The following is a 72,089-nucleotide window of genomic DNA, read 5'->3' as shown; positions in this document are numbered from 1 at the left end:
GGGCAATAAAAATGAAAAAAGCATATACAGAATGGGAGAAATAGAGCTAAGCAACAGTACATGTGAAAAAGACTTAGGTATACTAATAGATCATAGACTGAACATGAGTCAACAGTGTGATGCAGCAGCAAAAAAGGCAAATACAATTCTGGGATGTATTAACAGAAGCATACAGTCTAGATCACGTGAAGTCATTATCGGTCTTTACTCCTCTTTGGTCAGACCTCATCTGGAATACTGTGTACAGTTTTGGGCACCACATTTTAAAAAAGACATAGACAAACTGGAACAAGTTCAGAGAAGAGCGACCAGAATGGTGACTGGTCTGCAAACCATGTCCTATGAGGAACGGTTGCAGGATTTGGGAATGTTTAGCTTGCAAAAAAGAAGACTGAGAGGAGACTTAATAGCTGTCTACAAATATGTCAAGGGCTGTCACATTGTAGAAGGATCATCTTTATTCTCATTTGCACAGGGAAAGACTAGAAGCAACGGGATGAAACTAAATGGGAGGAGACACAGATTAGATATTAGAAAAAACTTTTTGACAGTTAGGGTGATTAATGAGTGGAACAGGCTGCCACGAGAGGTGGTGAGTTCCCCTTCAATGGACGTCTTCAAACAGAGGCTGGACAGACATCTGTCTGAGATGATTTAGTGAATCCTGCTTTGAGCAGGGGGTTGGACCAGATGACCCAGGAGGTCCCTTCCAACTCTACCATTCTATGATTCTATGATTCTATGACCTCCATCAGGTTGCAAACTGAATATATTTTTTTCTGCATCTACCTCTGAAAAAATATTGGGCTTCTAGCTGTGTGTGGGACTTGTTCTATTAATCCATCTATACAGACCTCCATCAGGTTGCAAACTGAATATATTTTTTTCTGCATCTACCTCTGAAAAAATATGTGGCCTTCTAGAAGTGTGTGGGACTTTCTCTATTAGTCCATCTATACTGACCTCCATCAGGTTGCAAACTGAATATAATTTTTTTCTGCATCTAGCTCTGAAAAAATATTGGGCTTCTAGCAGTGTGTGGGACTTTCTCTATTAGTCCATCTATACTGACCTCCATCAGGTTGCAAATTCAAAATAATTTTTTGTCTGCATCTAGCTCTGAAAAAATATTGGGCTTCTAGCTGTGTGTGGGACTTGTTGTATTAGTCCATCTATACTGACCTCCATCAGGTTGCAAATTAAAAATAATTTTTATCTGCATCTACAGTACCTCTGAAAAAATATTTGGGCTTCTAGCTGTGTGTGGGACTTGTTCTATTAGTCCATCTATACTGACCTCCATCAGGTTGCAAATTGAATATAATTTTTACCTGCATCTAGCTCTGAAAAAATATTTGGCCTTCTAGCAGTGTGTGGGACTTTCTCTATTAGTCCATCTATACTGACCTCCATCAGGTTGCAAATTAAAAATAATTTTTATCTGCATCTACCTCTGAAAAAATATTTGGGCTTCTAGCTGTGTGTGGGACTTGTTCTATTAATCCATCTATACAGACCTCCATCAGGTTGCAAACTGAATATATTTTTTTCTGCATCTACCTCTGAAAAAATATTGGGCTTCTAGCTGTGTGTGGGACTTGTTGTATTAGTCCATCTATACTGACCTCCATCAGGTTGCAAACTGAATATATTTTTTTCTGCATCTACCTCTGAAAAAATATTGGGCTTCTAGCTGTGTGTGGGACTTGTTCTATTAATCCATCTATACAGACCTCCATCAGGTTGCAAACTGAATATATTTTTTTCTGCATCTACCTCTGAAAAAATATGTGGCCTTCTAGCAGTGTGTGGGACTTTCTCTATTAGTCCATCTATACTGACCTCCATCAGGTTGCAAATTCAAAATAAATTTTTGTCTGCATCTAGCTCTGAAAAAATATTGGGCTTCTAGCTGTGTGTGGGACTTGTTGTATTAGTCCATCTATACTGGCCTCCATCAGGTTGCAAACTGAATATATTTTTTTCTACATCTACCTCTGAAAAAATATTGGGCTTCTAGCTGTGTGTGGGACTTGTTCTATTAATCCATCTATACAGACCTCCATCAGGTTGCAAACTGAATATATTTTTTTCTGCATCTACCTCTGAAAAAATATTGGGCTTCTAGCTGTGTGTGGGACTTGTTCTATTAATCCATCTATACAGACCTCCATCAGGTTGCAAACTGAATATATTTTTTTCTGCATCTACCTCTGAAAAAATATTGGGCTTCTAGCTGTGTGTGGGACTTGTTCTATTAATCCATCTATACAGACCTCCATCAGGTTGCAAACTGAATATATTTTTTTCTGCATCTACCTCTGAAAAAATATTGGGCTTCTAGCTGTGTGTGGGACTTGTTCTATTAATCCATCTATACAGACCTCCATCAGGTTGCAAACTGAATATATTTTTTTCTGCATCTACCTCTGAAAAAATATTGGGCTTCTAGCTGTGTGTGGGACTTGTTGTATTAGTCCATCTATACTGACCTCCATCAGTTTGCAAACTGAATATATTTTTTTCTGCATCTACCTCTGAAAAAATATTGGGCTTCTAGCTGTGTGTGGGACTTGTTCTATTAATCCATCTATACAGACCTCCATCAGGTTGCAAACTGAATATATTTTTTTCTGCATCTACCTCTGAAAAAATATGTGGCCTTCTAGCAGTGTGTGGGACTTTCTCTATTAGTCCATCTATACTGACCTCCATCAGGTTGCAAATTCAAAATAATTTTTATCTGCATCTACCTCTGAAAAAATATTTGGGCTTCTAGCAGTGTGTGGGACTCATTGTATTAGGCCATCTATACCAAGCTCCACCAGCTTTGAAATTAATAATAATTTTTAGCTGCATCTAGCCCTGAAAATAATTTTTCCCAATAGTGGTAGCAATAGAAATATGGGGCGCGCGCCTGGCTAACAAAAATATACGCTTCATAACACAAAACACCAGCCTAGCGCACTGCATTAATAAGATGGCATCATCGTCTCTCCCAGTGCTAGGCCTACTACGCAGGCTAGTATTCCTGTGCCTAAAACACAATGTATGGGTCCGCGCTAGCCACTATGCTGAGGGGTATAAAGCTGCTGCTAACGCTTTATAACAATTCAATTGGCAGATTTTCACAGAGCTCTTCCACAACGCCCACCCATCGGGCAACAGTTGCCCACCCTCCCTATGGGATCTAGTGGCGAATAGTTGATGCCATTAATCAGAGCGTCAGTTGCCCCGTCAACGTGGCAAGCATACGGTAAGGCATGGGAAGAGTGGACACGACTAGTAGCAGGCAGACGGGTTGACCAATGCGAACAAGCCAGATCACAAGTCACCATAGAATTTCTCCACCAGCTAATGATGAGGGGCATATCAGGGGCGTCAGCGCAGCGGTGTCTGACCAGAGTAGCATTTCACTTCCAACTACTGAATTGGGGAGATGTGACAAAGATTCATCATCAGACAATCCATAAAAGGGTGGAAAAGGGGTCAGCCAAGTCAGGAATGTAGACGTCCCGTCCCGTGTCACTAAAACTGATTTCTCACATCCTATCCCTAACACCATTAACATGACACTCACAATTTGAAGCAACACTAATGTCTACTGCATTTGTGATCGCCTTCTTCGGGGCGCTATGTATAAGCGAATTAGTCCCTCAATCCAAAATTACCACCAGTGGACGCTTATTACACCAGGAAGTAGTCATAGCCAATAATGCAATACGTGTACGCATACACCAATCGAAAACGGTTCCAGCGGGCAGGGGTACTTGGGTACTTCTACAACCCACAAACGGTACACTGAGTCGGGTAACAATAGTAAAAACATATCTAACCATCAGATCACAAAGTAATTTCTTCGTATCACACATTGATGGAACGCCATTATCAAGATACCTGTTCCAAGCTATATTTAATAAATGCATAACATCGGCAGGGAACCACCCCAAAGATTACGGGAAACACTCATTCCGCATAGGTGCGGCCACGGAAGCAGCAAGAGCAGGACTGTCAGAAACGGAAGTTCAGAGGATAGGGAGATGGCGATCCACGTGTTTGGCGAGATACATAAGACCGGACTTGTTATCCTAACGTGGTTTGTTTCTTTTACAGGTGACGCTAAGCCAACAGTGTGAGTGATAGGCCACTCGTATATATATTGGGCACAAAAAAGGGCGAAATTCCGCCCAGGCTGGAGGAAATTAGAGTTTCATAACACATATTTCAACTGGAGAGGTATTAGAGGCCTGCTATGGCCACAGGTACTAATGGAGGTAATCAAGGTAGGGAGAGAGGCAAGAGGTCCGGTCATCTTAGTTATACAGGCCGGGGGAAACAACCTAGGTCATCACAAGAGCGCATAACTAATGGCAATAATGAAACTAGACACTGAGCGCTTCAGAGAATTTTTCACAAAATTAGCTATAGTATGGTCAGAGATTGTGCCGATAGCGGTATGGCAAGGTGCGCGAGACATCACGGCCATCGAATGGACAAGGCGGGTAATAAATATTCGGATGGCAAAATTTAGAAGAGACAGAGGCGGTGTAGTGATACGACACCGACAACTGGAAGGAGATAAAGCAGGCCTCATACGGCCCGACGGTGTTCACTTAATAGATATTGGACTGGACATATTCCTGTCAGGACTCCAGGGCGGAGTGGAACAAGCGTTAAGAGTGATGGGTGGGGGTCAGAGTCCTGCATACGAGTACGCTGGATCCTCCGTGGCCTGGAAATAGAAAGGACATGTTGGAGAGTTACACTTGTTGGCCAACTTGCCGGAGTGGGGACCCAGGGCATGCTGCAACAAGCTAAATTATTTTAGAAATAAAATGCCTTTCTAATGGAATGAGTATAAAGAGTTAATAAAGCTGTGACCGATCCTCACCCATCCAGTTGTAAGAGTTACATTATTGGGTTGTCCATGAAAGGGGGGCTGAGCATCTGGGTTTGGTTGGGGGTCCCCACAGTCTGCCTAGGCTAGATTAATTTAAAAATTCTTATTAGATACACAGGCGGTGCAGCTTGCTTCGCAGCTGGGCTATTACGCCCAAAGTATTGCCTAGGCTAGATGCAGTTAAAAATTCTACGCTGACTAGCAGACACTGAAGATTTGGAGCAGACCTCTGAGTAAACAGCTCTTCAGACTCAACCATCTGTGTTACCCCAAGCCATAGTGTATGTAGTTTCTTACAGTTAAAAGGGGGGGGTGCGACCCAACCCACCTGGAATTGACGATGCCAATGTCACGTAAGACACAGCAAGGGGACTCCCAAAATTGTGGCACAGACACCACTTAACCCTAGAACGCATACCTGTGGCCTTGCAGGCCCGCCCAGATAATTGTTTTCTATTTTCTGCAAGATTGCTTTAGTTAGAATTTTGAAACTCTAGGTATTCTTCATGTATATAGTTGTTTGTCATTTGAGTTTGAGTTATTCCATGTTATTTGCACACGGGCCTAAAGGGCCCCAGGTATGTGAAAGTGTAGATTTTTATGGTCATGCGTTCTAGGGTTAAGTGGCATCAATTGCCCCACTGTTGCTTAAAACGGTTGGTGAGGTGATTTTACCAAATCCCCAAGCTTTTAGTCTCCCAAGGATGACACAGGGGTAGAAATGTCCTTGCGAATCTATGATTTGATCATCTTTATGAACGTGAGTTTGTCTACATTCTCAGTGGACAGCCGCGTGCGCTTATCTGTCAGCACACCACCAGCAGCGCTGAACACACGTTCAGAGAGAACGCTGGCTGCATGGCATGACAAGATCTCCAAGGCGTGAGTGGCGAGCTCCGGCGATTTTTCAAGATTGGAATACCAAAATGAGCAAGGGTCCAGTGACACAGTCATGGCTTCGATGTTCACTTGGAGATTCTCCTGTACCATCCTCTCTAGGCATTGACTATGTGTCAGACTTCTTGTCTCCTGTGGCCTTGCAAAGGATGGTCTAAAAAAGTGGTGAAACGATTCCACAAAATTGCTGTTACCAGCAGATACTGTGTTACTGTTACTGTTTGAGTGATGAAGACTCGACAGTCCCACCGTTGGCAAGTTAGAACTGTGAGATTCACTACGTGCACCACTGGTGTTTTGTGGAAAAGCACATGTAAGATTCTGCAACAGATACTCCTGCATTCGTCAATACCTTTTTATGGCAGGAATTATTTCGGCAAATATACTTTTGTACCGGGGATCTAAGAGTGTGGCAACCCAGTAGTCGGGATTACTTCGAATTCTGACAATCCGGGGGTCATGTTGCAAGTAGTGCAGCAAGAAGGCACTCATGTGTCTTGCGCATCCAGAAGGACCAAGTCCTTGTTGTGTTGGTAGCGAGGTAAGAATCATGCTTCCTTCCTCTGCCCTCTCCCTCCAACCTCGCACAACAGAAATGTGATCAAGGTCTCCCTCATCTGATGAGTCTTCCATGCCCATTGCCAGTTCGTCCTCCACTTCTTCCTCGGCTCCTGCACCTTCCTCAAAAGTTTGGCTGCTACCATGCGCCCTGGTTAATCCCTCTCCCCCACCCTCCCATGCCTGCCGCCTTGGTGCTGCCAACCGTCTGGACCTTGGAGATGTTATCCCTTCCGCATACGACTCCTCCTCTACTTCCTCCACCTCCTCTTGTCCCACCACCTGACTCCGAATTCTGTTTAACATGTGCTCCAGCATGTAAATCACCGTAATAGTCATGCTGATAATGGCATCGTCAGCACTAAACATCTTCGTGGCCAATTCAAGACTGTGCAGAAGGGTGCATAGGTCCCTGATCTGAGACCACTCCTCCAGCGTGATTTGCCCCACCTCTGGATCTCGTTGGCCCAGGCTATACGTCAGAACGTATTGCACCAGGGCTTGTCGGTGCTGCCACAGTCGCTGCAACATGTGCAGAGTTGAATTCCACCGTGTCGGCACATCGCATTTCAGCCGGTGAACTGGCAGGCCCAACGACTTCTGTAGAGATGTAAGTCGTTGAACTGCGGGATGCGAACGGCGGAAGTGAGCACACAGCGACCGTGCACTCTGCAGAAGGCCATCTAGTCCGGGATAGTGGGCTAAAAATTGCTGGACAACCAGGTTCAACACGTGAGCCATACAAGGCACGTGTGTGACATTGCCCCGGCGAAGTGCCGCACCCAGGTTTGCAGCATTGTCGCACATGGCCTTCCCTGGTTGCAGGTCCAGTGGAGACAACCTTTCATGAAACTGGGTCTCCAGAGCTGACCAAAACTCCTCAGCTGTGTGACTCACATTTCCCAGACATTTCAAAGTAAACACTGATGCGTTGAGCCCTGCTGCCAGCATAGTAAGGAGGTGTGCAGGATTCCTTCTGCGCAGTTAGAAAGCAGGTGGCATTACCAGACAGGCTTTGGGTGCAGGTGGAGGACCGAGAGGAGGTTGAGGAGGCAGAAGCAGTGGGGGAAGTTCGAGATAAAGAGGATTAACACACAACTCGTGGGGACGGTAAGACTTGGACAGCAGCCCCTTGTCCTGCTGTCACCATAGTTACCCAGTGCCCAGTCAGCGACATGTAACGCCCCTGTCCATGCCTTCTCGTCCAAGTGTCTGTGGTGAAGTGCACCCTGTCACACACAGAGTTTCTCAAAGAAGCGGTGATGTTGTGTGCGACATGCTAGTGGAGTGCAGGCACACCTTTCTTTGAGAAGTAGTGCCGACTGGGCATCTGGTACTGGGGCACTGTGATGGACATAAGGTCTTGAAAATCCTCTGTGTCCTCCAGGTGGAAAGGCAGCATTTCTGTAGCCAACAGCTTGCAGATGGTGAAATTCAACCTCTTAGCTTTCTCATGGCTAGGAGGAAATGGTCTTTTACTTTTCCACATCTGAGGGACCGAGGGCTGGCTGTTGTGCTTAGACGGTGTTGAGTAGGGTGTCCCTGGCAACTGCCGGTCTGTGAGGAAGATGCAGGCGGACATGTTAGGTTGCCTTGATCCAAAGGTGGTGCTCTCGATGTCGGAGAGCGCTCAACACTAGCAGGTGTTTCCACTTCCCAATGAACTGACGACCTGCCAATCACACTGGCTGTTGCGGGTAAAGAGGTGGCAGGTCTGCGTCCAAAAACATGTGTGACTGCTGTCCCCCCAGTCACAGAGGATGAAGAGGCTGCGGATGCACAAGATGGGGCAGACGGTGGTTGGCCCAGCCGGCTAGGCCGCATTGTAGCACAGTGAGCTTCTCACTGCAACTTATGCTTCATATCCATGTGACGGTACATGCATGAAGTACTCAAACTATGTATTTTTTGGCCTCTACTTAGCTTTTGCTGACAAATATTACAGATAACACGAGTTGGGTCATCCTTATCGATCTGAATAAATGCCCAGGCTATGCAAGGCTTAGAGCCCATGTGACCTGAAGAGCCACTACGACTTGTGGTCAGAGGCAGAGTTGTGGTTGAGGATGCAGTTGTTGACGTGCTTCCAGTACTCCGTCTCTGTTCAGGAAGGCGCAACCTAACCTCATCGTCAATAGCATCTGTGATGCCCCGCTGCGCTTGGTATCACAGATCCTACAAGAGTGCATTGATGGAATCCTCCACAAGAGGCCCCCATAAACATTCACGCATCTCCACCTTCCACCTCAGACCAGCAGAGGGAGCCCGTTAGGGATATAAATAGGGAAGGTGGAGCTAGGCAGTTCAGTTCCTCTGAAGAGTTCCTGCTGTAGAGAAGCCTAAGAGAGGTCAGTCTGCAGTGGAGCTCAGTCTAGTCTAGAGAACGCAGTTAATAGTTCAGCAGTGGAGCACGAGGCTCCTGCTTGCTAGATTCAGGGAGCCCAGATAGAGCTTAAGGTGTGCCGGTGCCGTAAGATCAGTGAAGCGCGGCAAGCTGCCGTTAGTGTGTATAGCCTAGTGAGGGCCCGAGTAGGCCGAAGGCGAGTGGCGAGTTAGTACATAAGGGGCAGAGGAGCTTAACCAGCTCACCCCGAAGCATTTACCGGACACAGGATCCGAGCTTACCGGTATCTCTATGACCCAGTAAGGCATAACCGGAATCCCTGGAGAACTACAAGTCCCAGGATCGCTAAGGTGCTGATATGTAACAGAGCCAGGAGACGCTTAGGCCCCGCATACTGGGAGCGTGAACTCCAAGAGAAGGCCCTACCACAAGGTCAGCCAGCACAGGACAGAGACAAAGTTAGGCCTAGCTCCAGGCAGGTCAGAAACTTACTACGCAGAGGCAAGAAACAGGAGGCCCTACACCCGCTCATTGGGGAGGATCCTGATATGCACCCTTCACCCTACAGTGCTCCGGGATGTGCCTGAATTTCCACCAGTAAAAGGTACTGAAGTGACTACCGTGTCCGTTCCCGTTCTTGCTCTGACCCAGCTGGGTCTCGCCTGTCCTGCATTCCTCCTGCATACGCTGCCCTGAGACCTAGCTCCACCTGTGGGGAGCTATACCATCGAGCTGCCTTATCACCGGCCTCAGTGGACTGCTGCAGCGCTGGTGCTTGTCACCAGATACCACAGGTGGCGTCATGAACTCTTATAAAATTAACAATTATCCACCCTTTTAAAGAGAGACCCCAGGGTACGGGCCAGGGAGCCGACCACCGCGACATCCCCAAGGCCAGGCAAATGCCCGGGTACCGAGTCATCCCCATCCCCAGGGCTAGTCACATCCTCCTCCACCTCCTCTGCTGACCTCATCGACTGTCTGACTGTGGGTTGACAGTAAGTGGGATCTCCAACCTCGTCATCATCACCCTGTGTGTTATCACACCCGTCGCCCTCAGAGCCAACCTCTTCCTGCCCTGACCGAAAAGTCAAGTTGTCGCTCCGATCAGGTATTTGAGTCTCATCATCGTCTTCATCATTGTCTCCACCAACAGGAGTTACAGTTTGGGAACAAGGGTCTACATTATGCTCAGAACCTTCTTCATCTGGTCCTGGATCCAACTTATAAAGATTCTGGGCATCGGATCAGATCATTTCCTCATCTGGATTAACAGAAGCTCTGGAGCAGACCTCCGTTTCCCAGGCTATAGTATGAGTAAACAGCTGGGCAGACTCAGCCATCTGTGTTACCCCATACTCAGACGGGCAGCTGGAGACTTGGGAGCTGTGAGGAAGCAAGTGCGATTGGGGTGACACCTCTGAGGACTGGAGTATTTGTGATGTTGAAATTGAGGTGATGGAGAGCCCACTTGAAGGAGCACTTGATATCCGTTGAAGCACCTGCTGTTTTTGTGCCTCATCTAGAATTTGTAGCGATGGGCGTGTCCGTAAGAATGGGATCGTATCACATTGTCCACGAAAAGAAGTCGACATCTTAGTTTGGCTGGAAGATGGTCTTTCTTCTGCAGATGTTACTCCCCCCCCCACCGTGGGAGGCCTCGACCCACCGGCGGACAGGCACCAGTATTGGGATAGGGGGGCTGGCCGTCAGGGTCCACCGCGGCTCTGGCACAAACCCGGCGACACAGTGGTGGCACAGACAGGAACGGACTGGCCGTGTCGGCTTCTCACTTTTTGGATTTTAGAAGGGCATGACATGTGTTAGTTGTGTCTTCAGAGCAGTTTGTCAGCTTTTGGACACCTTTGAAGGTGTTTTCTATGTGTTTCTATGTGTTTTTGTTTGCCTGCCATTGGTTTTAACGGTGTTCGAAGGTGTTCGACGAACAGTTCGGCGAACACACGGGTGTTCGACGAACCGAACCGAACTCGAACACTACGGGGGTGGCTCAACACTACTCCTCAATTGTTTCATAAGCCTCGCAAAAGAATATGGAATTGTGGAATTGAAGTTTATACAAATAACTCATTATACCAACTTGCTGTTTTCTTATAATTATTATGATGAGTGTGTTAGGAGGGCGGTTGCAGACAACTTTATTATAATGGAACGCAACCGACCCCGGGGTCCGCGATGCAGCCTGGTGGGGTGCTGCCGAACACTTTCTGGGTGAAAAGGAAAGCAACCAACTTAAATGATAAACCCTTCCGTGTTACTGCAAACAGGAACGGGTATAGCGGTTCGCTCTATCTCTGCACGGGAGATGCGCGACCGGGGAAGTAGCTGTAGCCCTGTTAACTAGTGTTGAGCCACCCCCGTAGTGTTCGAGTTCGGTTCGGTTCGTCGAACACCCGTGTGTTCGCCGAACTGTTCGTCGAACTGTTCGTCGAACACCTTCGAACACCGTTAAAACCAATGGCAGGCAAACAAAAACACATAGAAACACATAGAAAACACCTTCAAAGGTGTCCAAAAGCTGACAAACTGCACAGAAGACATAACTAACACATGGAAAAGTGACAAGTACATATAGTCATGCGAAAATAAAAGAGGTGGAGGAGTAAAAGGAGGGGGAGACACAGATATAGGCATGTCATGCCCTTCTAAAATCCAAAAAGTGAGAAGCCGACACAGCCAGTCCGCTCCTGCCCGTGCCACCTCCGTGTCGCCGGGTTTGTGCCAGAGCCGCGGTGAACCCTGATGGCCAGCCCCCCTCTCCCAATACTGGTGCCTGTCCGCTGGTGGGTCGAGCGAGCCCCCCTGTGGTGGAGGCAGCTCTAAGCTTTTTAATTTAAATTGTCTCTCTAATTTGAATGAATACACTTTAAATCCATTTACAAGGATCTATTGGAGGGCAAGTCTCATGCCAGCAGCCGCGTAATTCCAGCTCCAGTAGCGTCCACTAAAGCTGCTGCAGTTAAAAAGCTTTTATAAGGATCGAGCTCGGCTGTCCACCGCAAGGCATCCTACTGCCAGTCCCAGCCCCTATGCCTTGGGGTGCCTCCTGATGCTCTTCACTGAGTATCCCATGGTCCCGAAGCATTTCCTTTGAAAAAATTAAGTGTCTAAACTACAGGTGGTGTAGCTTGCTTAACAGCCGGGATAATCCGCTGACTAGCAGACACTGCTACTAGGCACAAAGTATTTCCTGGGCTAGATGCAGTTAAAAATTTGTAATTAGATACTCTCGTTGGATGCTGAGAAAGCATTCCATAGAGTCTCCTGGCACGCCATATATGATTCTCTTAAAAAGCTTGGGGTAGGGGTCTAGGGGACCCTTTTATAGCCAAAATCACGGCCCTGTATCACAATACGTCACCTAGGCTGAAGATAAATGGAACTGTAGCACCCTGAGGGCTCGGTTGCTACAGAGGTATTGCACCTCACCCAGAGGTGTGATATCTCACTCTCAGGTAAGGATGGAGTGTGGATCAGGACCCGACACCTGCATGCATTACACCACATTGCCGTGGGGCAGGGCGACCAATATGCCTCTGAGATGGGCACGACAGTCCCTGTCCCTGGCTGGAGTGGGGGGAGGGAACACTGAGGAAGGGGAACCCTGTAGTGCAGGAGCAGGGAGGAAGCAGTTCCTGGGTGCATTGAGAAGGGAGTATAAAAGGTGGGCACCATCTTAGTTCAGTGCAGAGAAGTCTGAGCAGAAGTGGCAGGGAGCAGGGGCTCTGCATGAGCTCTGCTCCGGAGGCGGGCCTAGTAACAGAGGCCCAGGCCTGGAAGAGGGAGAAGGAAGGAAGAGGAGCGGAGAAGGCTCCAGGAACGAGGAATGAAGGGATCCCAGGGGTGCGGACGGGCGAGTCGCCACCGCACGCCCGAATCCACCTGCGTGGAGGGGTCAGGCCAAAGGGGGAGACCGGTCCCCGAAACTAGTGGAGGCAGGAAACGACCCTCAGCTAGAAACCGGAGGCTGTGACATTTTATGTGGCGCAGCCCCTCGCTACACCCGCTAGGAAGGCACCACATAGGGTCAGGGAAACTGGCGCCAAGTTTACCAAGAGGAGGCCCGAGGCAGCCGGACAGAAGGGTTGGTAAGAAAGGCCAGACAAAGGACACACAAAGGGGGTCCTGTGAAGCGCTCCAAAGTTATCTGGGAGTTGTCTGAGCCCCTCACCTGGTGAGCACAGTACGACGTGGACAGTCGTTACCTGCAGACGTGGTCTGGATAATAAGAACTGTGAGTAAAGGCCCAGGACTGCATCACTGACTCCGTGTCGTTACTGCTGCTGCCCTGCACCATCACCCCCATCCTCCGCATACACTGCCCTGAGGCTATACTCCTCCCGTGGGGAGTTATGCTACGCTCTGCTGCACCCACAACACCAGCCTCAGCGGTCTGCCCTGTAGCGGCGGTTCACTCTGACCGCAATCCACGGGTGGTGTAGTCGGACATTTAAACATCAAAACCACATAAATAGTTCCGCCACTGGTTTGACCGCCCTGAGCCACGGAACCGGGTCGCCGCCACGAAGACTACAACCACCAGCATCCACCAAAAAGGGTCCGGCTCCGGGTGTCCCAAGGCCCAGGGGGTGCGTCAGAACATTTTCATCACCTTTCACAATCACCAATGGGACAAGGCAGGGATGTCCTCTGTCCCCTCTCTTATACATCCTAGTGACGGAGCACCTGCTCTCATCAATTCGCCATAACCCCAATATTAGGTGGATTGAGGTGGGAGGCACCGAGTACAAGTGCTCTCTATTTGCTGATGATGTCCTAGTATATATCACTCAATCACATATATCCATCCCTGCTGTTATGGCTGAAATAGATCACTTTGTTACATGGTAAAATTTTAAAATCAATGCAGCGAAGTCTGAGGCCCTCGATGTCTCCCTCCCCAAATCCATATAGGATTCCATCCAGTCCAACTTTCCCTTTGCCTGGCCCTCACAGGGTATCAAATACTTAGGAATTCCTATTCATAGAGACCTCTCCCATCTATGTTATCTTAATTTTGGGCCCTTTATTGAACAATTCCATACAGACCACGGTTGGCAAGTTAGAACTGTAAGATTCACTACGTGAACCACTGGTGTTTTGTGGAAAAGCACATGTACACTGCGTTCCAAATTATTATGCAAAAAGTGTTTAGGAGTGATAAGGGAAGAATTTGTTTGTTTGTCAGTTAAACTCATTGATGGTGATGTGTGTCAGGGCTCTTTATATCACTGTAAGCAATTGCAGACACCTGTGCTAATTAGTTTGGCAGGTGTGTCCAATGAAAGGCAAGACTACTTAAGAAGACTCTCTCACATTATTAAGCAGCCTACATTTTCTGCCAAAATGGGAAAGAAAAAGGATGTGTCGGCTGCTGAGAAGCAACAAATTGTGGAGTGTTTAGGTCAAGGCATGACTACAATCAACATTGTGCGATGATCAGGATGAAGTGTCTTGGCAATCAAGAAGTATGTAGCTGATTCACAGTACACACGTGTGCTTGCTGATAAGGGCAAATTGAGGACTCTTTCCTACAGGCAATTACGTCAGGTTGAAAGGGCAGCGGCAAAAAAGCCTTGTCATAGCAGCAGACAAGTTTTTGAAGCTGCTTGTGCCTCCAACGTCCCCCGAACAACAAGATGCAGGGTCCTTCAGAGGTTTGCAGCTGTGCATACGCCATCCTGTCGACCTCCTCTATCCACTTCACACAAGCAGAAACGGCTCCAGTGGGCCAAACATTACATGAAGACTGATTTCAAAACTGTTTTGTTCACGGATGAGTGCCGTGCAGCGCTCGATGGTCCAGATGGATGGAGTGGAGGATGGCTGGTTGATGGACACCCCACGCAAACACGGCTACAGCGCCAACAAGGAGGAGGTGGAGTAATGTTTTGGGCTGGAATCATGGGGAGAGAGATTGTTGGCCCCTTTAGGATCCCTGAAGGCGCTAAAGATGAACTCCATAATGTATGTGGATTTTCTCAAACAGCACTTCCTGCCATGGTTCAAGAAGAAGAACCGTGTATTTCACAGCAATATCATTTTTCTGCATGATAATGCACCATCTCATGCTGCACATAAAACATCTGCATCTCTGGCTGATATGGGCATAAAAGGGGACAAACTTATGGTGTGACCCCCATGCTCCCCTGACCTCTACCCCATTCAGAACCTTTGGAGCATCATTAAAAGGAGTGTCTATGATGGCGGGAGGCAGTTCACATCTAAGCAACAGCTCTGGGAGGGTATTCTGTCCTCATGCAAAACAATTGAAGCAGAAACCATCCAAAACCTGACAAATTCAATGGACGAGAGAGTTCAGAAGCTCCTTTCGAACAAGGGGTCCTATGTGAAAATGTAACATCACCTAGAATAAAGTTTTGAGTTGAAAACTGATTTCAGTTTCTAACAACCTGCTAATGCTTATAATTTCAAAAATGACCATTTTTTTGGTCTTTATTAAAATGAAAAGGTTGATCGAAAAGTTTGGGGGATCTAAGAGTGTGGCAACCCAGTAGTCATGATTACTTCGAATTCTGACAATATGAGGGTCATGCTGCAGGTAGTGCAGCAAGAAGGCACTTATGTGTCTTGCGCATCTCGGAGCCCCAAAATTATTTTCCGGGCTAGATGCAGCTAAAAATTATTTTTAATTTTAAATCTGGTGGAGCTTATTATAGATGGCCTAATAGGATCAGTGCTGCACACTGCTACAAAGCCCAAATTATTTTCCAGTCAAGATACAGATAAACATGATTAGTAATTTGAAAGCTTAAAACGGTTGGTAGGGTGATTTTAACCAATCATCAAGCTTTTACTCTCCCCAGGATGACACAGGGGTAGAAAAGTCGTTTCGGATCCATGATTTGTTCATCTTTATGAACGTGAGTCTGTCTACATTATCAGTGGAGAGCCGCGTGCGCTTATCTGTCAGCACACCACCAGCAGCGCTGAACACACGTTCAGACAGAACGCTGGCTGCGGGGCATGACAAGATCTCCAAGGCGTAAGTGGCTAGCTCCGGCCATTTATCCAGATTGGAAGCCCAAAAAGAGCAAGGGTCCAGTGACACAGTCGTGGCTTCAATGTTTACTTGGAGATACTCCTGTACCATCGTCTCTAGGCGTTGACTATGTGTCAGACTTCTTGTCTCCTGTGGCCTTGCAAAGGATGGGCTAAAAAAGTGGTGAAATGATTCCGAAAAATTGATGTTACCAGCAGATACTGTGGTTCTGTTACGGTTTGAGTGCTGAACACTTGATGGTCCCACGGTTGGCAAGTTGGAACTGTGAGATTCACTACGTGCACCACTGGTGTTTTGTGGAAAAGCACATGTAAGATTCTGCAACAGTCTCTGCTGATACTCCTGCATGCGTGCATCCCTTTCTATGGGAGGAATAATTTCGGCAAATTTACTTTTGTACCGGGGATCTAACAGTGTGGCAACCCAGTAGTCAGGATTATTTCTAATTCTCACAATTCGAGGGTCATGTTGCAGGTAGTGCAGCAAGAAGGCACTCATGTGTGTTGCGCATCCAGGAGCACCAAGTCCCTGTTGTGTTGGTGGCGAGGTAACAATCATGCTTCCTTCCTCTGTCCTCTCCCCCCAACCTCGCACAACAGAAATGTGATCAAGGTCTCCCTCATCTGATGAGTCTTCCATCAGTTCGTCCTCCACTTCTTCCTGGGCTCCTGCACCTTCCTCACTAGTTTGGCTGCTACCATGCGCCCTGGTAAAACCATCTCCCCCACCCTCACATGCCTGCCGCCTTGGTGCTGCCGACCGTCTGGACCTTGCAGATGTTAGCCCTTCCGCATACAACTCCTCCTCCTCTACTTCCTCCACCTCCTCTTGTGCCACCACCTGACTCCGAATTCTGTTTAACATGTGCTCCAGTATGTAAATCACCGGAATAGTCATGCTGATAATGGCATCATCAGCACTAAACATCTTCGTCGCCATTTCAAAACTGTGCAGAAGGGTGCATAGGTCCCTGATCTGAGACCACTCCTCCAGCGTGATTTGCCCCACCTCTGGATCTCGTTGGCCCAGGCTATACGTCAGAACGTATTGCACCAGGGCTTGTCGGTGCTGCCACAGTCGCTGCAACATGTGCAGAGTTGAATTCCACCGGGTAGGCACATCGCATTTTAGCCGGTGAAGTGGCAGGCCCAACGACTTCTGTAGAGATGTAAGTCGCTGAGCTGCGGGATGCGAACGGAGGAAGTGAGCACACAGCGACCGTGCCCTCTGCAGAAGGCCATCTAGTCTGGGATAGTGGGCTAAAAATTGCTGGACAACCAGGTTCAACACGTGAGCCATACAAGGCACGTGTGTGACATTGCCCAGGCGAAGGGCCGCACCCAGGTTTGCAGCATTGTCGCACACGGCCTTCCCTGGTTTCAGGTCCAGTGGAGACAGCCATTCATGAAATTGGTTCTCCAGAGCTGACCACAACTCCTCAGCTGTGTGACTCACATTTCCCAGACATTTCAAAGTAAAAACCGCCTGATGACGTTGAGCCCTACTGCCAGCATAGTAAGGAGGTGTGCAGGATCCCTTCTGCGCAGTTAGAAAGCTTGTGGCATGACCAGACAGGCTTTGGGTGCAGGTGGAAGACCGAGAGGAGGTTGAGGAGGCAGAAGCAGTGGAGGAACTTTGACATAAAGAGGATTGACGCACAACTCGTGGGGACGGCAAGACTTGGACAGCAGCCCCTTGTCCTGCTGTCACCATAGTTACCCAGTGCCCAGTCAGCGACATGTAACGCCCCTGTCCATGCCTACTCGTCCAAGTGTCTGTGGTGAAATGCACCCTGTCACACACAGAGTTTCTCAAAGAAGCGGTGATGTTGTGTGCGACATGCTGGTGGAGCGCAGGCACACCTTTCTTTGAGAAGTAGTGCCGACTGGGCATCTGGTACTGGGGCACTGCGACGGACATAAGGTCTCGAAAATCCTCTGTGTCCACCAGGCGGAAAGGCAGCATTTCTGTAGCCAAGAGCTTGCAGATGGTGAAATTCAACCTCTTAGCTTTCTCATGGCTAGGAGGAAATGGTCTTTTACTTGTCCACATCTGAGGGACCGAGGGCTGGCTATTGTGCTTAGACGGGGTTGATAAGGGTGTCCCCGGCAAACTGCCGGTCTGTGAGGAAGATGCAGGCGGACATGTTAGGTTGCCTTGATCCAAAGGTGGTGCTATCGATGTCGGACAGCGCTCAACACCAGCTGGTGTTACCACCTCCAAAGAAAAAGATGACCTGCCAATCACGCTGGCTGTTGCGGGTAAAGAGGTGGCAGGTCTGCGCCCCAAAACAGGTGTGACTGCTGTCCCCCCAGTCACAGAGGATGAAGAGGCCGCGGATGCACAAGATATGGCAGACGGTGGTTGGCCCGGCCGGCTAGGCCGCATTGTAGCACACTGAGCTTCCCACTGCAACTTATGCTTCATGTCCATGTGCCGGTTCATGCATGAAGTACTCAAACTATGTATTTTTTGGCCTCTACTTAGCTTTTGCTGACAAATGTTACAGATAACACGAGTTGGGTCATCTTTATCGATCTGAAAAAATGCCCAGGCTATGCAAGGCTTAGCACCCATGCGACCTGAAGAGCCACCACGACTTGTGGTGAGAGGCAGAGTTGTGTTTGAGGATGCAGTTGTTGACGTGCTTCCAGTACTACGTCTCTGTCCAGGAAGGCGCAACCTGACCTCGTCGTCACTAGCATCTTCCTCCACCTCCTCTGCTGACCTCATCTCTTGGCTGACTGTGGGTTGACAGTAAGTGGGATCTCCAACCTCATCATCATCACCCTGTGTGTTATCACACCCGTCGTCCTCAGAGCCAACCTGTTCCTGCCCTGACAAAAAACTAAAGTTGTCGCTCCAATCAGGTATTTGAGTCTTATCATCGTCTTCCTCATTGTCTCCACCAACAGGAGTTACAGTTTGGGAATGAGGGTCTACATTATGGTCAGAACCTTCTGCGTCTGGTCCTGGATCCGACTCATAAAGATTCTGGGCATCAGTGCAGATCATTTCCTCGTCTGGATTCACAGAAGCACTGGAGTCGACCTCTGATTCCCAGGCTATAGTATGAGTAAACAGCTCTGCAGACTCAACCATCTGTTCTACCTCATACTCAGACGGGCAGCTGGAGATTTGGGAGCTGTGAGGAAGCAAGTGCGATTGGGGTGACACCTTTGAGGACTGGAGTATTTGTGATGTTGAAGTTGATGTGGAGGAGAGCCCACTTAAAGGAGCACTTGATATCCGTTGAAGCACCTGCTGTTTTTGTGCCTCATCTGGAATTTGTAGCGATTGGCGTGGCCGTAAGAAAGGGATCTTATCACATTGTCCGCTAAAAGAAGTAGACATTTTAGTTTGGCTGGAAGATGGTCTTTCTTCTGCAGATGTTACTGTTGCTTTAACACCTACCCCACGGACACAACCTTTTTTCCCCTTCCCAACACGCCTATTCCCCTTTCCACCAGCAGCAGGCCTTTTTCCACTCATTTTGGTGGTTAACTAATTCACAACTCTGGAGTTGTTTGCACAAAAAAACAATGGATGGTAACCGAGCAGAGCTGAGTGGCCAAACTGTTGTATTAGGCCAAAACTATTGGCTGGGTTAGATGCAGAAAAAAATTATATTCAATTTGCAACCTGATGGAGGTCAGTATAGATGGACTAATACAACAAGTCCCACACACAGCTAGAAGCCCAATATTTTTTCAGAGGTAGATGCAGAAAAAAATATATTCAGTTTGCAACCTGATGGAGGTCAGTATAGATGGACTAATACAACAAGTCCCACACACAGCTAGAAGCCCAATATTTTTTCAGAGGTAGATGCAGAAAAAAATATATTCAGTTTGCAACCTGATGGAGGTCTGTATAGATGGATTAATAGAACAAGTCCCACACACAGCTAGAAGCCCAATATTTTTTCAGAGGTAGATGCAGAAAAAAATATATTCAGTTTGCAACCTGATGGAGGTCAGTATAGATGGACTAATACAACAAGTCCCACACACAGCTAGAAGCCCAAATATTTTTTCAGAGGTACTGTAGATGCAGATAAAAATTATTTTTAATTTGCAACCTGATGGAGGTCAGTATAGATGGACTAATAGAGAAAGTCCGACACACTGCTAGAAGGCCAAATATTTTTTCAGAGCTAGATGCAGAAAAAAATTAGATTCAGTTTGCAACCTGATGGAGGTCAGTATAGATGGACTAACAGAGAAAGTCCCACACACTGCTAGAAGGCCAAATATTTTTTCAGAGCTAGATGCATACAAAAAATTATTTTGAATTTGCAACCTGATGGAGGTCAGTATAGGTGGACTAATAGAACAAGTCCCACACACTGCTAGAAGGCCAAATATTTTTTCAGAGCTAGATGCAGAAAAAAATTATATTCAGTTTGCAACCTGATGGAGGTCTGTATAGATGGATTAATAGAACAAGACCCACACACAGCTAGAAGCCCAATATTTTTTCAGAGGTAGATGCAGAAAAAAATATATTCAGTTTGCAACCTGATGGAGGTCAGTATAGATGGACTAATACAACAAGTCCCACACACAGCTAGAAGCCCAATATTTTTTCAGAGGTAGATGCAGAAAAAAATATATTCAGTTTGCAACCTGATGGAGGTCAGTATAGATGGACTAATACAACAAGTCCCACACACAGCTAGAAGCCCAAATATTTTTTCAGAGGTACTGTAGATGCAGATAAAAATTATTTTTAATTTGCAACCTGATGGAGGTCAGTATAGATGGACTAATAGAGAAAGTCCGACACACTGCTAGAAGCCCAAATATTTTTTCAGAGCTAGATGCAGAAAAAAATTAGATTCAGTTTGCAACCTGATGGAGGTCAGTATAGATGGACTAATAGAATGATGCTATGCCCAAAAAATTTTACTTCACTAGGTGCAGTAAAAAAATTGGTATTCTATACACAGGTGGTATATCTTGCAACACAGATAGGCTACTCCACTGACTAACACACTCTGCAATAGGCCAAAAAGGATTAGCTTTGCTAGATTCAGCCAAATGCTGTGAAAAAAACTTGCACAGCACTGGCACAGACCTGCCTGGCAAAAACTGATAGGAACTGATGTAACCTAGTCCTGAAAAGGACTCCAATTACAATTAGTCTTTACTCCCACAACCTATCTATTTAAGAGCACAGACCTGCCTGATAAAAGTCGTAGGAAATGCTGTAACCTAGTCCTTAAAAGGACTGCAATCACAACTATTCCCTACTCCCAAGCTATCTGTATATTTGTGCGAAAATTGGCTTGAAATTAACAAGGTATAGCGCACACAGCAACAGCGGTGCCGTCTAACACGCAGCTGCAGCAGTGAGAAAATGGTGGCGACGGGGAAAATGGCTTGGTCTTATAGGGCAAGGACATGTGACATACACTGCCAATGACACATGCCCTTGCTTGTGTGAAAAAAAGCACTTCGCTCCGTGTGTGCGCTGCTGATAGGCTGACAGATTGTACCTCCCCACTGTAAATGCGGGAAAGAGAAAAAAAAATGGAGATCTTCATTGTTCCTGCAGAGATCCATCCCCTGCCCCTCCCCCCACCCCGCTGTACACTCAAACTGCGTATTAACATTAATTTTCATCATTACTGAGAAAAAATCCAGTTATGATTTTGGTGCACGAACAGTTATCGAACATAACCTCGAACAGCCGAATTTTTCTCAAATTGTTCGTGTTCGCCGAACGGCTCGAACACCGCCCAAAACAGCTCGGATTTGAGATTGGCGAACAGTTCGAGTAGAACAACGCTCATCTCTACTGTTAACTACACAGGGACTACACTGGCGGCGCTAGGATGCGTGTGTGACTACGCCGACGGGTACACGTGCCTCCAGCCGGAGTGCTACTGGATTGAAGAGTATTACTCCACGTGGCTGACAGGCGATAGCCGTGGACAGGATGTCTGCAGGCTGCTCGGGGTGTTAGGCGACCCCTTTGGCAGAGCCAGACTGCAAGACGGAGCTACCTGCCTATTTCCACTAGCCTGCCTATTTTCACTACACCTGCCTATGGAAACTACGTGGAACATAGTCGTCCACACATCAGCATCACTGCTCAATGATCAGAGCGCGTCGCCATGTTTGTGGGCGGGTCTTTTAAAGACTAAGCCCTGCCCACCTTCGCACTATTGGTGGCGTCACCCGCGACCAATCAGGCGGTGCCAGGTCACCGGATCAGGTGGTTGCTAAACCACCAATCACGGTCCGCCAGGTCACGGACATGCTCAGTGCGGAGAATCCTGGACTTAGGCTCCAACAGCCCTGTCTCCCTCAGCAACCTATGCTTAACATTGCTAGGCACAAATACCCAAGAGACAATCTGTACATCTCGTGGACCAGCTAGGCATTGGGGCTAACGACGATGCTGAGCAGCATCAGCCCCAGCTGGACTGAGATGGGAAACCACAGAAGGTTCTGGACCCATTTTGAATCCAGCAACAGCCCGAAGCCTAACAAGTGTGTATACGTTATATGCAAAACGTGTAGTTTTTTTTATTATTGTTATTGCTGTTTAATAAACGAATTAAAAAAAAAAAAAAGATAAACGACACACAAAAATAATCGTCACATGCACAACAAGAGAGGGGGTACATTCCCTAACTCTGTCGCCCCCTTTCAGTGTAATAGTGACGTAACCAAAGCATATATATGAGATAGGAACAGTTTCACCATTCGTTGGAGTAAGACTTTACTCATAACGGATAGGATCCCCACTCAACTGATATTTCATCCAGGAGAACGCAGTCCACAGAGGAGATAATAACAATGGGGGGGAGGAAAAAACACCCACACAGTACCCACAAAAAATCTCATGTATGATATAAAAGGACCAGGGATCAATTGCACATGTCCCAAGAAGACTCCCATTCCCATTGAGACATGTGCAATAGATCCCCGGTCCTATGTGACGATTATTTTTGTGTCGTTTATCATTTTTCTTCTTTGTTCTCCTGTGGCATCCTTTTTGAGCCTATTTGGTTTGTTTTAAACATATTTATTAAAAGTTATATGTGGTTTACATGGTCCACCATCTCCATCCTGGTATATATGGCCCCCCATCCTGGTACATATGGCCCCCATCACGCTGCACACATAAATGATTCTATTCACCTTCCCTCTGCTCCCTCGCAGCTCGGTGTCTGGTTCTGATGCCAGCAAATGATTTCAGCATGTAAGTAGCGCATGCCATCACTGCCATGCGCCCCCACACACCGAGGTCAGCTGCCGGAATATTCATTGCTCCCACACCTGGGACTATGGGCATGTGGAGCAATGAATACTCATTTTCTTTAATAGTGGACACATTGTTAGCCTCAGCCGCCGGTTTCAGCAGTGACTGGGCGATCAAGTGAGCAAGCTATTAAAGAAAATGAATATTCACCGCTCTCCACTCCCATAGTCCCGCCCAGTTCTTGGCACCGGCTTCAATGCATAGAGGTGGGCGGGACTATGGCCATGGGGAGCAGTGAATATTCATGCTCTTTAATAGTGGGCACACGTGATCGCCCAGCCACTGCCGCGAGCCGGTGGCTATGACTAACAGTGTGCCTGCTATTATAGAAAAATAGTATTGACTGCTAAAAAAAACCATAGTCCCTCCCACCTCTAGGTGTCAGCTTCAGTGCATAGAGGTGGGCGGGACTATAGGGGTGGAGAGCAGCGAATATTCATTTTCTTTAACTGCAGGCACACATGTTAGCTGCAGCAGCCGGCTCCTGCCTCTGTGACCCACTCCTCCGCCGGTGCCACCACCCCCCACCCATCCAGAGCCGGACTATAAGGTACATCCGGACTATAAGACGCACCCCACCACTTTCCTCCAATATTCTGGAGGAAAAAAGTGCATCTTATAGTGCGAAAAATACGTTAGATGTAAATTATCTAGAACGATGAATGGTATTAAACAGATACTACATATACAGTATATATAATTCAGAACTGATTTTTTTTTTGTTTATTATACCTCCCAAAAAGTGTAAGGTAAAAAAAAAAATATAGAAAAGTCATAGAGCGACACAAAAACAAATGATTGTTTTTTTAACAAATGTATTTAATGTATAAAAGTAATAAAATATTAATAAAATATAAAATATTTGGTATTGCCATAATTGTACTGATCCACAGGGTGAAGATAACACTTAATTTGTGGAACATAGTGAATGGTGTCAAATTTAAAATGTAAAAAACTAATGGCAGAATTGATGGATTTTTTTTCTGTTCCTTCCCATAAAGAGTTAATAAAAGTCGGTTACTAATTTATATGTATCCCAAAATGGTGCCATTGATAGATGCAACTCATGCCACAAAAAAACAAGCCCTCATATGGTTACATCAAAGGAAAAATAAAAATGTTATGGCTGTTTCAATGTGATGGTGAAAGGACTAAAGAAAATGCTTTGTTCTGAAGGCCTAAAATGGGTCTCTCCTGAAGCAGTTAAGAGAAGTGCCCCAATACTTTGGCCTCCACAGTATATAACGCATGATTGTTCAATGATAACAGTTTTATTATTGCAATTCCTATTTTTGCTTGCACTCTGCGTTATTCTATATTAAACTTTCTACAGTTATATCTTGTGGTAGTTTCTGTCTCACACACAAGAAACAGGAAGTGATTGCTTTTAAAATAAACTCCATAATTTACATTTTAACTTCAATAACAACTCCTATTGTCAGGTAAACAAGTGATTGTATCGAGCAATTTATCATATTTGCTGAACATTCAGTGTTAAAAAATATGAGATTTAGATAATGAAAGTGATTGAGAGTATTGTACATGTAGTATGATATATTACAAAGAAATTGTAGCAGATCTAGTGAAGAGCGAGCATACTCGGAAGTACTCGATACTCGCCCGAGCATCTCAGTGCGCTGAGTACTTGCGAGATGCTCCGGCGGGAGCTCGGGTCCCCTCTCTGCATGTTTGACGCTCTTTACAGAGCCAATGAACATGCAGGGATTGCCTGCCACTCACTGTAATGCCGCAGCCATGTTGGTTGTGGCATTACAGTGATTGGCTGGCCGCACGGACCTGGCGCCGCCATGCTCGTCACAGTCACTCCGGAATCAGACAGTGTAGGGAGAGCTGCTGCTGAGGACTAATCCATCTGCAGAGATATCAGGCAGGCAGTGTATATAGGCAGGCAGGGTATATAGCAGACTACAGTGCATATAGCACAAGAGGCTCCATTCCAGTTCTGTCTGCTGCTGCTGTTAGATATTTCTAGACATAGGCCCAGGTCTCAGGGGCCAGGAAAAAAATTTTTGGGATCTTAATCCTCATTATTTGTTTAAAAAGCAATCCAGAGAACACCGTTTTTCTGCGCCATTTGCTTGTTGGCAGTGCAGAATACAGCCAGGTCCAGCTATTTAAAACTGTGGTTTCTCCATAACACGGATCACATATACGTTTTCAGAAAATACTGCCATTTCTGGCCTCCATTAAAAATTTGTTTCAGTGTGTCAGTGAAGTTTTTGACACCGGTTTGCTGTTCAAAATAGTTAACTACAGGCCAGGTATTTAAAACTGTGTTTTCTCCATCACATGGATCACATATATGTTTTCAGAAAATACTGCCATTTCTGGCCTCCATTAAAAATTTGTTTCACTGTGTCAGTTAAGTTTTTGACACCAGTTTGCTGTTCAAAATAGTTACCTACATGCCAGGTATTTAAAACTGTGCTTTCTCCGTTACACGGATCACATATACGTTTTCAGGAAATACTGTCATTCATGGCCTCCATTAAAAAATTTTTCAGTGTGTCAGCGAACTTTTTGACACCAGTTTGCTGTTCAAAATAGTTTGCTGTTCAAAATAGTTACCTACAGGCCAGGTATTTAAAACTGTGGTTTCTCCGTCACACGGATCACATATAAGTTCGCTCCAAATTCAGCCATTTGTAGTGAGTGTGGAAGATATTGTCCTCCATTTAAAATGGGCAAGGCACGTGACATGGGACAGAGAACTGGACGTGATGGTGAAGCTGAAATTGTGCCACAACAAACACCCACATGTTCTCACCCAACCTTCCTGTCCCAATTCCTAGGGGACCGCAGCACACCACTATTGAACCCAGAGCAGTGTCAATAGGTTGTTGGTTGGATAGCGGATAATGCTTCTAGTCACTTTGCCACTACCACCACCACCCTGTCTTCAACACGGTCAAGTCTCAGTAGCCGTGAGTCTGGACGGCATATTCCTCACCCTGTTCCTCCTTCCTCCCACCATGCCGAGTGCCCGGAGACAACTGATCCCACACTTGGACACTCTGAAGAGCTGTTCACTTTTCCATTTATAGATTAGGACATCTCGCTTGAAGCGGGGCAAGAGAAGATCGCATGTAGCAATGCCCAAATATCTGAGCAGCCACGGTCGCACGAAGGCGACGGTGGGAAAGTGTCAAAAGAGGTGGACGATGATGCGACACAATTGCCAGAAAGTCAGGAGGAGGACCAGGGTGTGGAAGTGGAAGACGAGGTGGTGGATGATATAGTAACTGACCCAACCTGGCAGGAGGACATGCAGAGCGAGGACAGCAGCACACAGGGGGAGGGAGGCAGAGCACCCCAACAGGCAGGAAGAAGCAGTGTGGTCGCCACAGACAGAAGGCAAGCAACCGTTCCCCGTAACACTAACACAAAGGAAGTTGCCAGTACAACTGTTAGGTCTTCATGAGTCAGGTTGTTTTTTAAAGACTGCCGATAACCCCCAAAAAAACATTTGCACCACATGCCAGGCCAGCATCAGCAGGGGTGGCCAACACTATGGGAGACCCACTTCCTAATAACGGGAACATTTTTTCATGAGGCCCTCAATGTCTCTTCCAAGGAGCGTTGGAGTGCCTCCCAATTTTTGGCAACCCTAGCATTCACTGCATAGGCAAACACAATGGGAGACCCACTTCCTAATAATGGGAACATTATTTTCAGGAGGCCCTCCTCTAAGTCTCTTCAAAGGGGTATTGGGGTGCGTCCAAACTTTCAAAGGGGTATTGGGTTTCGTCCAAATTTTAGCCAGCCCTGCCACCCTTGCATTCACTGCATAGGCAAACACAATGGGAGACCCACTTCCTAATAATGGGAACATTATTTTTCATGAGGCCCTCTACGTCTCTTCCAAGGGGCATGGGAATGCCTCCCAATTTTTGGCAGCCCTTGCATTCACTACATAGGCAAACACAATGGGAGACCCACTTCTTAATAATGGGAACATTGTTTTCAGGAGGCCGTCTGACTTCCACATCTCTTCCAAGGGGCACTGGAGTGCCTCCAAAATTTTGGCAACCTCTGCATTCACTGCATAGGCAAACACAATGGGAGACCCACTTCCTAATAATGGGAACATTGTTTTCAGGAGGCCCTCCTCTAAGTCTCTTCAAAGGGGTATTGGGGTGCGTCCAAACTTTCAAAGGGGTATTGGGTTTCGCCCAAATTTTAGCCAGCCCTGCCACCCTTGCATTCACTGCATAGGCAAACACAATGGGAGACCCACTTCCTAATAATGGGAACATTTTTTTTCATGAGGCCCTCTACGTCTCTTCCAAGGAACATTGGAGTGCCTCCCAATTTTTGGCAACCCTTGCATTCACTGCATAGGCAAACACAATGGGAGACCCATTTTCTAATAATGGGAACATTGTTTTCAGGAGGCCCTCTAACCTCCACATCTCTTCCAAGGGGCATTGGAGTGCCTCCCAATTTTTGCCAGCCCTTGCATTCACTGCATAGGCCAACACTATGGGAGACCCACTTCCTAATAACAGGAACATTTTTTCATGAGGCCCTCAACGTCTCTTCCAAGGAGTATTGGAGTGCCTCCCAATTTTTGGCAACCCTTGCATTCACTGCATAGGCAAACACTATGGGAGACCCACTTCCTAATAATGGGAACATTGTTTTCAGGAGGCCCTCTGACTTCCACGTCTCTTCCAAGGGGCATTGGAGTGCCTCCAATTTTTTGGCAACCCTAGCATTCACTGCATAGGCAAACACAATGGGAGACCCACTTCCTAATATTGGGAACATTGTTTTTAGGAGGCCCTCTGACCTCCACGTCTCTTCCAAGGGACATTGGAGTGCCTCCAGATTTTTGGCAACCCTTGCATTCACTACATAGGCAAACACAATGGGAGACCCACTTCTTAATAATGGGAACATTGTTTTCAGGAGGCCCTCTGACTTCCACATCTCTTCCAAGGGGCATTGGAGTGCCTCCAAAATTTTGGCAACCCTTGCATTCACTGCATAGGCAAACACAATGGGAGACCCACTTCCTAATAATGGGAACATTGTTTTCAGGAGGCCCTCTAACCTCCACGTCTCTTCCAAGGGGCATGGGAATGCCTCCCAATTTATGGCAGCCCTTGTATTCACTGCATAGGCCAACACTATGGGAGACCCACTTCCTAATTTCGGGAACATTTTTTCATGAGGCCCTCAACGTCTCTTCCAAGGAGCATTTGAGTGCCTCCCAATTTTTGGCAACCCTTGCATTCACTGCATAGGCAAACACTATGGGAGACCCACTTCCTAATAATGGGAACATTGTTTTCAGGAGGCCCTCTGACTTCCACGTCTCTTCCAAGGGGTATTGGAGTGCCTCCAAATTTTTGGCAACCCTTGCATTCACTGCATAGGCAAACACAATGGGAGACCCACTTCCTAATAATGGGAACATTGTTTTCAGGAGGCCCTCTGACCTCCACGTCTCTTCCAAGGGACATTGGAGTGCCTCCAGATTTTTGGCAACCCTTGCATTCACTACATAGGCAAACACAATGGGAGACCCACTTCTTAATAATGGGAACATTGTTTTCAGGAGGCCATCTGACTTCCACATCTCTTCCAAGGGGCATTGGAGTGCCTCCAAAATTTTGGCAAACTCTGCATTCACTGCATAGGCAAACACAATGGGAGACCCACTTCCTAATAATGGGAACATTGTTTTCAGGAGGCCCTCCTCTACGTCTCTTCAAAGGGGTATTGGGGTGCGTCCAAACTTTCAAAGGGGTATTGGGTTTCGCCCAAATTTTAGCCAGCCCTGCCACCCTTGCATTCACTGCATAGGCAAACACAATGGGAGACCCACTTCCTAATAATGGGAACATTTTTTTCATGAGGCCCTCTACGTCTCTTCCAAGGAACATTGGAGTGCCTCCCAATTTTTGGCAACCCTTGCATTCACTGCATAGGCAAACACAATGGGAGACCCACTTTCTAATAATGGGAACATTGTTTTCAGGAGGCCCTCTAACCTCCACGTCTCTTCCAAGGGGCATTGGAGTGCCTCCCAATTTTTGCCAGCCCTTGCATTCACTGCATAGGCCAACACTATGGGAGACCCACTTCCTAATAACAGGAACAATTTTCATGAGGCCCTCAACGTCTCTTCCAAGGAGTATTGGAGTGCCTCCCAATTTTTGGCAACCCTTGCATTCACTGCATAGGCAAACACTATGGGAGACCCACTTCCTAATAATGGGAACATTGTTTTCAGGAGGCCCTCTGACTTCCACGTCTCTTCCAAGGGGCATTGGAGTGCCTCCAATTTTTTGGCAACCCTAGCATTCACTGCATAGGCAAACACAATGGGAGACCCACTTCCTAATATTGGGAACATTGTTTTTAGGAGGCCCTCTGACCTCCACGTCTCTTCCAAGGGACATTGGAGTGCCTCCAGATTTTTGGCAACCCTCGCATTCACTACATAGGCAAACACAATGGGAGACCCACTTCTTAATAATGGGAACATTGTTTTCAGGAGGCCCTCTGACTTCCACATCTCTTCCAAGGGGCATTGGAGTGCCTCCAAAATTTTGGCAACCCTTGCATTCACTGCATAGGCAAACACAATGGGAGACCCACTTCCTAATAATGGGAACATTGTTTTCAGGAGGCCCTCTGACCTCCACGTCTCTTCCAAGGGGCATTGGAGTGGCTCACAATTTTTGCCAGCCCTTGCATTCACTGCATAGGCCAACACTATGGGAGACCCACTTCCTAATAACAGGAACATTTTTTCATGAGGCCCTCAACGTCTCTTCCAAGGAGCATTGGAGTGCCTCCCAATTTTTGGCAACCCTTGCATTCACTGCATAGGCAAACACTATGGGAGACCCATTTCCTAATAATGGGAACATTGTTTTCAGGAGGCCCTCTGACCTCCATGTCTCTTCCAAGGGGCATTGGAGTGCCTCCAAATTTTTGGCAACCCTAGCATTCACTGCATAGGCAAACACAATGGGAGACCCACTTCCTAATAATGGGAACATTGTTTTCAGGAGGCCCTCTGACCTCCACGTCTCTTCCAAGGGGCATTGGAGTGCCTCCAAATTTTTGGCAACCCTTGCATTCACTGCATAGGCAAACACAATAGGAGACCCACTTCCTAATAATGGGAACATTGTTTTCAGGAGGCCCTCTGACTTCCACGTATCTTCCAAGGGGCATTGGAGTGCCTCCAAAATTTTGGCAACCCTTGCATTCACTGCATAGGCAAACACAATGGGAGACGCACTTTCTAATAATGGGAACATTTTTTTTCAGGAGGCCCTCCTCTACGTCTCTTCCAAGGGGCATTGGAGTAGGTCCAAATTTTTGGTAGCCCTTGCATTCACTGCATAGGCAAACAGTATGAGAGACCCACTTCCTAATAATGGGAACATTGTTTTCAGGAGGCCCTCCTCTAAGTATTTTCAAAGGGGTATTGGGGTGCGTCCAATCTTTCAAAGGGGTATTGGGTTGCGTCCAAATTTTGGCCAGCCCTGCCACTCACTGCATACGCAATAACAGTATAGGAGACCCACTCTTTAGTAATGGGAACAACAAAGCATAGCCGGTTGTTGGCTCTCTAACAATAGTGAGGGCTGACTGCTGGCCCTTTAAGAATAGTAAAGGCCGCCTGATGGCCTATAAAAATAGGCTTTGTGACTTTCAGAGTCCCTCCTTCATAAATGAAACAGGATGTGTCTGATCATGTCTCACACACCACATGGCCAGATAAGGTTGTAAAATATTAAAATTACATTTCCGGTGAATGCCTTTGTCATGGTTGAAAGCAATGCAAAAACACATCAAAAATGCTACGTGTGAACATAGCCCAAGGTGTGGAGGAGTATTTTTGGTTTTGGTTATTTATTTTGCCTTATATACAAGTCATTACCCTGGAAAGGATGTTCCTTAACATATCTCCCAGGAAAATCCATTTTGGTTTCGTTTTTTTATGTTTTATTGTGAGTCCGTAAAAGTGGCATAATACCTCTGACAGCGTTGCTGACAGCAGTGACCTGGGAGTCAGAAATGCTTCCAAGGGTCTTCCCCATACTGTTCCCATGTCATTTGAGCACTGTTCCCATCGATTTGGGCAATTTTTTGGCCCTCTGCAGACCGCCGGGGGGAGCCGACTGAAAAATGCTCGCGTTTCCCATAGACTTACATTGGGCTCATTGCTCGGGTCGAGCATCCGAGCATTCCAATTTGCTCAACCCGAGCATCGAGCACCCGAGCATTTTAGTGCTCGCCCATCACTAAGCGGATCTATAACCAGATGTTTATATCAGACTTTTGGATCTGATTAGCCTGGTGCACCAACGATAATATTCCATACCATAATATCCTGTATAAACCTTTATGAAAGTTTAAACACAATCTTCAACCCCCTTAACTTGATTGCTAGCTTCTCAGGTTCCCTCCTCCCTGCTACTGCAGAGGCTCTGACCACCTAGCCTGACTGACAGCTTCTCAGTGTCTCTCCTCCCTGTGGCTTCTGAAATTTCACACTGCCCAGAACAAGCTGTCGGCCAGGCTGAGTTTCATATCAGGATTGCAAAGCTATTCTGATATGGAGCTTCAAAATAAATCCACTAGCCTCAATCGGTTATAAAAGTGTGTTTAATAATGTATACATATTTAATTTAGAAAAAATAGATCCACTTTAATTTGTCATTGTTTTGCAAGCTTACCCTGAAGATACCCACATATGATATAGTTTTGTTGGGATTCACCAACAATCTAACATTTATGCGCTATGAAGTAGCTATAGGGGGTGCAGGGCTAACAGTCACACCCTGGCTCTAGTGTTTGAGGGGCACAGATACTTATTAAGAAGACCCTAGTATTATAAATGTCACATGGTAAGTCAGAGCTCCTGGTATGATTTTTCTCAGAAACGTATGTGCTTCATGATATACTTTGTTTCTAGGCAGTTTCTACAGGGTAACATGGATCATGTTACATGTTGTGCCATAATGAATCACAGTAAAATGGCACGAAATTTAAAAAAAAACAATAACAATAATCATTATATAATATTATTTTTTACACAATTGAGTATCTCTCAATTTAAGAATAAAAGTAGGTGTAACAGTAAGGGAGGTCATTTCACAGTATGCTGTCCTAAAGTGATGTAATCACTACTTTCCTGCCAATCTTTACAGACTCATCAGTCATATAAATATCTGGTCATATAACATTCAACGGGGGATGAGCAAACCAAGTTCACATGATACATTATAATGCAGTACTGCTCTCATCTATAATAACTGTAACAACTGTGTCGGTTCCTGTCTGGCCGCTGGGCAGTGATGCACCTTTTTGAAGGCAACATGTGACAGCGACAGTCTTAAATTCCTGGGACTTTTGGTGCTGCTAAATCAGGGAATTATGGGGTTAATTGTTGATTGCTTTTGATTACTTTTTCCATACAGCCCTGAGTGGGCTGTTTGCTATTTAATCCCCTGAACTTGTGACTTACACAGCCATTCAAGAAGTCCAGCTTACCTGGTCTATAGTCCTATTCCTGCTGTGTCATCATTACTCGTCCTTTTTTCTGACCATGGCTTATATTTTAACCACCCACTTGCTCTATGTTTATTAAAAATACAAAAAAGATTGACCGGCACATCCAACAAGTGTGAACAGGTGCTAGCTAGGACAACCAAGTCAATAAAACTAAGAAAAAATAGCTGAACTCTGAAATTCTATAATATGGAAGCACTGAATATAGAAAATTGGAATTGCATTACTGTTATAGAAAATACGTAAAAGTTATATTATACAAACACTAAATATAGAAAAATTGGAAAGGCATTACTGCTATAGAAAATAAAAGTACTTAGCGCATAAATTGGCCAATTCCTGAGAGCCCAATAGCCAACGACAAGGCGTACCTCATTGCTGGGACCCTAACCTCATGATTCCTCTCCTGGAACGAAATCCTACAATTTATAGGGCAGAAGCAAAAAGGGCAGACACAGGGGGCAGCAATATCTATATCAAGTTTGAAGTGGGTGTGCCCAGTGTATCACATGGACTGATCAAGGTTCACCATGATCAGGGGCACCATGCAAGATCTCACCTTGTGGGGTATCCTTGATCATGAGGAAGGTGAGAGATCAGCCTAAAACTACACGGGGGGAACTTGTTAATGACCTCCAGGCAGCAGGGACCACAGTCACCAAGAAAACCATTGGTAACACATTACGCCTTAAATGTTTAAAATCCTGCAGTGCCCCCAAGGTCCCCCTTCTCAAGAAGGCACATGTGCAGGCCCGTCTGAAGTTTTCCAATGAACACCTGGATGATTCTGTGAGTTACTGGGAGAAGGTGCTGTGGTCAGATGAGACAAAAATTTAGCTCTTTGGCATTAACTCAACTCGCCGTGTTTGGAGGAAGAAGAAGTATGAGTACAACCCTAAGAACATTGTCCCAACCGTGAAGCATGGTGGGGGAAACATTATACTTTGGGGGTGCTTTTCTGCAAAGGGGACATAACGACTGCACCATACTGAAGGGAAGATGGATGGGGTCATGTATCGTGAGATTTTGGCCAACAACCTCCTTCCCTCAGTATGAGCATTGAAGATGGGTCATGGCTGGGTCTTCCAGCAAGACAATGACCCAAAACATACAGCCAAGGCAACAAAGGAGGGTCTCAAAAAGAAGCACAGTAAGGTCATGGAGTGGCCTAACCAGTCTCCAGACATTAATCCCATAGAAAACTTATGGAGGGAGTTGAAGCTCCGAGTTGCCAAGCGACAGCCTCAAAATCTTAATGATTTAGAGATGATCTGCAAAGAGAAGTGGACCAAAATTCCTCCTGACATGTGCGCAAACCTCATCAACTACAAAAAATGTCTGACTGCTGTGCTTGCCAACAAGGGTTTTGCCACCAAGTATTAAGTGTTGTTTGCAAGAGGGATCAAATACTTATTTCTCACTGCAAAATGCAAAAAAAATTATCTAATTTATACAATGTGATTTTCTTGATTTTTGTTTGGATATTCTATCTCTCAATGTTAAAATTAACCTACCCTTAAAATTATAGACTGTTCATGTCTTTGCCAGTGGACAAACTTACAAAAACAGCAAGGGATCAAATACTTATTTCCCCCACTGTATGTATATTACATAGTACAAAAGGCCTATGGCAGTCATAGTAGAACAATCAATCACACTGAAAATTGCATCAATGTTTAGTATGTAATGGTAGTATTAGTAATCATTAAATAGATAATTTGTTGCCGTGAAGTGTAAATCATGCAATTCAAATATGGAAATAACATTAATGTACTGACGGTGGTTCATATTTTGATCGCGGTTCTAATGTTGCATTCATGTACTGACGGTGGTTCTGGTGCTGCATTCATGTACCGATGGTGTTTCTGGAGCAGTGTTCATGTACCAACGGTGGTTCTGGTGCTGCATTGATATACTAATGGTTCTGGCGCTGCACTCATGTGCTGATGGTGGTTCTGATCTTGTACACATGTAGCAATCCATAACGTGCTTTATGGCTATGTTAAAACTTAAAAATCCTCAATATTTAGAGACTTGAGGTTACGAGGAGGATTTGGGGAGTTTCTGCTCCAAAATCTCAGTTCAAGTTAGCATGTATCCACACTGAATTTTTTGGAGCAGAAACTAAGCAGAAACTCTCCAAATCCTCCTCAAATACTCAAAACGTGGTTCTGGTGATGTATTAATGTACTGATGGTGGTTCTGGTGATGTATTCATGTAAGTATCCCTTTAAATATTTTTGCGGCCTTTGGGATTAGTTCAGTATGACAATGTGGTACTTGGACCAAAAAATGTTGTGCACCCCTAGTCTAAAATGACCACCACCACTTTACACATTGCCATCAGCCAGAAAAAGCTCAGTTGTCCTCGTGCGTGCCCAAGCGGACTTCACCATAATAAGAAGGATATTATAGTCTATATAAAGTAGAAGAAGGGGATGCAGCAGCCATTTTGCAGTGAATCTGGATAATGAAAGGAAATCAAAGCTTAGTAGTAGAGTTAGAAAGAATAAATATTAAAACATTTAATAAAAATTACAGATAGTTTCTGACAGTACACCAGTGAAGAACAGCTTAGGCTGTGCCTACTATTTGACACATTCCTCCTTGTGAAGCAGTAAGATAGCCTGAAACAAATGATTATTTAAATCAACTGTCCTGTAACTGTAGCCATGGAAATAAGGTATGTGAATGGGCCACAACTGTTTCCCTCTTTTCACATTGTGCCTCATCTCCTGAGTAAAACAATTATGCACTGGTTTTATTAACAATTTACAACACTAATGCAAATTTTCAGAATATCACAACAATTACAACTTAGAGATATTCACTGGGATCCTGGGTTCAAATACCACTGAGAACATCTGCAAGAAGTTGGTATGCTCTTCGTGTGTTTGGGTAGGGTTCCTCCAGGTCATAGTTTCAGAATACATATCCCTTCTATGAAGCTATTTTCAGGTATCTTGAAATTATCCTAGTCTAGTCTCTTTTAAGACTCATTTTAAACATATCAAAATAATCTTAGCCTAAAAATCCAACCCTCGATTCTATATTGAGATTAGGTTCTATATTATCTGTCTCTTCAGTTCTTGCATTACTTTACTAGTTCTGAGTAAAAATCAGAGCATAAATAACTGAAGAAAACACCCGCAATCCCTGACATTCACTATCTCCTGTTCAGCAAATAGTGTCTCAAAATGGATCATAGGAAGAGGTACAGTCTATATCTACCAGTCAGAGAGGTCAATGTTTCTTATATTTTACTATATCTGTAGCAAATAATGTCACCTATCATGTTTGGCCAGGGAAATAAATTAACAAAACACACATTGGGGCAAGAAGAGAGACTGTCTAAGCAACTTTTTCTTGACTGAGGATGCCATACATGGGTCACCATTCAGAAATGCAGAAGTCCTATCATGGCTCAAAAGACAGCTTTAAACATTGACACTTCTCACTATTGAGTCAGGCAATTAGTAACATCCTTATTCTACAACAGCCAATGGCGACCAAGGAATTCCAGCGGGTCAAACCCTGTGCAGCCATTGGGCTGGTCTTTACTCTCAGTATCAAAGAAACAATATCATTGTCTTAATTTCAACTTATCTCAATCGCTCTCAATCACACATATAAACACAATTAAGCAAAAAAAATAGCATTCCATAAAGGTTTTTTCTTAAAAAAAAAAACATACTAACCTCCCAAGACTATCTGGGGAGAGTTTTTCCGGGGAAAGAGAGAGCGTGTAAAACAAATGCTTACTTACCGTGATTTTTTGTTTGAGATTTACCAGCTCCGAAAACATTGCTTCTTCAGGTTTAAGAAATTGTTCTGGAAATCTCAGCAGTGCCTCCAAAATGTAAAAGCTGTTCTAACTCGAACTTAAAAGTTTTTTATATACAGTTTAAGGCTGGTGAGAACAGAAGAAATACACAGGCATGTGATTTCCACACACTCCAAAGAAATCTGAAGAGTTCGTTCAAATTATCGGGCTTCATAAATATAGGCATTCCATGTATAAATTCAGGTGTTTCTAACATTATAGCAAATAGAAAGTAAAGATACTCACTTTATCCACTGGCTTAGTCACATCCCTGAGAATTACCCCACCCCAAGACATTTGGCAGGCCTGAAGGCATTAACCCCCCACATGCTCTATATTGTAATTTCAAAAGATTTGCTTATCTCTAATTTCAGTATTTCATTCCCCTTTTAAGTGGGTTTGTTTTAAAGCAGATATGCCAAACAACAGAGCTTGGAACAAAACAAACAAACAAACATATACAGTGCCTACAAGTAGTATTCAACCCCCTGCAGATTTAGCTGGTTTGATAATATGCAGATAAGTTAGAGCCTTCAAACTGCAAACGAGAGTAGGTTTTATGAACAGAAGCATAAATCTTACAAACCAAAAAGTTATGTTGCTCAGTTGAATTTTATTAAATTTTAAACATAAAAGTGTGGGTCAATTATTATACAACCCCTATGTTTAATATTTTGTGGAATAACCCTTGTTTGCAATTACAACTAATAATCATCTTTTATAAGACCTGATCAGGCCGGCACAGGTCTGTGGAGTTATCTTGGCCCACTCCTCCATGCAGATCTTCTCCAAGTTATCTAGGTTCTTTGGGTGTCTCATGTGGACTTTATTCTTGAGCTCCTTCCACAAGTTTTCAATTGGGTTAAGGTCAGGAGACTGACTAGGCCACTCCAACACCTTGACTTTTTCCCTATTGAACCAGGCCTTGGTTTTCTTGGCTGTGTGCTTTGGGTCGTTGTCTTGTTGGAAGATGAAATTACGACCCATCTTAAGATCCTTGATGGAGGAGCGGAGGTTCTTGGCCAAAATCTCCAGGTAGGCCGTGCTATCCATCTTCCCATGGATGCGGACCAGATGGCCAGGCCCCTTGGCAGAGAAACAGCCCCACAGCATGATGCTGCCACCACCATGCTTGACTGTAGGGATGGTATTCTTGGGGTCGTATGCAGTGCCATCCAGTCTCCAAACGTCACGTGTGTGGGTGGCACCAAAGATCTCGATCTTGGTCTCATCAGACCATAGAACCTTGAACCAGTCTGTCTCAGAGTCCTCCAAGTGATCATGAGCAAACTGTAGACGAGCCTTGACATGACGCTTTGAAAGTAAAGGTACCTTACGGGCTCGTCTGGAACGGAGACCATTGCGGTGGAGTACGTTACTTATGGTATTGACTGAAACCAATGTCCCCACTGCCATGAGATCTTCCCGGAGCTCCTTCCTTGTTGTCCTTGGGTTAGCCTTGACTCTTCGGACAAGCCTGGCCTCGGCACGGGGGGACACTTTCAAAGGCTGTCCTGGCCGTGGAAGGCTAACAGTAGTTCCATAAGCCTTCCACTTACGGATGATGCTCCCAACAGTGGAGACAGGTAGGCCCAACTCCTTGGAAAGGGTTTTGTACCCCTTGCCAGCCTTGTGACCCTCCACGATCTTCTCTGATGGCTTGGGAATGCTCCTTTGTTGTTCCCATGTTGACCATGTCTGAGTGCTGTTCACAAGTTTGGGGAGGGTCTTAAATAGTCAGAAAAGGCTGGCAAAAGAGATCTTTAATCCACACATGTGAAGCTCATTATTCTTGGTGCCTGAACTACTTCTTAATACTTTAGGGGGACCAAACAGAATTCTTGTGGTTTGAGGGGTTGAATAATAAATGACACTCTGAATTAACTTTTTACGTTTTACAAAAACAAAACAAAAAAAAACAAAAACAAAATTTGCTGCAGTGCATTTCCCACTTCCAGGCTGATCTACAGTACAAATGTCACAATGCCAACTTAATTCCGCATGTGTCAACCAGCTAAATCTGCAGGGGGTTGAATACTACTTGTAGGCACTGTACATAGGATTAACCCCATGGTGTCACAGGCAATTTTGGCATTGATAGCAAACCATTTTTTCTATTTATTTTTTTTGGGGGGGGGTTCCTGGAGCCATAAATTATTTTCAGCGACATACTCATACGAGGGCTTTTTTTTCTGGAGGAGTTGTGTTTGTTAGTGGCAACATTTTGGGGTGCTAATACCTTTACCATAATTCTTTATGATAAGGAATCTAAACAACTCTGTGAATTCGTTTGCATTTAAAATTTTACGTTATTCGCCATACTACACAAATAAAGTGTTAACTTTTTTATGTGGGTGAGCACGATTATGACAATACCAAATTTCTATGGTTTTATTTTTCATTAATTTTGAACAACTAACTCTTTTAGGACTGGCAAATTTTTCAGTTTTTGGGCTTTCGTTTTTTCTTTCCCTTCTACCAAGAGCCATATTTTTTATTTTTCCCATCAATAAAGCCATATGAGGGTTTGAGTTGTAGTTTTGAATGACACCATTAATTTTATTATAAAAATGAAAGAAAAAAGAGGGGCAATTCCTTGTGCTTTATTGTCCGGGCAGGTGGAGGTCAAATTGTAAAAAAGACTGCGGTTCCGGGTTTTGGTTTTACAGTGTTAATTGTGAAGTAAAAATGACCTGCAAACATTATCCAGGTCAAAACAATTATGGCAATACCAAAGTTGTATAGTTTTTTTTTTATTAGTGATAAAATATTCATAAATTTTGAAATAAAAATTTTTTTTTTGAGTTGCTATTTTCTGAGACCCATAACTTTTTTTATTTTTCTGTTGATAGAGTCCTGTCAGAACTTTGTTTTTTTTGCTTCTCTAACTAATTTTCATCGATCCCATTTCAGTCAAATAAGACATATTAATCACTTTTTATTGCCTTTTGGAGGGGAACTGCAGTGAATGAAAAATGTAAATCTGTGTTCCTGCATTTGATCTTTGTTGCCTGGCTATGGACTGTGCCTTTGACCATCCCTTTGCCTGGCCCCTTTGTCTTGATCTGCTAGCTTCCCGGAATTCTGACTTCAGACCGTGACAAGCCCTTTTGGCATCTGACCCTGGACCTCTTGACTACCCAAGCCTCACGGCTTGGCCGCGATTAGTGACTGGCGTTAGAGTTATCACTTTTGCCTTGTGACATGATCTCCATCATGCTGGAAAAAAAAACATTGTTCATGACCAAATTTTTCCTGGATCATTGAAAGAAGTTGCTATTGGAGGATGTTTAAATACCATTCTTTATTCATGGTACTACAATCATTCCTCTTCCCATCCCTTACCCAATGACAGCAACATTGCTCCCCTTCCTATTCCTCTTCCACTAACAGCATCAGCATACTCCCTTTCCCATCTCTACTGACAAAGCATTTGCCTTTCACTCCTATCTGCTACTAGTAGAAGCATTGTCCCTCTCTTCCCTCACTGGTAGCAATGTAGTTACTTTCCCATCCCTTTCTGAGAAATAGCAGAATTTTTCCCATTCAAACTCCACTCCAAAAGTAGCACTGTCTCTTTCCCCACACTGTTAGCAACGTTCAAATTTTTCCCACTTCTCCCACTGGTAGTGGAATTAGATACACCCCTTCCCCACTGGCAGCAACATTAACCTCCTTTTAACTTGTCCTACGCTGTCCGCAGTATCAGCAATCTACCCTCCTATTCCACTTAGGCAGCAGCATATTCAATCACTACTCTTTCCTTGCCCACTGGCAGTAGCATTTTCTGCTCAAACCAACCTTCCTACTGCTACAACACTCCCAAGAGTTAATGGGGGCCACTTCCACCTCCAAAGCAGCTGGAATTGTACATCATGATGAACTATTGGACTGCAAAGGGCCCCTATATTGTTCTTTCATAGGGCCTCTTTTAAGTGTGTATATACAATGGCTTGCAAAAGTATTCATCCCCCTTGTTTTTTCCCCTATGTTTCGTAAACCTGTTTTTAAATATTTTTTAATACGATTTGAGTGTGATGCATCAGCACTTAATAGTCTAAGTTGCTGAAGTGAAGTGAGAAAAATATAGGAATGAATTAAATTTATGGGATAAAATAGTTAAAAATTGGCATGTGCATATGTATTCACCCCTTTTCCTATGAAGCCCCTAAAAATTTCTGGTATAAGCAATTCCCTTCAAAAGTCATGTGCTTAGTTGAAGGAAGTTCACCCGTGTGCAATTTAAGTGTCACATGGTCTGTCAGAGGCTGCGACACCATTAAGCAAGAGGCTCCACTAACCGAACAACACCATGAAGACAAAGGAGATCTCCAAACAAGTCAGCGACAAAGTTGTTGAGAAGTACAAATCAGGGTTGGTTTATAAAAAAAGTATTACAAATGGAAAGAACATGGTACCACAACAAATCTGTCAAGAGAGGATCGCCCACCACAATTCTCAGCCTGGGCAAGGAGGGCATTAATCAGAGAGGCAGCACAGAGACCAAAGGAAAACCTGAAGGAGCTGCAGAGTTCCCAAGCAGGGACTGGAGTATCTGTCCATATTAACACAATAAGCCCTACACTCCATAGAGGTGGCCTTTATGCAAGAGTGGGCAGAAAAAAGGCTTTTAGTTACACAAAACAATTGTAAAGATTGTTTTGAGTTTGCCAAAAGATGTGCGAGACTACCCAAATGTATGAAGGAAGGTGCTGTAAATGTTTTAGAGTGGCCTAGTCGAAGCCCAGACCTTAATCCAATTGAGAATCTGTGGTCAGACTGAAGATCGCTGTTCACTAGAGGAAACCATCTAAATTGAAGGAGCAGGAGCAATTTTGCCTTGAGGAATGGGCAAAAATCCTAGTGGCAAGATATTGAAAGCTCATTGAGACTTATCCAAAGCAGTTGTAATTGCAGCAAAAGGAGGCTCTACATGGTACTGACTTTAGGGGGGTGAGAAGTAGTGTCACGCTGGGTATGGGGAGAACCCAGTGTATAACGACAGGAAAAGGTAAGGGTGCCCTACACATAGGGAAAGGGGGAGTGGAGACCTCTAACCAGCTTAAACAACAAACCCTGACTCCCCTATGTACCCTATATAGATTCTGCACCTATCGCCGAGCAGGAAACCTGGCCCTAACTCACCCTAAAGCTAGGCCCTAGGTAGGGAGGGACAGGGGTGAGCACTAGTCAGCCCCACTGCAAATAAAGTACACACAAGGGAAACAAAGAAGGAAATACACTTAGCTTTAAGATGACACCGGAGAGAACACGACAACAATCCAGAAAGGAGCTCCAAGGAAATTCTAGCCGACTACTAGAATTCCAGGCCTGAATAGAAGAAGAACACTCTACCACCAGCAACTCTCTGGAGAAACTGAGTGTAATTAAGGATACAGCAAGGGTGTGGTAATTAGCAGCAGAAGGTGAGGATCACCCCTGAGTCCTAAATGTATAATCCCAAAGCAAGGTGAGGATCACTGCTGGGTCCTAGAGAGAGAGGGATCATGAAAGGATCAGGAAGATGTTTGCAAGACCAAACGCAGTGACCTTCCACAGCCGGACCCTGCATGACTGTCTGTCAAACCTGACACACCCGTGACAAGTAGGCTCTGCAGTGAGGAAAAAGTAAAGATTTTTATGTTCAGTGCTTGGTACACAAGGAGGTGGAGCATGACAAACTATACATGGGGAAGAGTGGTAAAAATAATTTCATAACACATTTGTATAGTCCAATATAAAAACAAATTTAATAAAAAGCTCCGTATACATGTAATTATGTACATTTCTTACAAAAAATAAAGCAAGGAGTCGGCTCACCCAAGAAGAAATCTGTTGCGTGGAAACTTGTAGTGTCTCAGGGAATTGGAGAAAGAAGAGGTATCCAGCATCAGATTTTTGTTAAAAGCCATGTGTTAGAACCCTGCTGTTTGTTTTTTTCCATTTGGTGTTTTGCGGTCACGTGACCATCTGCCTTTACATTCCAGCTCCGCCCTTTTGGCTGCTCTGGACTTGAGTGTTTGACTGTTTCTCTGGCCAGGTGCTTCTGTGCCTTTCTCTGTCAGTTTGTTTGGTCGTTCTGGGACCTCTAGTACCTTTTTGTCTGTTTGTCATTTTGTGTTCTGCAACAACTTCTCTGTTTAGGAGGTGTCCCATTTTTGGTTCCAGTCATTAGTTCTTTTAGGGACCCCTCCCCTAATGCTATAGGTCTTCGTTCAGACTAGCCAAGGACTAAGGCGGGTCTGTTCGCTAGGAACAGGCAGCCCGCTACATCGTAGGGATTGAGCTTAGTTTTACTTTAGGGACAGTTTTCCCTTATTTTTCCTTAGTACTTGTTGCAGATCATAGCACCATGATTTTATTATCAAAAATAAGATTACAAACACATCAAAGTCGCAACTCCAACACAAAAAAAATTAGGAATAAAAGCAAACGCGTTTCAGACCAGTATCTTTAGCCATTGCATTTCAGTTATGTAAATGTCTTGTTTTTAATGACTGGATCTCTGCTCTTTGACCTAAAATGCACGAGTAATTTATGTAATTTAATTGTACTAATATTGAAGCAATCACTTGCCTTTTTTAAACTACTAATGGTTATTGAACTTTGAAGAGTATATTATTGTCCCTAATTGATAGCTTTTAATAGATTGTGTCTATTAAAATTGAGCAACTAAAAAAAAATTACCCAGTTATACAATGAATTTAATTGAGCTACATATAGTTGCCTTCATATTTTAGACTTACGGATGTACTTGTTAGGCCAGCACTCTTTAAAATCGAGGAAACTTGTAGTGAAGGACTCCCAGAAGAAGGTTTCAGCTTAACCAATTACCGGCTGCAGTCACCAATTGGTAGCTAGACAAATCAACAATAAGGCATAAAAGAGTAGTTAGTTGGTAGCCATTAATCAGAATGACAAATCCAGAGGATTGGGCAGAGGCAAAAGTCTAAACCAAACCTTAAACTGGAAAAACAAATGATCCCAGGTCCAAGGTGGCAAGACAGTAGGCTGAGTATGGCTGCAAATGAAAGAGTTACAACCCAGGAAGGCTGGACAAAGGACTGAGGGAGCATACATGAAATGACCCTTGAAACCCAGGCAATGGTCTGGATGCCCTATTGGTCTTCAGCATAGGGCACTGAGTAAATCATTGAGGCACACCAATTGCATATTTGCTGATGGGCTACAACTGAGTAGGGCTGGAGTCAAAAGACGAGTGCTCAAGAAGCCTGTATGAATTAGACATATAGACAATAATTTAACCATAATTTATTTGAGAAAAAGTGTATATTTAGCAATGTTTTTTTGCTAAAATACATGCAGACCTGTTAACCACATTACTCATCTCCAGTATTGTGAAGCTTCTCATTTCACGCATTCTTTGGTAAGATATTATCATATTGAGTAAAAAGGATGAAAACATAATGCTCCCTAGAAAATGCTTCTAAATTCCCAAATGAAAGAAAGAATTAGAGAAAAGAGAGGACTCCCAACCTAAAAATGAGTTAAACTGACATGCTGTCCATTACATTCTTACGGGGACAAATAGAAAGATTATGCCAATTCAGTTGAATCCTGCAGTCTGAATCGCTCAATCTCAGCTAGAAAAACAGCAAGTTAAAGCTAATTTAATTCCAGAAATAGGAGAGAAAAGTCAGCAATTGCTACCACACTGTTAAATTCAAGCTAGAAGCATGGATCCTGAATGGTGCGCCGAACATGAATAATTATCGTCAGTGGTGTTAAATGTCCAGTGAGATGTAATTAGCAGTAACATAAATGGAGCCAATCTACAGAACTGACAACAATTTCAATCATATTTTCTCACCTGGAACATCAATTGTTGTTTTCTGTAGCACAGATATGATCACATACTGATGTATTATAAGCCTCTTAACGGCTTTTATGAAATCCTTAAATCTATATAGGCCATGTTCATGTGCAGCTTTTTCATGATTCTTCCGCTGTGTTTCCATAGTTTAAGGATTTGAATTGTTGCAGAGATGGGAACATATGAATTCATGTATTGTCATCATTTTATAGAAGAATGATGATCTTTGTGCAATTTTTGCATGTTTTTATCCAAATCAAGGTCTGTATCATGAGGACTGAAGTAGAAAAAAAATACATTTTTTTTAATTCAGTACTGGTTTTGACTGTACATTTACACAAAAAACTGCACAATGTGAATCTGGTCATAGTATTTGAGCATTTGAACATCCATATTATTGTCACTTTCATATCCTAATATACCCTATGATCTCAGTCCAGATGAGTAAAACCATGGGAAGTCCCGATATTGCAACCACAGTACACATAAAAAAGAAACCTCTATTGTAGTTTAATGAAGTGACATTAAAGAGGTTGTCCATTCATACCATATTGATGAACTATCCTTACAATAAGTCATCAGTATCAGATCTGTGCGGGTCCAACACCCAGCACCCCCACTGATCAGCTATTATTTGCTCTGATAACGATCGGTTGTAAACTCATAGAATGAAATTGCAAAGTGTAGCTCTGTTCAATGTGTAGAGGCCACTGAAGGGCACGGCTCCTATTCATTTGACAGTGTTTACATCCGATGGCAAATAACAGCTGATTGGTAGAGGTGCTGGACCCCCGCTTGTCTCATATTGATTATCTATCCTTCTGAAAGGTCATCAATATGGTGTGACCAAACAACCCCTCATATTGATGGCCTATTCTATGGATCAGTCATCAATATGGTGTAACAAGACAAACTCTTTAGGCAGAATTATTAATGTGTGAAATGTGTCATATGCACTTCTCAACATTGAAATTGCAATACCAAGAAGGAAAAGCCATGGATTTATGAAACTCACTGGATCAATGGACATGTTAATGATGTGCAAATGATGAAAAAAATAGAAATACAATTTTCAAAACATCTTGATTTATTCAGTATCAAATATGAGCGCCATGCGAAGAAATGCACACATTTAAACACCTTGGCATGTAATCAATCAGGCTATTAATTTTTGTCTAAGGAATGTTCTGCCAAGCTGAATGCACTTGGGTGTGAAAATTATCAAGATCCCATCTTGGGACACTTTGAAGAAATAGCTGCATCACCGGTTCCACAACCAAATTAATATAAAGCAGAGCCGCTAGTGTAACTGGAATGAAGACTAGGCAGGTCTGACTAACGTACATTATTCCACCCCACACCATAATGCCAGGAGTAGGAATGGCGTGACATTCTCTTTTGAAGGCCTCTTCATGGAGTTGACCTCCAGCCAGTCTTTGGCTATCACCTGTCTAAAACAAAAACGAAACTCATTGTGAAGAGAATAGACCTCCATTCCAGCCTCCATAGATGCCTTGCGCTGCACAGTGAGAGCCTTTGAAAGTGGTGGCGTGAGGGCAATGGAAAACCTCTAGCTGGACATCTGACTCATAGCCCAAGGTCATGCAGCAGCTTCTCATGGTTTGCGTAGACAATGTTTGATGCCTTAGGCTTGGTATGTGACATCTAATTTCACTTGCAATACAGAATCGATCAGTTGTGAAACCAGTAATACCACCATTTCTCCTAAGTGTCACAGGAGCAGTTTTTCAACAAGACAAAGTCATGGCGCATGTTGTTCATGCTACTGTGAGCAGTTTGTGTGGCCTAAATTTGCTACAATGGCTTTCAGTGTCTACAGACTTGGTTGGCGATTGAAAGGGGAGCTGTCATCAATGGATCTTGCTGTGACATTGCTGTATATAGCACAAGCGATTGAATGACCAACAAATGGACTTAGAAATACAATGAAAAGTAAGAAAAATGTTTAACCCCTTCACTACCCGGCAATCTTTCTTTTTTGACTTTTTTGGTAGAAGCACTTGATGGCTGATTTTGATAGATTGGCCTTTTATTGCATTTTGACAAATGAACTTTATTCCTCCCCCCGGCAGCCTTGGGTTTTCAGTCATATGGGTGTGGCCGATGTTGTTTCAGTCACTACTCAGTGCACAGAGAGCGGTGGCTGTTACCGCACCCCCAACACTGACTGACAGCTGGCTCAGCATTAGAGCCAGTTGTCAGTCAGTGCGGAGGCATGGTTACAGCGACAGCTCCCTATGCACTGAGCGCTGGCCCACCCCTATGATTGAAAGCCTGAGGCTGCCGTGGGGAATAAAGTTAATTTCCTCCTGGCAGCGGGGCTCACATTGTGGCGACCGCACAGTGACAGAAAGCTATTAACCTGCAGATTAACCCAATATTTGCATGATAATAGCGTTTTTTTTTTTATATATGACAAGTTCCCTTTAATTAGCCTAGAAAATTTTAACCCTCCGTCACATACAATAGGCCTGAAAGGCACATCTCTTTTACTTTCATTCTCCTTCCTCACCAGATTGTGAGGAAATCCCCTCCCTCCAGGTAGTCTCCTGTCTCTAGCAGCTCTGTGAAACCTCATACCACAGTTGGATTGCAGAGCTTCAGGAGGACAGATATAACTGCGCTAATCTCTCAGGCTCATTGTATGTGAACACGTCACACTCAATAAGGTTGGTATTTTATGTTTTTATTCATCACAATTGTTTATTTAGCTTGTTTTATGAATGTATAGCACAAAGTGTGAGGATATTTCATAGAAATAAGGCAGATTAAAAAAGAAAGTGTGCTGCTCAGGCATATACAGTAGTTCACTAACACATATTCCTTCTCTTGCTTCAGATTATCTGCTGAAATGGAGAGGAAAATGTACAATTTATCAAAAAACCTTGATGTTGAGGAAGTAACAAACATGCTGTTAGATGATGCAGACCCCACACTGAATGAGGATTTAGGAGAGGAAAGTGAGATTGATTCTCATGATGAGGTGGAAGTATGTGAAGTGGATTCTGAAACAGAGCAAGATGATGACAGTGATGAGGATGAAGATGTAGAATCTTATTATATGGGAAAAGATAAAAAAAAACAATGGAACAAGAAGCCACTCCAGAAAAAATGTAGGGAACCTCAAAACATTATTACTCACCTTCCTGCAGTTATAGGAACTGCAAGTAATGCAAAAACTGCAGTTGAATGCTGGAATAGTTTATTCACAGATGACATTCTCGACTCTATTGTCACATATACCAACCAATATATAGACATTATAAAGGACAAGTTCATCTGCAACAGAACCATCAAGGCCACAGATGAAATAGAACTGCGTGCTTTTTTTGGATTATTATACCTTGCAGGAGCTTATAGGGCAAATAGATAAAGTTTGGAGGAACTTTGGAGTAAAGATGGGGATGGAGTTGAAAAATTTGGCCTTGTTATGTCCATAAACAGATTCAAGCTTCTAATTCGTTGCCTTCGGTTTGACGACAGAACTACCCGAACCGAACGTAAAACACATGACCGACTTGCTCCAATTCGTGATATATTCCAAAAATTTGTTGAAAACTGTAAAAAAAGCTATTGCCCTGGGGAGAATCTCACTATTGACAAAATGCTCCCTGGTTTTCGTGGTAAATGTGCCTTTCGTCAATATATTCCATCAAAGCCTAACAAATATGGAATAAAAATGTATTGTAATGCACACGCCCGGGCTGAGCGGCGTGTGCGTGTGATTCCACTGGACCGTGCCAGAGAGTGAATGCCTGGAGGGGCGTAACTAGGTATTCACCCGATCCGACCAGGGTCGCACGACGGCATACGACGCCAGTGCACCAAGGAGGAACCGAGCAGAGGGACCAGGTGCTACTCCAGGACAGACCCCGGACACGGCTGTTGACCCACACAGGGGAATACAGGAACAGACTGGTTAGGCTGGCACACAGACTGGTGGGAATAGGCAGGCACGACTGGTATGCAGGCAGGCGGGTATGCAGGCAGGGGGGTACAGGCAAGCACGGCTAGAGTGCAGACAGGAAGGCACTAGCAGGTAGGAACACAGGCGGGATAGGACCCAGTACACACTGGGACTCTGGAACAGAACCACAGATGTGGCGGACAAACACAGCAGAGTGAGGCCGCCCAGAGAGGTGAGCGAGAGCAGGGCAGGACGAGACCGCCCGGAGCGGTGAGCAAGAGCAGGGCAGGACGAGACCGCCCGGAGCGGTGAGCAAGAGCAGGGCAGGACGAGACCGCCCGGAGCGGTGAGCAAGAGCAGGGCAGGACGAGACCGCCCGGAGCGGTGAGCAAGAGCAGGGCAGGACTAGACGGCCTGGAGCGGTGAGCAAGAGCAGGGCAGGACGAGACCGCCTGGAGCGGTGAGCAAGAGCAGGGCAGGACGAGACCGCCTGGAGCGGTGAGCAAGAGCAGGGCAGGACGAGACCGCCTGGAGCGGTGAGCAAGAGCAGAGCAGGACGAGACCGCCTGGAGCGGTGAGCAAGAGCAGAGCAGGACGAGACCGCCTGGAGCGGTGAGCAAGAGCAGAGCAGGACGAGACCGCCTGGAGCGGTGAGCAAGAGCAGAGCAGGACGAGACCGCCTGGAGCGGTGAGCAAGAGCAGAGCAGGACGAGACCGCCTGGAGCGGTGAGCAAAGGGTCAGAGCTGAGCGAGACTGCCGGAGCAGTGAGCAAGGAGTCAGAGCAGGACGAGGCCGCCTGGAGCAGTGAGCAAGGAGTCAGAGCAAGACTGCCGGAGCAGTGAGCAAAAGGATAAGAGCAGAGCGAGACTGCCGGAGCAGTGAGCAAAAAGGTCAGAGCGGAGCAAGGCTGCCGGAGCAGTGAGCAAAAGGGTCAGAGCGGAGCAAGGCTGCCGGAGCAGTGAGCAAAAGGGTCAGAGCGGAGCAAGGTTGCCAGAGCAGTGAGCAAGGAGTCAGAGCAGGACGGACAGGGCTCTGTTCTCACGGAACAGACAGGAAGGGAAAGGCAGAGCCAGACACCCACAGGGCACCCGCAGTGAAGCAGCGAGTGGACCACAAACTCACAAACGGGAGTACAGAGACAACAAGCAGGAGTTAGGTACGAGTTCAGACTCTGCAGAAAAAGGAAAGGAACGGACATAGAGGTAAAACAGGTAAAGGATAGGAGAGAGTTCAGACTGGAACTGAGTGTACGGAAGAGACCGACACTGCAGCGGGACACAGGTGCGGGTCTGGGAATACGGCCCCCAGAGTGGCGGGACGAACAGGCAAGGAGCGTGTTCAGACAGGACAGACAAGATACAGGAGCGGGTCTAGGTAATCGGCCCCTAGAAGGCGGGAGGAACAGGCTAGGAGCGTGTTCAGACAGGACAGACAAGATACAGGAGCGGGTCTAGGTAATCGGCCCCTAGAAGGCGGGGGGAACAGGCTAGGAGCGTGTTCAGACAGGACAGACAAGATACAGGAGCGGGTCTAGGTAATCGGCCCCTAGAAGGCGGGAGGAACAGACTAGGAGCGTGTTCAGACAGGCCTGGAAATACAGCCTCCAGGATAGGCAGACAAGAGAAACACAGAACGGGACCTGGCACCTTCAGAGTGCAAGCACACACTGAATGAAGCACAATGCTCAGGCAGGGATTGATTGGAGCAGCTGGGTTATATACCAGGTGACAGACAGCAATAGGCTGAGGACGCACAAGGGGTGTGACCCACAGCAGGTACAAAAAGCAGGAAGTGATCGGGCGCCGCCCTTAAGCAGCAGAAACAGACACAAACAGACAGCATGGAGGGAAGCCAGAGAGACATTCTGGACTGGAGATCAAGTGCGCGCTCTTGCACAGTGGGAGATGGACCACCTTGCAAGGGCGCCGCCAGGTATGTTACATGTATGCCCTTGTTGATGCCAGTAAGACCTACACTTACAACCTGGAAGTTTATGCAGCAAAACAACCAGAAGGTCCTTACTGTGTCAGCAACAAACCCAGTGATGTTGTAAAAAGACTGGCTGAGCCCTTATTTGGATCGGGTCGCAATATAAAAGCTGACAATTGGTTTTCAAATTGTGATCTGATTGATTATCTGAAAATGCAGAAGCTTTCATATGTCGGAACTGTAAGAAAAAATAAAAAAGAATTGCCTACACAGTTTGTAAGTGTAAAAGGAAGAGAACAGTACAGCAGTATGTTTGCATTCCATAATGGAAAGGTTTTGGTTTCCTATGTACCACAAGCAAAAAAAATTGTACTTCTTCTATCAACACTTCATGATGATGATGCCATCGATCCTGGGACTGAGGCACAAAAAAACCCGGAGATAATTACATTTTATAATGCAACCAAAGGGGGTGTTGATACAGCTGATCAGATGTGCTCAACTTTCAACGTCAGCAGAAACACCAAACGCTGGCCAATGGTCATATTTTTTGCTATGTTGAATTTGGGTGGTATAAATTCACAAGTCATTTACCTTGAAAACAAGCTTGAACCACTCCGTAGACGATTCTATCTGAAAAAATTGGCCCATGAACTAGTGCTTGGAGAGCTACGCAGGAGAAGTATGAAAACAATCGGTATCCCCTCTCGCCTTCAAGTTCAGCTCAAAAGATTCCGCCCAGAAGATGATAGTGAAAATTCAACCACCTGCACCACCTCCCAAAAGAAGGCGATGCACCACCTGCACCACGGAAAGCGGAATCGGAAGGCTTTCTAATTATGAATGTCACAAATGTCATAATGCAATCTGCCTGACACATGCAAAAATGATGTGTAATTGTTGCTCTTTGCTCTGCAAGTGTAATTTTTCTGGGGAAACTTCAGGATCTAATTCTGATTGAATATGTGTTTAATAGTACTTAAGGTACCTTAAAATTAAGTTTGTTTCCATAAATTTTCTTTGTTGAGTTTTTGGACAGAGTCGTACTGGGGACTATTTGCCGGGAGTTTTGAAATGTTTGTATTTCAGAGTTATTAGTTTTATGTTAAGTAAATGGGTTTTTTTTGCACCTGATTATGTGTAGTCTCTTTTATTACATCCCTATGAAGGTCACTGATCACTTTTAGAGCACTGAAATTGCAAACATTAGATATTATAGGTATTTTTCTAGCCTGCGCCTGACAATCACATTGTATGTGAACTCGTTAGAACCGATATTGTATGTGACGGAGGGTTAAACTGCCGTGTGTGGTTAAACAGGCTGTTGGTTACCATCCGTTTTCTCCTAGCCAGATCTATTGAGGTCACTTGGACATTAATAAGGCTCTGTTGGCATTAAAGAACGCAAAAGGGTTTCAATACAGTCCTAGGAGACCTCATAGTGTTGTTCACGTTTGTCACGGCGGTAACTCGCATGCCTCCTCAGCACCGCTCTATTCACCAAGGTCGCTCTGCAGCTTCTCCTCACATCAGGTCAGCTCGCTGAATTTTGCCTCTTGCAGCTCTCCTCTGCATTGCTGCAAGAGTACATTGCTTCCATGTGGCCTTAGGGTGGCGTGGCTCATCTCTGCATGAATTTAACCCTGCTGTGTCCTGCAGAGATTAGGTTCCCTGGTCTATTCTATGCCACCAGACTCTATATTAGGCAGCTCCTCTCACCCCTCCTTGTCCGAATGTTGGTTCCTAGGTTGCTAGCAACTAGTTTATGCATTTCACGATATTCTGATATTCTGCTTCCTGTTAATGACCCGGCTTGTTCACCCTTCCTGTCTGACCTCTCTGTTCCTGACCTCGGCTACATGTATTGAACCCGTGCTACCCGCCCTGACCTTGGATTGTCTGACCACATCTTTGCCCTCCTGTATCGCGTGACAGCATCTCTGACTCTCCGGTCAGCTGCTGCAGTCCCGAGGACTGCCCTGGAGTGGTACCTGGAGTCTACCAGCAGCCCAGCCTATCCTCACCATCAGAGGCCCTAGTGAAGACGTGGTAGACACCTAGTCACGCCCCTCCAAAGTAAGCCTGGCCCAAGCACAGTGGGTCCACATTCACCAGCGTTACAACATCTTTTCCAGGCATAAGAGGATTTGCAATGTTTAGCTTCATGATGAATTTAACCACTGTGAATACATTTTGGGGAGAAAATTGAATGAAGTTTGCAAATTTGAATTTCAAAAGAATTGCTCATCTTTAATTGCAAATTTAAGAAACATGAGTGGTATGGTAATAATAGACCTTGCATACAGTTTGCCATATACTACTAGCTTCTCTCTAAGGGATAATTTAGGCATCAGTTCTATTCGTCTTTTTCACGCATATGATTTGTTCACATTTTGTCTGTGTTTTTTCCCACAGAATGGTCTGCACCAAAATATGGAAACAAGTCCGATTTTGATCCAAGACATGGGTCAAATTCGCAAATGCAAATACATTGGTCAGTGAATAAATCGAACAGCATTTGGATGCCATCTGTGTTATCTCTGATTTTCATGTACATTTAATGTAACAATTTTAAAAAATTTCACGTACGCTGCGTTTCCTACAGGTATCTCCTGTTCTGAGCGATTTCCCGGGCTATTTAGCAGGCTATCTGCCTCTGATTACTGCCAGTTGTAGCCTTAGCTCAGCGGTGCATGTTTGCCTTGTTTTTCAGTGTTCTGTCTCTGATGTATTGCTGCCTGATCTTGGACCTTGCCTCTGACCATTCCTTTGCCTAGCCCCTTTATCATGATCTGCTACCTTCTTGGAATTCTGATGTCAGACTGTGTCCTGACTACGCCTTTGTTTTACCCCTTTTGATTATGACGAGCCCTCTTGGTATCTGACCCCAGAACTTTTGAATACCCAGCCTCATGGTTTGTCCGTGAGTAGTGACTAGCTTCACACATAATCTGGAGAGCACAATAGGACTATAAAGTTATTTTCCCGTGAAATGGATGCAACTAGCATTTTATGCGCTAAGTAAAATTTTTCCACCAGTCCTTCTCAGACACCTTAGCGTTAATCTTACTCTCCCAGGTTCTCATATGTTTCAAACTTGGATATTTTATTTTCTCTAAGAGCAAGCTATAAAGGAGAAAAGTTATTTATTTTGGGGCTACATATAGCAGTAAAACTGACTCATCTCTGTGGGAGTCATATTTTTAAAGGTACCCATATATATTAAAGTTGTCCGAACCGAAAGATATTGACCAACAGCTTCATGTGAATGGCGGCCTCCAGACTTTCTATCAATAGATGATATTGAAGAGAAAAGTATCTGGCCCATTGAATTTTCTATCCTTTTGTACTCCTGAGGTATAAGCCACTACCACAGGAATTTGGTAATGGAGTGAGTCTCTCATACAGAACACATGGACTTAGGAAAATCGAGAGAGATAGCTGTTGACCAAATGATCTTTGTGGTATATGGCGGTCTTTACTCCCTGTGTTAAGTGAGCTTCATGAAAAGCCTAATATGTGCATAATAGAGTAAGAAATTCTCCCTTTCTTGGTGGGCTTCCAGCAATGCTATAATGCTGCCTCAAATCCAGGACCAAAAGGTGTATTTACACTTCACAGTTATTGGGAACAAGTGTTAATTTCCTGATAATTGTGCAGTGTGAACAGGCTGCCAATCAACCAACAAACAAGTAAAGCTTTCGTTTGTCAGGTGAAATGACTCCAAGGCCATGTGCCCACGTAGCGTTTTTGTGGCGTTTTTATGGCTGCGAAAACGCAGTGAAAACGCTTGTAAAACAGTCTGCCATGCAAAGCAATGTGAATTCGGATGTGCTGCGCACATTATGAACTAATTTGCACGCCGAATTCGCATTGCGTTGCAAAATGCAGCATGACCATTTCTACCGCGATTACGCTGCAAATTCGCGGCCATTGAGGAACATTGAAAAGCAGCAAACCCGCAGGTATATGTGGATTTGCTGCGTTTCAATTAAATTCAATGGCCGCGAATTTGCAGCGTAATCGCGGTGCGTGTGGTACCCGGGATGAAGAGGAGACTACAACTCCTCTTCTTCCCGGCTACCACGCAGTGAAAAAAAGAAACAAAAAAGTTAAAAATAAACAAAATCTGTATATTCACCTCTCCGGCGGCCCCCGGTCTGCTCCCGGCGGCGTCCTCTCTCCTTGGCGTCCCCGGTGTACTGTCAGGACCTGCGGCGACGTCATTTAGTCACCTGATGGTCACGCGACCGCTGACGTCGGCGGTCAGGTGATGGTCGCGTGACCATCAGCTGACTAAATGACGTCACCGCAGGTCCTGACAGTACACTGCGGGACGCCGAAGAGAGAGGACGCGGCCGGGAGCAGACTGGAGGAGACTGGAGAGGTGAGTATACAGGTTTTTTTTTATTTTTTTAACGTTTTAATTCTCTTTTTTTAACTATAGATGCTGCATTTAAAGCATCAGTTGTTCACACATTATAAATCCATGCCAGTTGCATGGATTTATATTGTGAGACCAACTTGTCAAGCACTTTTCCAACTGATGTTCAAAATCGCTTGGAAAACTGCTTGAAAAAACGCATGCGAAAACGCATGTAAAAACGCTGAAAAAACGCTTCTCTCTGGCAGAGAAAACACATGTAAATCTGCATGCGTTTTTTTCTGCCAGAGAGAGGCAAAAAAGCTTTGCATCAAATCTGCTACATGGGCACATAGCCTTAAGCTTGCTTGAGAGCACAGGACATGTGCTGCCGAGAAAAATGACAGCCTATGTGCACAGAATGATCCAGTAATAATCATGCTTTGTGCATCAGAAGCACAGCCAGCCTGTCTAAAAAGACAATTAAACGACTGCCAATTATCAAACATGTAGTTGAATGACACCTGCAGGTTATGATATGCAGGCAAGCTCTTACTCTTAAATTACCCCTTAGAACACCAAAAAATGACCTGATGAATAAATTACTGCCTCTTCATTAATACCAATAAGTACCTACAGTACAACTGAAATAAGAACTAATAAGACTACTTGATGTATTAAAAAAATGCATACCTGTATTATTAAATATTTACAATATAGTAAATACAAATCACAAAAGTTGGCAGAGAGACGGATAGGCTCTAATCTTACAGCCCTCTAAAACACACTAAACATTCCCCCACATAACAGATACCATATTACAGTAATAGTCAATGTCGCAAATATATTTAAGTACCCTTGCCTGTTGTATCATTCCAGTTTGATTGGCAGTCTGATTGTGAAGGTAGTGATATAGAATTTTAATTAACTCAGAATCCTATAAAAGAAAAAAAACTATTCAATTGAATGAAATTCACTAAGTTTTAGAATAAAATCTAATAAGATTGTATTCATAAACCTTGTCTGCAGTTGTATACTGACACTATATCAATATAAAGTCAGTCGTCGCTAGTGATAACGATTGGCTAGTATGATGGCTAACATTTATACATCAGTTTATCAAACAGTCACGTTTCTTGGAATGCAGGCATGGTTTTGGCAAGACTTAGATGAGCAAAACTGTTTTTCTCCATGTGTGAAGCAATATTTAAATGCTGTTGAAGTTGAGGTGTAAATTGTAAACACAATGGAAAATTAAAAAATATCCTCCTTTTTTGCTCCCATTTATGTTTCTTTCACAAACCAACAAATAAGAAATAAAAACATCTTATAATTTTTCAGAAAAAAATCTGATAATAAAATGCAATCACATGGCTGCTTACTAGTGATGAGCGAGCACTAAAATGCTCGGGTACTCGTTGCTCAGGTCGAGTACATTGGAATACTCGGGTGCTCGACCCGAGCAACGAGCCCAATGTAAGTCTATGGGAAACGCATTTTTCAGGTGGCTCCCCCCCGGCTGTCTGCAGAGGGCCTAAAAATTGCCCAAATCGATGGGAAAAGTGCTCAAATGACATGCGAACAGCATGGGGAAGACCCCTGGAAGCATTTCTGACTCCCAGGCCACTGCTGTTAACAACGTTGTCAGAGTATTACGCAACTTTTACGGACTCACAATAAAACATACAAAAATGAAACCAAAATGGATTTTCCCGGGAAATATGTCAAGGAACATCCTTTCCAGGGTAATGACTTGTATATAAGGTAAAATAAATGACCAAAAACAAAAATACTCCTCCACACCTTGGGCTATGTTCACACGTAGCGTTTTTGATGCGTTTTTGCACTTTTGCATTACTTTCAACCAAGACAAATGCATTCACCAGGAAATGTCATTTTAACATTTTACAACATTATCTGGCCATGTGGTGTGTGACACATCATCAGACACATGCATACAGTGCTGAAAAGACATGGGAACAGCATGGGGAAGACCTCTGGAAGCATATATGACTCCCAGGTCACTGCCTAAAAGTGTGGCCATCATAAGTGATCCTTGGCACATTCGAAGATGCCTCCCGCCATGCACCTGTCATTGCAGACTTTCAACAATCACCGTCCACGTCCTTGTCCCAGTGCAGCATTCAGTTGTCCCTACCCCATTCCTTGGAATGCAAGCGCTAGTATGCAGCCAGCCATCCACCAACCCACAGGTTGCAATACTATACTGCCAAATTTTTGACAGCTGCTTGCACTTGAAATGTGGTCTTTTAGGTTCGTGGAGGCGGAAGCTTTTCATAACCTCATGCCGGCGGCGGCCGGGTGTCCATACTTGGTCCCCAGCCGCCACCGTTTCTCCCAGTGTCGTCTCCGCCTTCCACAAGCACGGGTCCCACAATATTACCCGTGCCCTCCCCAGTGCACTTACTGGGAAGGACTGCCTAACCACAAAGACGTGGACAGGTGAATGTGGCCAGGGACAGTACGCAGCCAATCCACAGCCATATTCTTTTGCTTGGTGAAAGGACTTGGAAAACCATATCTACCCAGCTGTCATTTCTCCCAGGAAGTCCTCTAAAGCAGCTTTCACTTGAAATGTGGCCTTTTAGGCTCGTGGAGGCAGAAGCTTTTCACAACCTCATGCCTCGTGTCCATACTCGGTCCCCAGCCGCCACTATTTCTCCCGGTGTTGTCTTCGCTTTCTACAAGTGCGAGTCCCTGAACATTACTGCTGGTACTTTTCTGTGGGAATCTGCTTGTCTGAAATATTTTCAGTAAACTATGGTACGACGCCATGGTATAAGCACTGCCCCCAGTACCAGTAGCGAAGCCTTCCCCAATTTCCTTCTCAGGAATTTTATTTGGTAGACTGAGTGGCTGCCCAAATACATTAGTTTCTCACAAAGGAGATGAAGATAGATTGGCAGTAGGTGCAAGTTTCTCCAGCCTGTTAGATATCAGAGGGTGAACGGCAGCACATTGGATCAGTGGTTAGCACTGAAGCCTTGCAGCGCTGGGATCCTGGGTTCAAATCCCAGCAAGGACAACATCTGCAAGGATTTTGTATGTTCTCCCCGTGTTTGCGTGGGTTTCCACCTCAGTAAAAAAGCAGCCATAGAGTGTCCGGGAGCCTTCCCACACACTTTTCTTAGCCAGGACTGCTTCTCGGCAGGGCTGGACGGTCTCACCAGAGAATCCTCTGGTGTGCCCTGGCTTCTACATCAAGAGAGTTCATGATAGCGCTAACTTTGCAGCTGCTATGGGGCTCTTGAGTGGGGGAGAAAGGTGAGCCCTCAGAATCAAATCCTCTGGTGGGCCCAATGTTTTTCAATCTGAAACAGCTTCTCAGTGGGAGTTGTATTTCACCACAGCCATATTCTTTAGCTCGGTGAAAGGACTGGCATAGAGGGAAACCGTATCTACTCCGGCTGTCATTTCTCGGTCACTAGGTTCCGCCCATTGTCACAAACGACCATGCCTGGCTGTATGTTCAGCGGTGAGAGCCACAGATCAAGCTGCTGTGTTACAGCTTTCAACAACTCTGCAGCGCTGGGCAGTTTGTCACCTAAGATTTAAGCATGTTATCTTCAGCACAGCCTGTTGCCACTTGGCCAAGGCAGTGCTGCAGTGCTTTCACCGGGAAATGTCATTTTAACATTTTATAACCTTATCTGGCAATGTGGTGTGTGACACATCATCAGACACATCCTGTTTCATTGATGATGGAGGGACTCTGAAAGACACATAGAGCAGGGCCACAGTAATGACAAATTCCCATTAGAAAGGAGAGAGTCTGCCATACAGTTATAGGGTATGCAGTGAGTCTAACGGCTGACCAAATTTAGGGAAAACCCCACTAACAATCTAAAGAGACATAGAGCAGGGCCACAGTAACAACAAATTCCCATTAGAAAGGAGAGAGTCTGCTATACAGTTATAGGGTATGCAGTGAGTCTGGCCAAATTTAGGACAAACCCCACTAACAATTTAAAGAGATGTAGAGCAGGGCCACAGTAACGACAAATTCCCATTAGAAAAGAGAGTCTCCCATAGTGTTGGCCTATGCAGTGAATGCAAGGGCTGCCAAAAATTTGGAGGCACTTCAATGCCCCTTGGAAGAGACGTGGAGGAGGGCCTCATAAAAAAATGTTCCCATTAGAAATGAGCGGGCCTTCTATACTTGTAATGCCCATGCACTAAGTGTATGGACTGACAAACATTTACCCCTGGGGGGGTATACATGAACATGCTGTATAAAAAATATTTTTAAGGGCATCATAAACACCCTTTAAAAAAATTATGTGGGTGTTGCATCACGGACCACGGTCACCCTGGTGATATGGTGGTGGAGGATGAGGAGAAGGAGGAAGAGAAGAGCAAATAGCCAAAATCAGGAAGTGTATACCCATGTGTGGGTGTGAAAAGGTGCATGGGAATACACCTCCCAAGAAAAGACACTGGAGTTTATGTTACTCTGCTATCATTCGGTGGTGTTGAGAAGTCTGGCCCAATCCAGCCCTTGTTCATTTTTATAAGAGTCAGCCTGTCAACATTTTCAGTTGACAGGCGGATGCGCTTACCAGTTATAATTCCACCAGCGGCACTAAAAACCCGCTCTGATAAAACGCTAGCGGCAGGGCAGCCCAGGACCTCCAAGGCATAGAGAGCCAGTTCATTCCACGTATCCAGCTTAGATACCGAATAATTATAAGGCACAGAGGAATCACGGAGGACGTTGGTACGGTCGGCAAGGTACTCCCTCAGCATCTTCCAAAACTTTGTACTCCTTGTGAGAGTACCCCGCGCCTCAGGGCCTGTGCGATGGGAGGGTCTGAGAAAACTCTCCCAGAACTTTGACAGTGTTCCCCTGCCTCTGCTGGATTGAAGTTGTGTCTCTCTCGCCGGTACTCCTTGGTTGTCCAACGAAGTGTGCCCTCTGCCGCCAGCGTTTTCAGATGGGAATTTTTTTAATAGTTCCGCAACAAGGGCCTTCTGGTACAGCCCCATTTTTGCAGACCTGTCAGCCTCAGGAATAAGAGATATAAAGTTCTCCCTGCAGCGTGGGTCTAGAAGTGTCACCAACCAGTAATGACTGTCACCCAAAATTTTGAGAACGTGAGGGTCATGGGAAAGGCAACGTAACATAAACTCAGCCATGTGTGCCAGACTACTAACAGGCAAGACTTCCGTGTCCTCACCAAGAGGATGACTGACCATGCTCTCCTCCTCCTCCTCTCTGTCCTCTTGCCATCCACGCTGAACAGACGGTTTGACAGCTGTGCAGGTAGTACCGTCTATAGTGCATGAAACTAGCTCCTGTCCTTCCTGCTCCTCCTCTTCCTCATTGTCACCCAATCCACGTTGGGATGAGATGAGGCTTAGCTGTGTGTAATCACCTTGTATGGCTCCTTGCTCCATCTCATCGTGCTCCTCCTGCAAGCATCCTCTTTGATTATGAGCAGAGAGCGTTTCAGAAGACAGAGAAGCGGAATGGTGATGCTAATTATGGCATCTTCGCCGCTTACCATCTTGGTGAAATATTCAAAGTTTTGGAGGATGGTACATATGTCTGACATCCATGTCCACTCCTGAGGTCTTATGTGTGGAGTCTGAACTGAATACCAAAGGCCTTGTTGATGCTGGTACTCAACAACTGCCCTCTTCTGCTCACAAATCCTTCCCAACATCTGCAGCGTAGAGTTCCAATGTGTGGGGACATCACACACCAGTCTGTGAGCCGGAAGCTGCAAATGCTGCTGAAACACGTCAAGGGTGGCGGAAGCTGTAGCTGACCTTCTAAAATGGGCACACAGGCGGTGTACTTTAACAAGCTGATCTGGCAGCTCTGGGTAGGATTTGAGAAACCGCTGAACCACGAGGTTAAGCACGTGGGCCAGGCATGGTGTGTGAGCTCGCCTCGCCTCAGAGCCGCCACCAGGTTCCGGCCATTGTCACACACGACCATGTCTGGCTGTAGGTTCAGTGGTGTGAGCCACAGATCTGCCTGCTCTTTCAGAGCGGTCCACAACTCTTCAGCATTGTGCGGTTTGTCACCTAAGCATATTAGCTTCAGCACAACCTGTTGCCGCTTGGCCGAGGCAGTGCTGCAGTGCTTCCAGCTTGTGACTGATGTGGTCATTTCGGAGATGGAGGCTGAAGAGGAGGAGGAGGCTGAGGAGGATGAGGTGCAGGAGCTGTAGACCATGGGGGCAACCCTGATTGACATAGGGCCCGCAATCCTTGGCTTCAGGAGGATGTGTTCTGTCCCAAGGTCCAACTGGGTCCTGGCTTCCACTATGTTAACCCAGTGTGCCGTCAGCGAGATGTACCCTCCCTGCCCACAAGCACTTGTCCACATGTCCGGGGTTAGGTGGACTTTCCCGGTAATTGCATTGTTGAGGGCACGGCTAATGTTTTGGGACACATGCTTGTGTAATGCGGGGACGGCACACCGGGAGAAATAGTGGCAGCTGGGGACCGGGTACTGAGGGACGCCATCAGGTTGCGGAATCTTCCGTCTCCACGAGCCTAAAAGGCAACATTTTGAGCACAAGCAGTCGTGAAATGTGAGAATTTAGTAGTGTGGCCTGTGGGGCGTTGGCTGCATATTTGCGCTTGCATTCAAAGGACTGGGATATGGACAACTGTACGCTGCGCTTGGACAAGGACATGGACGTGCTTCCTGATGCTGCTACTTGAGAGTGCGCAACGACAGATGCAGGGCAGAAGGCATCTTCGCATGTATCATGGACAGGAGATTGGCTTGCATGCACAACAGCGAAAGAATCAATGGTGCCACTTGCAGACACTGTTCCTGTACCCTGTGGTTCAGCCCACAAAGTCGGGTGCTTTGCTGCCATGTGCCTGATCATGCTGGTGGTGGTCAGGCTGGTCGTTTTGCCACCCCAGCTGATGCTGGCCTGGCAGGTGGTGCAAATGGCCTTTTTGGGGTTATCGGCAGAGTCTTTAAAAAACAACCAGACTCGGGAAGACCTAACAGTTGTACTGGCAACTTCCTTCGTGTTGGTGTTACGGGGAAAGGTTGCCTGCCTTCCGTCTGCTGCCACCACACTGCTTCTTCCTGCCTGTTGCGTTGCTCTGCCTCCCTCCCCCTGTGTGCTGCTGTCCTCGCTCTGCATGTCCTCCTGCCAGGTTCGGTCAGTTACTATATCATCCACCACCTCGTCTTCCACTTCCGCACCCTGGTCCTCCTCCTGACTTTCTGGCAATTGTGTCTCATCATCGTCCACCTCTTGTGACACTTTCCCACCGTCGCCTTCGTGTGACCGTGGCTGCTCAAATATTTTGGCATCGCTACACGCGATCTCCTCTTGCCCCGCTTCAAGTGGACCAGGCGAGAGGCCCGAATCTATAAATGGAAAAGTGAACAGCTCTTCGGAGTGTCCAAGTGTGGGATCAGTTGTCTCGGGGCACTAAGTATGGTGGGAGGAAGGAGGATCAGGGTGAGGAATATGCGATCTAGACTCACGGCTACTGAAACTTGACCGTGTGGAAGACAGGGTGGTGGTGGTGGTGGCGGTGGCTAAGTGACTGGAAGCATTATCCGCTATCCAACCAACAAACTTTTGACACTGCTCTGGGTTCAATAGTGGTGTGCTGCGGTCCCCTAGGTATTGGGACAGGAAGGTCAGGCGAGAAGATGTGGGTGTTTGTTGTGGCACAATTTCAGCTTGCCCACGGCTTCATCCTCGGCCTCTGCATGCACCATCACCATCACGTCCAGTTACCCGTCCCTTGCCACGTGCCTTTCCGATTTTAAATGGAGGACAGTATCTTCCACGCTCACTACAAATGACTGAGTTTGGAGCGAACTTATATGTGATCCGTGTGATGGAGAAAACAGAGTTTTAAATACCTGGCCTGTAGGTAAGTAGTTTGAACAGCAAGCTGGTGGGAATTGCTTCACTGACACACTGAAAGAAATTTTTAATGGAGGCCAGGAATGGCAGTATTTTCTGACAACGTATATGTGATCCGTGTGACGGAAAAAACAGAGTTTTAAATACCTGGCCTGTAGGTAATGTAAGGCAGCGCTCAACATCATGCTGGGGAACACTCGATGCACCGGGTCAATTAAAGCACACCAGCCATGTTTTCCAGTATTTCACAATCCGGCAGTTCATTACTCTTCATAACTGCTTATAACCGAGTCCAACTCAATGGCTCGCCAACATTTACACATATAATGTCCAGGAGCCTTTCAAGGGGCAGACAGGCCCACTTGGCTCCAGTTACAGCCTTCAGCAAAGTCACTTATATCAACGTCCATATAACGCAGTGTTTTACCTTTGCCGGGTTTTAGCTGCTTCAGTCAAATTTGTTCTGCCACCGCTGTGGCTTTCCGGCTTCCCAGATGGGGGTCTCCAGCCCTCGTACCTTCAAAGGCTACTGGTATGTTTTCACACCTAACATCCAGCCTCTGCCTTCCAGGACTCTTGCCTTCCAAGCCTCTTGCCCTCCAAAGCTACTGGTATCGCTTACACATCTAGCGGTGTCCCACACGGGAACAGGCCTCACGCCTTTCTCTCCTGTCTCAAATCTACCAGGGTTTATATATCTTCTAGTGCACAGACAGGACCTGTGCTGATGTCACAGTCATGTCATCAGACCTTCTGTGTGCACTGGACCTGTGCGATGTCACAGTCATGTGACCAGTCACCTGGAGGAGGTACATGGTCGGCCAAAACACACCCTGGACCATTACAGTAATGCCGCAAGCCGCTGCATTACAGTAAGTAGTTTGAACAGCAAACTGGTGGAAATTGCTTCACTGACACACTGAAGAAAATTTTTAATGGAGGCCAGAAATGGCAGTATTTTCTGACAACGTATATGTGATCCGTGTGACGGAATAAACAGAGTTTTAAATACCTGGCCTGTAGGTAAGTAGTTTGAACAGCAAACTGCTGTGAATTGCTTCACTGACACACTAAAGGAAATTTTTAATGGAGGCCAGAAATGGCAGTATTTTTTGACAACGTATATATGATCCTTTTGACGGAGAAAACACAGTTTTAAATAGCTGGATTTCTAGCTCTGTAATATGGAAATGACCTGGCTGTATTCTGCAGTGCCAACAAGCAAATGGCGCAGAAAAACGGTGTTCTCTTGATTGCTTTTTAAGCAAATAATGAGGATAAAGATCCAAAAAATAGTATTCCTGGCCCCTGAGACCTGGGCCTTTGTCTAGAAATATCTAACAGCAGCAGAAGGCAGAATTGGAATGGAGCCTCTTGTGCTATATGCACTGCAGTCTGCTATATACCCTGCCTGCCTATATACACTGCGTGCCTGATATCTCTGCAGATGGATTAGCTAGTCCTCAAAAGGACTGTTTGTTAAGATGCATATGTGTAATGTATGTTTTTTCTCCCTACACTACCTAATACACAAGCAAATCTCTCCCTGATGCAGCAGCACCTCTCCTTACTCTGCCTGATTCCGGAGTGACTGTGACGAGCTCAGCGGCGCCAGGTCTGATATAGACCTGATGATGCTGTGCGGCCAGCCAGTCATTGTAATGCCACAACCACCATGACTGCGGCATTACAATGAGTGGCAGGCAATCCCTGCAATGTTGATTGGCGCTTTAAAGAGCGCCAAACATGCAAGGAGGGGACCCAAGCTCCCACCGAGCAACCCCGGAAATACTCAGCGAGCGCCAAGCATCTCGAGCAGTGAGATGCTCGGTGCAGTAGCGAGCATGCTCGCTCATCACTATTGCTTACGTTAGTGCAACTTTTACATCGATGGGGATCTAATATGCACAGGTCTATTTAGTTAATACTGATGGTTTTCCCTAGGATTCTGGTCCTGGTTCTGCTTGGATCATTCCAAGCCATTCACATTCTTACGCTGTATCTATTGTTGGACTTACCTCTGCTTTGGACTTTTATTAAGTTTTTAGGAGAAATTTCCCTTCAGATTCCTGGCAGAGGTCAGCAGATTTAGCCTCTAATCATTATCCTACAGTTTTGATTAGTAACCTTGTCTCAGGTATAAACAAGCAGTCCAAAGCATGATTTTGCTTCATAGTAGGCTTGATGCTCTTCTTGTGATATATTTGCAATAATCATGTTTGTGAATAAATCCTTGCCTAACCCCTTCACTCCCGAGCCTGTTTTCACCTTCATGACAAGGCCAAATTTTACAATTCTAACCAGTGTCACTTTACGAGGTAATAACTCTGGAACACTTCAATGGATCCCACTGATTCTGAGAATGTTTTTTTCATAACATATTGTACTTCATGATAGTGGTAAAATTTACTTGATATGACTAGCGTTTATTTGTGAAAAAATTGGAAATTTGGAGAAAATGTTGAAAATTTTGCAATTTTCAAACTTTAAATTGTTATTCTCTTAAATCAGAGAGATATGTCACACAAAATAGTTAATAAATAAAATTTCCCACATGTCTACTTTACATTAGCACAATTTTGGAACCAAATTTTTTTTTCTGTTAGGAAGTGATAAGGGTTAAAAGTTGACCAGCGAATTCTTATTTTTCCAACCAAATTTACAAAATAATTATTTAGGGACCACATCACATTTGAAGTGACTTTGAGGGGCCTTTATGACAGAAATTACCCAAAAGTGACACCATTCTAAAAACTGCACCCCTCAAGGGGCTCAAAACCACATTTAAGAACTATATTAACTCTTCAGGTGCTTCACAGCAATTTTTGTAATGTGGAAGAAAACAATGAACATTTAACTTTTTTTCACAAAAATTTTACTTTAGACCCAATTTTTTTTATTTTCACAAGGGTAACAGGAAAACATTAACCCCAAGCTTTTTTGTGCAACTTCTCCTGAAAACGCCGATACCCCATGTGTGCGGGAAAACAACTGTTTGGGCACACAGCAGGGCTCAGAAGGGAAGGAGCGCCATTTTGACTTTTTGAGTGTAAAATTTGCTTGAATAATTAACGTACGCCATGTCGCGTTTGGAGAGTCCTCGATGTGCCTAAATAGTAGAAACTCCCCACAAGTGACCCCATTTTGGAAACTAGACTCATCAGGGAACTTATCTAGATGTGTGGTGAGCACCTTGAACCCCCAAGTGCTTCATAGAAGTTGATAACGTAGAGCCATGAAAATAAAAAAATTCCCATTTTTCCCACAAAAATGTTTTTTAGAACCAAACTTTTTATTTACAAAGGGGAAACAGGAGGAAATGGACCCCAAAATTTGTTGTGCAATTTCTCCTGAGTACGCAGAAGTGAGGGAAAACTACTGTTTGGATGTATGGCAGGGCTCAGAAAGGAAGGAGTGACATTTTGGAAGGCAGACTTTGGTGGAATGGTCTGCGCGTGTCATATAGCGTTTGGAGAGCTCCTGATGTGCCTAAACAGTGAAAAATCCCCACAAGTGACCCCATTTTGGAATCTAGACCCTTCAAGGAATTTACTTAGATGTGTGGTGAGCACCTTGAACCCACAGGTGCTTTACAGAATTTTACAACGTGGATCTGTAAAAATGAAAAAATATATATTTTTCCCACAAAAATGTCTTTAGCCCGAATTTTTTAATTTTCACAAGGATAGCAGGAGAAAATGGACCCCAAGATTTGTTGTGTAATTTTTCCTATGTACACCAATACCCTATATGTGGTCGAAACTACTTTTGATGCACAGTGCAAAGCTCAGAAGGGAAAAAGCACCATATTGGAGTTCAGATTTTTCTAGACTGGTTTAAGGGTGCCATGTCACAATGGCACAATGGCAGAGTCCCTGAGGTGCCAGAACAGCAGACCTCCCATAAGAGACCCCATTTTACAAACTACACCTCTCACTGAGTTCATCTAAGGGTGCAGTGAAGTGATCATATTGACACCACAGGTATGTTACAGAATCTTATACCATTAGGCAGTGAAGAAAAAAAAGAATTACATTTTTACCACGAAAAGTTTGTTTTAGCCCCAGATTTTACATTTTTACACTGGAAAATGGGTAAAAGTGGCACCAAAATGTGTCCCACAATTTCTGCTGAACGTAGAAACACTCCATATGTGGCTGTACACTACTGCTTAGCCACTCAGCAAGACTCGGAAGGGATGGAGCGCTATTTGCCTCCTGGATCGCAGATTTTTCTATAATAGTATGCAGACTCCATATACAGAGCTCGTAAATGCTAGAAGCTAGGATAGCAGAATCCCCCCTCAAGTGACCACATTTTGGCAATTACACCCCTTTGGGAATTTATCTACAGGTGTAGCGACGATTTTAACTTCATGGGTGTTTTCCAGAATCAAGTAGCAGCGGATGTTGCTGAGTAAAAATTGCCGTTGTAGTGACCAGCATGCTGCTGTAGTGCCCAGTACATTGTAGTGACCAGTACATTGTGCCCAGCTCATGTTTCTGGAGACAGGCACCTGTAAATTATGAGGGCTGTCATCCCTACAGAAATGCCAAACATGTGGACGCTAACTGCGGTTTAGGTACACTGTGGAGCTCAGAAGGGAGGGGCAGCATTTGGATTTTGGAGTGCAGAATTTGCTGAATTTTTTTTGTGGGTCGAGGAGCTATAGAACTTTTCCAGAGCCTTTGTACTACCAGTAACGTGGGAGCCCCTTATATTTCCTATAACAGATGACGAACCTGCTTTTTATGTGGATTGATTTGAAGCTTTTGTTAGGAACATTTTACATAACACTTTGGATCACATTTATCTGGCGCTATACGCTGAGCACTTATATCGGGGTTTCCTTCTAAATCTCCAATTGACGAGATTCAGATGAAACCCCCGAGTGATATATTCACTATAATGACGCAGCAGAGTTACTCTGGACTCCATCTAGCCTCTGTTCAGCAGTGTCCTTCTTTTGAGAAGTGTACAAAACTATGGCAGATGGCACTTTTATGCATGCCTAATAAAAAGACGGACACTGCTGGATCACAGGTCCTACAGCGTCCACAGTGCCTCCATTTGCCTCATTATAAGGAATCTTCCGCCGGGGATTCCGTTTGAATCACGTATTTCAGAGAATTGCACGGACACCCCGGTGCAAGCTCTCAGCGCAAAGCGCAGGATAAATGTGAGCCAAGCCTTATTGCGATCTTTACGAGGCAGAATGAACAAATCAACAGCAGGTGAAGAATTGTTTTAATTTATTTTTTAAGCCGTTCCTCATGCGGTATAAGTGATTAGGAGACTTTATTCTTCGGGTCGGTGCGATTACAGTGATACAGAATTATATCGGGTTTTTATGTTTGGCAGCTGTCACACACTAAAAAACTCTTTTTATTGCAAAAACTAGTTTTTCCATAGCCATATGCATAGCCATGACAGAGTCAGATTGTTTTTTGCGGGATGAGTTGACATTTATATTTGTACCATTTTCGGGCACGTGACATTTTTTGATCACTTCCTATTCTGATTTTTGGGTGGCAGAATGAATAAAAACCAGCAATTCAGGAATTGTGTTTTGGGTTCTTTTTTTTTATGCTGCTCCGCGTGTGGTAAAATTGATAAGGCAGCTTTATTCTTCGGGTCAGTGCGATTACATAGATACCATATTTATATTTTTTTATATATTTTGGCGCTTTTACACAATAAAAACTATTTTATGTCTATTTCACACATCAGTGTGTCCGGTATGTGTGGTGACAGTTTCCACACGTACTGGAGACACTTTACACGCTGCACGGTCCGCAAAATGTCTCACAGTGAACACACACGGATGATATCAGTGTGTCATCAGTGTGACACGTACTGGCGCCTGGGAATCAGGGTACAGTTAGCGCTGTTCCCAAGCGCCGGGTGCTGTGATCAGCACCAGCAGAGGACCATGATGAGAGTAGTATTCTGCTCCCACAGTGTCCATGTGTAAAAATAAGAATAAAATAATAAAATCCTTAAACTCATCTGTCCGGAGATGTCCCCAGCTGTAATCCTCTGACTGCTGATGCCGAGGAGCCGGGGAGAATGAGCCGCTTCAGCGATGGGGCTCCGGAGCTGCGCTGAGCTCACTGAGTGACAGGACACCGCTCCTGAGCTCAGCACAGTGCAGGAGCTCGCTCGCTGCAGCGAGTCATTTTCCCCCGCTTTTCGGTGTCAGCGCTCAGAGGATTACAGCGGGGGACATCTTCGGACAGGTGAGTATTTTATTTTTTTATTCTTATTTTTTACACATGGACACTGCAGGAGCAGACTACTACACCCAACATTGTCCCTTGCTCGTAACGATCACCGCACAAGCAAGGGACAATGATGAGGGCAGCGTTTTGCACCTGGCGCTTGGGAACAGCACTAACTGTACTGCTGATTCCCACATGCCGGTACATGTGCTCCTGATGCGGAACATGTGTGCCACACGTGTCCCACACAGGTGCACACGGACATGGATATCTCCAGTACGGGTTTTTTCGGTACGGGAAATATCCGGACATGTGAAACCATCCTTATAGAAAAAAATAATTATTTTTGCATCGCTTTATTCTGAGAGCTATAGCTTTTTTATTTTGCCACTGATGTACAGTGCATTGTGAAAGTATTTGGCCCCCTTGAACTTTTCTACTTTTCGCCACATTTCTGGCTTCAAACATAAAGATATAAAATTCTAATTTTTATGGGATGAATCAACAACAAGTGGGACACAATCGTGAACTGGAACGAAATCTTATTGGATATTTTAAACTTTTTTAACAAATTAAAAACTGAAAAGTGGGGCATGCAATATTATTCGGCCCCCTTGAGTTAATACTTTGTAGCGCCACCGTTTGCTGCAATTACAGCTGCAAGTCGCTTGGGGTATGTCTCTATCAATTTTGAACATCGAGAGACTGAAATTCTTGTCCATTCTTCCTTGCAAAACAGCTCGAGCTCATTGAGGTTGGATGGAGGGCGTTTGTGAACAGCAGTTTTCAGCTCTTTCCACAGATTCTCGATTGGATTCATGTCTGGACTTTGACTTGGCCATTCTAACACCTGGATACATTTATTTTTGAACCATTCCATTGTAGATTTTGCTTTATGTTTGGGATCATTGTCTTGTTGGAAGATAAATCTCCGTCCCAGTCTCAGGTCTTTTGCAGACTCCAACAGGTTTTCTTCCAGAATGGTCCTGTATTTGGCTCCGTCCATCTTCCCATCAATTTTAACCATCTTCCCTGTCCCTGTTGAAGAAAAGCAGGCCCAAACCATGATGCTGCCACCACCATGTTTGACAGTGGGGATGGTGTTTTGAGGGTGATGAGCTGTGTTGCTTTTATGCCAAACATATAATTTTGCATTGTACCAAAAAAGTTCGACTTTGGTTTCATCTGACCAGAGCACCTTATTTCACATGTTTGGTGTGTCTCTCAGGTGGCTTGTGGCAAACTTCAAACAAGACTTTTTATGGATATCTTTGAGAAATGGCTTTCTTTTTGCCACTCTTCCATAAAGGCCAGATTTGTGTAGTGTATGACTGATTGTTGTCCTATGGACAGACTCTCCCACTTCAGCTGTAGATCTCTGCAGTTCATCCAGAGTGATCATGGGCCTTTTGGCTGCATCTCTGATCAGTCTTCTCCTTGTTCGAGATGAAAGTTTAGAGGGACAGCCGGGTCTTGGTAGGTTTGCAGTGGTCTGATACTCCTTCCATTTCAATATGATCGCTTGCACAGTGCTCCTTGAGATGTTTAAAACTTGGGAAATCTTTTTGTATCCGGCTTTAAACTTCGCCACAACAGTATCTCAGACATGCCTGGTGTGTTCCTTGGTCTTCATGATGCTCTCTGCACTTGAAACAGAACCCTGAGACTATCACAGAGCAGGTGCATTTATACGGAGACTTGATTACACACAGGTGGATTCTATTTATCATTACCAGTCATTTAGGACAATATTGGATCATTCATAGATCCTCACTGAACTTCTGGAGTGAGTTTGCTGCACTGAAAGTAAAGGGGCCGAATAATATTGCACGCCCCACTTTTCAGTTTTTAATTTGTTAAAAAAGTTTAAAATATCCAATAAATTTCGTTCCACTTCATGATTGCGTCCCACTTGTTGATTCTGTCCAAAAAAAATTTAATTTTATATCTTTATGTTTGAAGCCAGAAAATGGTAAAATCTAGAAAAGTTCAAGGGGGCCAAATACTTTCACAATGCACTGTAGCTGTATGGTGGCTTGATTTTTGGGGGACAAGATGACGTTTTCAGCGGTACCATTTTTATTTACATTCGTCTTTTTGATCGCATTTTTATTCCACTTTTGTTTGGCGGTTTCATGATAAAGCATAGTTTTTTGCCTCATTTTTTATTCATTTTTTTTACGGTGTTCACTGAAGAAGTTAACTAGTGGGACAGTTTTAAAGGTCAGGTCATTCCGGACACGGCAATACCAAATGTATACTTTTTTGTTTGTTTTTCATAAAAATATTTATTTATGGGTACAATATATATATATTTTATTATTGTTTTGTGATTTATTTATTTTTTAATATTTTTACAAATTTTTTTTTCACTCTTTTTACTTTTTCACTTTGTTCCACTATAGGACTTTCACTTTTTGCAGGCTGATCGCTTGTGTAGCATATGAATGCAGGGGCATTCCTATGCTATGCAAACTGTCAGCGTTACACTGACAGGCAAACTTGTTAGATCATGCACTGCGCATGATCTAGCAACTTTGCTAGCTCTGGTGACCCGGATGTCGTCATGACGACATCGGGTCACCATGGCAACAATCGGGCTCTGCGATGACGTTGCGGGGTCTCCGATCCAAGGGCAGAGGGGCTTTCTTCCCTCTGCCAGCCCCTTTGCCTGCATGCTAAATGCTGCGATTGCAGCATTTAGTGGGTTAAAGTGCTGGGAGCGGTGCTGGCACCGCTCCTGGCACCGAGTGCCGGGTGTCAGCTGTCAGAAAGAATCTGCTGACACCCGGCGGCGATCGCCCGTGCACAGCCCCCTATGCGCGGGCAATCGCCATGACGTATATATACTACAAATGTCGGGAAGGGGTTAATAAATTATATAAAATAGATTATAGGGCATTTTTCTCACAAGTTTTAAGTTGGTTGATGCTTTTCTTTTATTTATATGAATTCATACAAGATTAGATGGGTTTGTGAATACTTTTGAAACAAAACCAAAGTTAGCAAGCCCTTTAAGATTTCTCTTGCTCCTGTCAAGAGCTTTAGATGAGTCATGGAAATGCCCTGATAGTTCCAGAAGTTTTTTGTGATATTTGTCTTTATTTGTGATAAACAGATATTTTTGATCTTTGTCTTTGTAACGCTAATGCCGGGATCCCCGCATGGTTCCCTTTCCATGCAGGGACGCCTACATACTCACCGCCAGGGCTGCGTGGTCACCTCCCCATCACTCAGCATGTCTTTCTGTTTCCTGCTGTCTGTGCACACCACAGACTTCCTGGCAGCGCGTCTAGTGCGCATGCTCCCCTGCATTTGAAGGGGCAGGGCGCATAGTTTGAAAATGCCCCCAGCCAGTAGCTGGGAGGCATCTTGTATAAAAGGTAGCCTCCCCAATAGAGAGGTGCCTGAGCAATCCCTAAAGTTTCCCTGCATTGTGTGTGTGCAACTGTATGTTACCAGGTCCATTGTCCTATCTAGTTAAGTTAGTTCGTTATCCTGATCCTGTATTCCCGTATAGTGTGAACATTATC

Source organism: Phyllobates terribilis, unplaced genomic scaffold, assembly GCF_046119375.1.
Source record: "Phyllobates terribilis strain yellow unplaced genomic scaffold, ASM4611937v1 Scaffold_11__3_contigs__length_659146591, whole genome shotgun sequence".
NCBI classification, from domain to species: domain Eukaryota; kingdom Metazoa; phylum Chordata; class Amphibia; order Anura; family Dendrobatidae; genus Phyllobates; species Phyllobates terribilis.
Note: the sequence above shows the minus strand (reverse complement) of the source record.